Raw genomic sequence first — 70,957 nt, 5'->3', positions numbered from 1 at the left:
TCTGAAAATCACACCTTTACAGCCTGGTCTAGCACTGGGAACCTGCAAAGCAGGGGGCCTGTCTGATATAAATCATGACTGACTGTCATGAGCAGCCAGTAAACCTACCAGTTTTGAACCTGCTCTGCATTTACAATTTTCATTTATTTTGCTAAGAAAGGGTTTATTCCTGCTTGGTGGCAAAACAGTTAAAATATGCTTACTGCCATTCTCACCTCAGCATTTGGTGCTCTTCTTTCCCAACCATAAGGATTCACTATATCTACAAATATTTACTGTAATAATATGTTACTGACTATATATTTACTCAGAGTTCTTTCAGTTTCAATTATATGAGGAGATGGTAAAAAACTCTTGTATTTGCTAGACAACCTGAATTCAACTGAAATGCACAAAAGAGGATTTTAATATAGTTCTGTAAGTACTGAGGCCTTAAGAGCATTGCTTTTCTTCTGTGTATTTATCAAAGCATGTAATATAATCAAAGCACTTAATAGGTTTATTTAACACAAGAGGTAACAAATTCACTCATTAGATGAGCAAACTACTTGTAGGGACCTAGAAGCTGATTTTACAAGGTTCTTAGATGCCTAAAAATGCAGCTAAATATTCAGTGGGAATGATCTCATTCCCCTGAGATAAAAGGAAATTTGGCACCTAACCTCTCTAGGCACTTAGGATACCCAGCTTACCTGGTCTGCTAAATTACAAAGCATCTGTGAAAGAATGGCCATAACTCCTTTTGCCCTTGAATTTTTATAGACCTCATTCATTGTCCTTCTAATTAATAAACTAAGAGTGATTCTTTCCCCACATTTCCTAGTCAGTTTCTCCATTTTGAAGGCTGTATTCAAAAAAGTTACAGGTTGCTTTCATCAGCTAGCTGATACTGAAGCCAATAATGTGACTTTCAGTTAAGAAAGAGGAAAGAGCTGACACTCAGAAACACAAGTAACAGAGCTGTTCCACTGTAGAGGTACTTAGCATAGCACACAGCAGTGATATCTTCAAAATCTGAACTAAACCTGAAAATTAAAGATGTTTTCCCTGACTCATTGCAAAAACACAGAACTTCATCTCATTAAAATTAATCGACATGTTCTGAATGCTTTAAAATTTATTAAAAATGTTATGACTAAAATAGGCTGAGCAGAAAATGTAATTATAAATCCTTTGAAATAGCCGAAATTTAATTACACTATAGCTATTTCTTTATTTATTTTCCTGTCAATTTCAGGTTTACTGCTGCTGAAACATTGCTCCAGCTGCAATGTGACTTGGAGAAATGAGGAACGAGATGTTCATTGAAAACCCACCTAGACGCGTTTCTGTGTCACCTGCTCGGGGTGGCCCTGCTTGGGCAGGGTGATCTCAGAGCTCCCTTCCCACCATAATGACTCGGGGATTCCGTGCAGCGCAAGGGGATTTCAGTGCGGCCTGAAGGTCTTTAGGGGCATCAGCGCCGCACCGAACCACGGCCCCAGGTCCAAGTCCAGGTCGAGCTCCGGGCCCGGCCGCAGGCACTGGGGCGGCTCCCCCGGCGCTCCCGCTCCGGGCAGCGCGGCCCCGGCGGCCGCACCCGCGAACCCCGCGGGCCGATAGCGCTGCCGGGCACGGGGCCCTCACGGACAGCGCCAGCGCCGCGCTCCGCCACGCCACACCACACCATTCCTTCCTTCCTTCTCTCCCTCCGCCCCTCTCTCCCCCGCCTACCTGCGCCGGCAGCGCCCGGCTCTCCGCCGGCCGGGTACGAAACAGCGGTGGCGCCGGAGGAGGGGCCCCGCGGCGCGCCCGGCCCGGCCCGGCCCGGCCCGCCCTCAGCTCTGCGGCCGCGGAGCGCCCGCTCTGCCCTCAGCTCTGCCGGCCGCGGAGCGCGGGCTCCGGCCCTGCCCTCAGCTCTGCCGGCCGCGGAGCGCCCGCTCTGCCCTCAGCTCTGCCGGCCGCGGAGCGCCTGGGTGGCGGGGCCCGCGCTCTCCGCCGCGGCCTCGGGCCCTCCCCGCCTGCTCCGCCGCCGAGTGCCGCCCCCGGCTGGGAGCACGGCCCGGAACGGCCCGGCCGGACACGGGCTGTGTGCGGGGCACCGCACGCTGTGCCGGGCCCGGAGCAGGCAGCAGGGCGGTCAAAGTGAGGGAAGGCTGGGAGAGCTGGGGTTGTTCAGCCTGGGGAAGAGGAGCTTTGGGGTGACCGCACTGCGGCCTTCCAGTGTCTGAAGGGAACCTGGAGGAAAGATGCGGCAAGGCTGTTTGATAGAGCATGAAGTGACAGGACAAGGGGGAATAGGTTCACATTGACGGAGAGTCGGTTTAGATTATAGATTAGTGCCAGGAAATTAATTCATGGTGCTAAAGACTTATGTCCAAAAAGGAGACAGAGGAGTAAGTAAAAGTAAGTAAAGCTCTGTAGCTTTTTTTGAATAAAGGGAGAGGCCACGAGGCATTTCCCATGGGGTCTCTGAAATTGCTAGAGGATGTAGCCTCCTTTTTATCCTGATTTCCCCACTGCATTTCCCCCTCTCTGTCCCCACTGGCTGAAGTACTTGAGAGGTACAGACTTCCCAAATCACCTAATACAGAACCTCTTCTAATGTGTATCCTGCTCTTTCTGTAAGTCCAGGAATTTAGCACAGCCTTGGGTGAGAAGCAGTCTGTGTCAATTAGTGGAATTCTGGAATTTTTGGTTCCCCTCATTGCTTCTTTCACCTGTAAGTATCTGGCTTAATCTACCAGCAGGCCCACAGTTTGTTTGTAAAGACACCTTCTCATTGCTTTCATTAGGAAAAATTGTTGGATTGTGGTGAGGCATTGGAATAGGGGAGGACAGGCATTGTGGTTGCCCCATCCTGGAAGTGTCCAAGGCCAGCCTGGATGGGGTTGGAGCAGTCTGGGAGTGTGGAAGGTGTCCCTGCCCTGGCAGGGGGGTGGAGCAAGATGTTCCTCAAGGTCTCCTTCTAAGCCAAACCATTCTATGATGCTATGATTGTAGGAACATGCTTGTGGAACACAACATCCCAGTCCCATCTGAGCTGGGATAAAGGAGGAAAGGGGCTGCCTGCCACAGAATGGTGCCTGGCCCTACTCTGAGAATTTAATCTCAGAATATTTTTGCATGCTTGTCATCCAGGTTTGTCTCAGCCACCAGCTCAGTAAAATGCAGTGTGCTAGTCTGATAGAGCACCAGGAGCAATCAAATGAGCATTAAAACAGCTGTGTCACATATGGCTCCTGAAATATCACACTGGCTGCTAATACCAGTACAGTCTTGGAAAAGTTACTGCCAAATGTTAAAAATGCTGCCATTTCCTCAAGAATGGTTTAATAACAGAGGTTTTTGGCTTTGTAAACTAAGCCTTCATTATGATTTCATTTCTGATTTAAGATAAACCATCTCCCGTCAGTTCCTTATTCAGAAATCAAAAATGCAGGATGAGAAAATGAAGGAGAAATATAACTCACAATTTTTGTCCCTTTCTTACAGCTGCACTGGGGACTTCTTAACCTCCCCATGCTTTATATGATCACATAAAATAACTCTCTGTGTAACAACTCAAAATGTTACAGGTCTACTGATGCTCTTGATTTTTATGATTTGGATGTAAAACACAAATGTAATTCCTAAAATGAGCAAAGAACCTAAATGCCATGTACATTTTAAAAAGTTACACCCCAAAATCCAGCTGCAAGCAGCTTTTCCAAGGGGCAAAATTAAAAGCAATGAAGTCTGCCAACCCTCAAAGGAGGGAATTTTTATCACTATGCCAAACTGAATCATTACCTTACTACTCCAGGTAAAAATACACACGGGTTATTAGGGCTACATCAGTGGGTATTTACTGGGTCTGGTTTTTAGTATGGTGGAAATTACTAAAATCAAGATGTAAGATAACTGTGTAGTATATATCTTATACTGCTGCAATTGCAGTACAGCCTTATGCAATCGCTGACTCAGCGAGAATCTGGTCCTTACAGGAATCTGGTTCTTTATGGGAATCTGGTTAGCAGGAATCTGGTTAGCCCTGGGGAAATGACTTCTTTTTCCCATGGAAAATTGCCTCTGTTTGCAGCCACTTGCACTGGCAGACCGTGTGGTGCCAAGTGAGAAATTTGCTTGGATTTCTCCAATTTCTTTGCTGGATTTCTCCAAAACTAAAGCTGCCAGCACGTAGGACCTTGCACGTCCTTAGAGCCCCAAACACCACATCTGTGCTGATACCCAGACCCTGAAGAAATTACTTCTTTTTCCCATGGAAAATGGCCTCTGTTTGCAGCTACCTGCCCTGTAGACAGTGGAGTGCCAGGTGAGAAATTTGCAAACTTTGCTGGATTTCTCCAGAACTAAAGCTGCCAGCAACTGGGACCCTGCAATCTGATTATTTGAGGGAATCTGGTTCTTTAAGGGAATCTGACTAATGGGAATCTGGTTCTTGGAGGGAATCTGGTTAACGGGAATCTGGTTCTTTACAGGCATCTGGTTAATGGGAGTCTGGTTCTTGCATGCTCTGGGTTAAGATACGATTGTGTCCGCGGTTCCCAGCCAGGATCTGATGGAGTCAGCCTGTTCCTCCCCTGGGTGAGCACTCAGCCATGCCCGTGTGTCAGCCCAGCTCTCACTCGCTGGGCTCGGGCAGGATCCCGGCGCTGGTTCGCTTTTCCGCGCCCGGGTCCCGCTGCCCGGCGGCTCCATCTGGCGGCAGCCGCAGCTCGGCGGAGCCCGCAGCTCCTCTCACGGATCCGGGGAAGCCGCAGCTCCGCGCCTGCCCCTCGGGAAGGGCCTCCTGAGCACACGCAGGGACAGCTTTGCTCCGTGTGCTTTAATTCTGGGAGCTGGTGGAGTGAAAGCAGCTCAAGGCAGTCCTGCTGCACATCCGATCCTGTCAATAATCTCACTGTATTCTCTGTCTATTTAGGGACTGGAACATCTCTCTTAGGAAGAAAGGCTGAGGGAATCGGGCCTGCTCAGTCCAGAGAAGTGACCTCATCCCTGTCAGTGTCCGAAGGGAGGTGTCAGAGCACGGACCAGGCTCTCAGCAATGGAAAAAGAGAAACAGGAACTGATGAGGAAGAACTTCCCTGTGCAGTGACCAAGCACTGAACAGGCTGCCCACGGAGGGTGGGGGGTGTCCCTCACTGGGGACATTCCACAACAATCCTGGACACAATCCCGGGCCATGTGCTCTGGGATGGCCCTGCTGGAGCAGGGAGTTGGGCCACTGTGTTCCCTTCCAACCTGACCCATTCTGTGATTCCCTATTCACTGCAGTGAGCTGGGCTCTTAATAAATACTAGATGTCATTGCTCTTCCCCCATCCCTTTTATCAGCATTGATTCACTCTTTCATTTCCTGTATCAGGATGTTTTATATCTTTTTCCTCTTCAGGTTACTAGGATCTCCATGCTTTTAAAAATCAAGATAAAAGCCACCCTTTTACCCCCAAGAATCCTCATTATGTGTCAAAAGCAGGCATCAGAAATCAACCACAGCAGTGGTGCACTGGCATTCTGGTTTGAAGAGCCTCCTGGCAGATTTCTGTCAAGGGCTTCCTAACATGCAGCAGAACCCAAAATGACTGCAAGCCCTTCAATGTGTCCTCAGCCTCACGTCTGCAAAGCTTTTGACATACTAAGAGATAGGCCAAGGGGCACCACAAATGGTTTCAGCTGCAGAGGGGCTGTTGCTACCAAAACAATGATTCATTCTGGCTTGCAGCCTGTCCTTTAGTACATCTTGGGAAAATGCTCATAGGAAGCAGGCTCAGTCTGGAGAAACTGTCCAGAGACACCTGATCCAATTATCTGAAACACCTATTACCTTCACAGGAAACTCTGACATATTTTTTTCCAAAGATGAGACACTTAATCTTGTTGCACAAAAAAAAGGTTGTTTCTCTGCATTTAATTCTATGCTAGAGAATCCCAGAGAAAACATGAGGATTAGGCAACTGTATGTGACAAAATTAGTTTCATAATTTCATCTAGTTGCACCGGGTTTTTTTCCTTAAAACCTTGGAATTTTTTATCATCACAACGGCAGGACAAAGAACCATTCCAAACTTGAGGCATGCATGAAGTAATATTGATCTGTTTGTCCAAGTTTGCAAAGCACCTAAATACTCTCAAAGTTTTCCTTTAGTGTCAATGCATTTCTTGGATATGGGTGAGGATGGTTTAATTTAATGTTCGATCAAAGCAAAGAGAAAAGAAGAAAAAGGAAGCAATATTGTGTGTTCTCCAGAACATGTGGTGGGAGTGGGCCACAGAGAAGAAAGGAGATGGAGGATGTAACAAAGCAAGTTTCTAATCACATCCCAGTTTGGGAGGGTATGAGATTCCTGTTGTTTCCCCCCAAAGGCTGGAAAACCCTGTGCTGCAGTGATGAAAAGCTGCTTTGCTTATCCCTGACTCTGCTGTCTCGGGCTCCAGAAGACTTCCATCTCTCCCTAGGTACTGTAATACCCTGGTATGTGTGCTCTTACAGGGGCACAGCAATCACAGCAGCTGTTCTGGAAGAGTCTGCCACTTCTGCTTCATATTACAGCAAACATTTGAACCTTCCCTTCTTGACAATGCAACACTTTTATAACTTCTGAGCTCCTCATATTATATTCAGGATTGCCAGGAGAACAGTAAGCCTTCACAGGATCAAACAAGGCACGACTATCAAAAAAGAAAATGAATGTGGAAGTAATGCTACAGCATTTAAATCCTTAAACAGAGCTACTTACTAAGGGAAATTTGTAACCACAGGATGGCTTTTTAAAAAGAATGAGAAAAGGCAACATTTCTAAAAGGAGGAACATAACTCCAGTTGTCACGTATTAACAGTCTTTACCCCTGAGCTGGAAGGTGTAAATATTACAGTAGAAATGACCAAATCATTGCAGGAGGACACAATAGCAGGTTACTGAGATCCAGTACAAGCAAAGCATATGCTTGATGGCAAATCTTTTCCCCATTTCCTACACTAGATATTCATTGGGGTCTGACTTCTAATTGAATGCAAATAAAGAATAACAGGTTTTTGCATATGAAGTGAAGCTATAGAACTGCCTCTTCACAGCCTTTCAATGTACCTTATGTGATATTAAGCAAAGAAGGTTTGCCTCATCAGCTTGTAAGAAATGGTGAATTTGAAGAACAGTGTGACAGAACTAAATCATTCCACTGCTGCTGTAAAAGGTGTCTCTTTGATCTCCCCATGTACTCCTAGGTAATAAAATGACAAGTTGGGCAAAATCAGTTTCAATGCCAAAAAGATGGACTACTGGTGCAGAAGGTCACAAAACACTATTAATTGCCTTATATCATCTCAGTCTTGAAAGATGATCCAAAAATACAGGCTGGTGCTTCGGAACAGAGCACACATTGCTAGCGAGCATTAGCTAAGCAAGCTGTTAAAGGCACTTCAGGCTCTTACCTGCAAATGGAATAACCTATCTCCTGCTCTTTTAGCCTCTTTTACAGTAGTCATTTATGCTGGTTTTTACTTCCTCAGCAACCTAATTCACTAATTGTGTTTACTGGTATAGTCATTTTGTGACCTTTTCAGAAAAAAGCTACAGCAATCTGAATGTAAAAGTCAGTGTCCTGAAATTAGCTTACATGTTTATAGGTTATAGCATGGACGAACACTGATGTGGAAATAAAAACCTGGTTAAAAAATAGCTACACAAAATACCAGAGAGGAGCTAGAAAAAAATCCCCATCTCCCACAGCCACTCTTTTGCAGAGTGTGTCTAAAGTAGTGCACCTGAGCTTTTGTCAAAACTCTAATTAAAGGACTTACATAAAGTAGACAAACATCAAAATCAGATCTAAAATGCCTATTGTACATTCAGTTAAGGAACAAAACACTTGAGTATCAAGGATGGATGACATTTGAAGGTGTCTGGAATAACATCAGCAATACATTTCCATGCTTGGTACTACTCAGTGGTGTGAGAGATGTGCACTGGTGCTTCTGGAGTCTGAGAACAGTAATGTGTGTAGTTCAGGCCCCCAACACACATTACTTTGGACACATGCTGTAAGCCCAAAGAAGCTGATTTCAGTCCCAGCAGAGCCAAGAGTCCTTGGCTGACTTCACTTCCAACCTTACACCCACTCCAGAGGTGCTGAATGAGAACCCCAGTTTTCCAAAGGAACACAGAATCATTCTCTCCAGCATTCCTGGATTTGATAATGTGATAATGTGGCAGGCAGGAGGGGAAGCTGCAGGCAGTTGGGCAGTAGAGTGAAAGAGGCCAGCTTGTACAGATTACATTACCTGATTTTCTTTTATCATGGTAAGTTGGAGGCAAAAAGATGAAAATGTGAATTTGAATTACTCTTTACAATGATGGACCAGATTTGAAGCTTCCAGAAGTCACTGCTAATGCTCAAATATAAAATGGGATTTTCAGACTCACAGTTCAGCAGATTTCAGTGCTGTCTCCTGGGTCATCCCTCAGTGTCACATGCAAGCACAAAGGTGTCACCCTTTGGGATCACATAATGCCTATGTGGCTGCAGCAGGGTTCTCTGAAGAACTGAGCTAAATGAAGAGTAGGGCATTGTTTATATAACATTTATATTGTCCTCTAACATAAGCTAGACTTTGGAAACAAAATGAACTGGAAACTTTGCAAATTACAAAGGGACCTTTTGCTGGCTTTCTTCAGCCCTAATCTTGGGAGCCACTGCTTTAAAAATGTCACAAATGAATGTTTGTAAAACTATGTGCATGCAAAACCAGTAAGGGGCATAATTTGTAAAGAACAGCTAATGCTGAATGGCTTTATGGACAACAGTGTGTGCATACACAACCACGAGAGGCAAGCACCAGTGGAGGAGAGGGCACTGCCCAGGCAGGTGACTGAATGCTAGAAAGAGAAAGAACTGGGCAGCTCTTTCTCTACAGTAAGTTCCAGGGAATTCTTTATTCTTCTCTAAGCAGACAAGCATTAAGTTTTCAAAGTCTGTTGGAAAGACTCACAGCAGGATGTGCCAATTCAATCAATACCATGGAAGAATAAAAGGCCAAGACTTTGCTGCAGTTAGAATGAACAACTGTCCTAAATTTCTGACAAACAGGAGCTGTGTCTCTTTGCTAGTATTTGAGATGTGTATAAAATGTTGGTAGGGTACACATCCACAGCCAGCATCATTGCTCTTTTTTTTCAGCTGATACTCCCATCATGCCTCAGAGGTGACAAAAGGAAATACTGAGTCCAAACCTGAGAACAGGGTCTCATGAAAACAAGAAAAACAAGAAATTATGCAATCTACTGAAGAGATTTTCTTCAGAAAGATCACAGGTCTCATGCTTTAGTCATGGCCTGTTCCTTTGCAGCAGGTTCACTGCAAGCTAAAGGACTTCTTTCACGTAAGCTGCTCACGACGACTACAGAAACCTCCAGGATTACAGTACACAAACAATGGGAGAAAAGCTGCTTCAAATAATACATCCAGACAATGGAGCTGCCATTATGGTAGCAATGCAAAATATAGACAGGGATTTAAATGAAACTGGTGCTATCTGTATACTTTGGAGGGCTCACGTGTGCCAAATTTGGCAGCATGAGTGTTCATACTGCTTGTTGCTCCACCCCTTGAACAATGAGGCTAAACCCCATATGTGCAGGAGTTGGTAGAGCACAAGCAGTTTTGCTAATCATGCTGCATGCAAAAGCAAAAAGACAAAGGAAACTAGTAATGCTTAGACTAGCATTGGGGAAATAATTAAGCATGAATGAAATATTGTATGTGGATTTGAAATGAATGTTCTCGGAAACAATTGTGCTGCTTTCCCCCCTAAGTTTCACAAAGTAATTTGCATGTCATTTAAATAAATACCATAAATTATTGCAAACTTTTTGTTTTTATTTACATAAAACAAAATACTAATTTCCATTATTGTCTGGATTACCTGACAAGAGTGAAATGCAGAGGTCTGAGAGAAACCTGTCTCTCCCTAAAGTATTACAGATTTCTCATGTGTGAGAGAACCAGAAAGCAGGACCCCATATTCAGCTTTGCCTGACAGACAAGGAATGCTCTGTACATGAAACAGAGATATGGGATCAGATCTTCCAGCTGAGCCAAGCTGCAGCTCACACTGCTTTCACTTTCTTTCAGTGTGATCCACATGTCACCTATTTGATTTCACCTCTGATAAATATTTGCCTTCCTTCTTGACTACTTAGTTACACTTCTTTGTCGGATTCCTTCTCAAAACCTGCTTTCTCCTCTCACCCCATGGTGGGGTACAGTAGCCAATTCAGAACCCTTTACAGTCTCTGTATAGAAAAATCAGAAGAAAATAAATGACTGAAATACAGAAATCCAGGAAAAACCGAGTGGACAATAACCTAAAAAGTTAAGAAGGTGCACACAACTCTGCAGGATCATATGGAGCCTGATGGCCACTCAAAACTCAATACAGGTACCACCACCTGAAAAACCAAGTGACCTAACATCCTGCAAAAGGAGGAATTTAATACACAGCATAATTTTTAATGTTCTGGCTATAAGAGAGTAAATAATCATTCATGCTTCTGACCTATGAAATCTGCCTGCAGGTTTCCTCCACAATGCTTTTATTTATATCTAGTTTCTCTCTCCAGTCTAAATGGGAACCCAAGAGATATTCCTCACTCTTCTCACATGACCTTGGGCTGCTTTTCCCCATGTTGTTAAACATGTCAGACATTATAGATTGCAAGACAAATGAACTCATTATACAGATGTTCTTTTCACAGAGGACTAGCCTGCAGTCTCAGTTTCTAAGGCTGTTTTTTGCTTTATAAACCCACTTCCTATTTTGGGTACAAGGGCATTTAGGTATTTACTTTCCTGGACTTTGCTTACTGGAGCCCTAAGATGTGCTTCACCACAAAGGAAATAAAATTGACTGGGTGTAACTTCATGATTTCCAGATATCACTAGGGTGTGCTGTAGATCATGAAATTTCAGTAAAGCACCATTAGCAGGGAAAAAATCTAGCTGCTATGATAAATATTTTAAATTAATTACAAACACAGAAGCAGCTCTCCACTGATTTGAATTCCTCTTGAAACAACATACACACTCAAGAGGTAATGTAACATCCAAAACAATTTAAAACATTTTTGTACACAGGCTCGGTCAGCACTCTAGCACAAAACTAGAGTCAGGCAGATAATCTGCACCTAAACTGCATGTAAGTAACTAAAATTCAAGCATGCAGTCTGGTGGGAATTGAAAAAATGAGACTGGAACAAATATACATAACAAACCAGGTAACAAGCAATAACACTGTGGAAAACATTCTCTGGAAAGAAAGAAAAAAGAGTCTATATAATCACCAAAACTCACAAAGGTAGTGCAGAGTGAGTTAGTTTTACAAATTAATATATAAAAAATTTACAGTTACTTATACAAAATTATTAACAGTTATTTATACAAATTAATAAATAATGGTGCTGAAATTTCCAGTGAGTGTAACAGTAGGACTGAACCAAATTCATCATAGACTGCACCTCTTGGGTGTCAGCTCTTAGTAACAGAGGAGGAGGCTGCAGCTTTGGGAGGAAGGAAAGCATCAGCTCCCAGCTCTGGGTTTCCAGCCCCTGCAGGAGCTGGGCACTCTGGTTACAAACACACCCAGCAGCTGCTCAGCACCTGGGACAAAGCACCTTCCTACTCTTGCACCTCTTACCTTCAGCCTAGGGGAGAAACACCCTGGCCCCCCATCCTTCAGCACCCACAGCTCCCAGTGCAGGCATGGAGGGGTGGTGGGACTGTGAACCCAGCACAGTGAGGAGGCTGAATCAGAAGAGCTTTTAAGCACAGCTAACTTCAAGCATGTATTTACACCAAAACCCACAGGCTCAAATGCAAATTTAAAAAGAAGCACCTATTAAAACAGTAACAAACACTTAACTGGTTTATTGCTGAGACCTCCACTGTCAAGACCTATCCAGAATGCCATAGTCAGTGGTAACAGCAAACACAATTACCAAGGGATGCTCCCAAGCTCCATGAACTGAGTTTGGTAGTCTTGCACCATGAACCACATATTCATTATTATAACAAATGGTATTGCTATTTGTAGCATCTAGGGAACCCAAATCAGGGCTCTATTGTGTGACAGACTGTACAAGCACAGAAAAATAGGATGGCTTTTATAATGAGTACATCACAAGCCCCACTACCATAATTAACATTGATTAGCATCGATGCAAACAGCATGGGAAGACAAAGATTGAGCCAGTTTGGAGGCTGAGGTACTCTCTCACCCTGTAAGGTGGCTCCTTTGGTTCCCAACTGCAGAACAGAGGGGAGGCTGTTTCAGTGGGGAAGGCTGCAGTCCCCAGCACTCCCAGAAGCACATTCTAGGACATGGGATATAAAGAGGCATCTTTGTCACTTTGTCACTAATCCACTTTCTATCACAGGCAAAACCCCATGGCAGCACCACCATCAACTCTGAGAAAAAACGATGGTTGGCAACATCTGATCTTCTCCATGTACCAGAAAAGACCCCAAAAAGCCAAGTTCACTTAAAATGAGATCTCAAAAGAGTGACCCTTAATGGACATGGGATAACTGCTGCATGTGATAAACTTCCTGCAAAAACCAGTCCTTGCTAGATCTGTAACTATCATATGCACCTCCTCATCCCAGGTCCATGGCATTTTCCCACACTTGCCTTGGATACTAATGCAGTTTTTCTTTTTATCTGTAGGAAAGAGTTGTCAATTCTGTAATGCCAGCAAAAATGGATAGTGTGAAATCATAGGGCTGAATACGTTGATTGTGTTAATGAAATTATCTTCACTAACCAAACAAAATTCCAGACCCAGAACCTTCCTACAAACTCTCCTCTCTCCCAAAATGTTTCTACACTTCTTTTACTGCATAACCTAACAAAATACAGACACCTGGAATTTTAATACCACATTCAGCACCATGGAAAATATATCCAGAGAAAATATATTCCCACTAGAAATTTTGTTCAGGTTCCCATGCCATAACCTAACCTGCAGTCTGCTGTCTCTTCAGACTTACTGATTGTTTCAAGAATTCTCATATGCATTAAACTGAACATGTATGTAAATATTTGCAGGACTAAACTGTAGCCACAATTTCAAATGCAATCAGGATATGTTGTGCTCAACTGTAGTTAGGGTCCAGTGTTTTGCTATTTTTTGCTGTTCTGGTGCAGTTTCTTAATTTGTTTTTCTTCTAAGCTACTTCCTACAATTTCACTCATAGGGAAATGAAACATAATTCTATAAAGCCTAAAAATAAACTCAGATCTGCTAAAAAATTCATCATTTCACTCCCAGGCTTCTACCAGCTGGGCTTGTCTGCTTTAGGTTTGACACCCCTGAGAACTACAAGCATGACTTACAAAGATGAGCAAGTTTACATGAGAATGATGAAAAGATCCATTTTTTTAATCTTTGCTTAGCCAAAATACTATCCTGGGCATTTATTACTTGAAGACTTTTATTTTTGGCAATTTCTCACTCCCTTTTAATACTGTACTTACATTATTTGCAAATTTGGAGAGGTAATACCCAAATCCATATTCAGCTTTACATGTACTTCTTTCAGGCTTGCTCATTACATTCGTTAAACTATTTAATTCTCAAGGATCTACTAGAGATACAGTGAAGACCCCCTGAACAGCAGTTAAGAATAAACCTGTAATGAGAATAAATTACACATGCATATCAATTGCTACAAGTCCTGTAAGGAGTGAGACCTTTCTACATAAACATCTGCTGCAAAATTAAATCTGATACATTAATAAAAGCCCTCCCCACCCAACCCAAACAATGGATGTGTAACAGTTACTCGATCAGTTAAAAGAATAAACCTTTTAAATAAATAAATTTGCGCTTCACCAATTTATGTCACTGTGGTACTTAAGGCGAAACCTTTTAAAGGAATAGATTTACTGTGCACACAGATCTCCACTGGGTATGTGTAATTATGCTAAGGAAAGGCATTACTTTTAAAGTGGATGAATGGCTGATACTTTTTGATTTACTGCTAGAAACAGAAAAATGGTAATGGCATGAAATAAGCATTTGCAAAACCGTTTTGGCAGACGGAAAATGTTTGATTTACCTAGGGCATCTATCAGGTTCTATATTTTAGATCAAAGCAGATAAATGGAAAGGCAAATGGATATTTGGAAAAAAAATCTACTGCTTTTCTGTCAGCCTTGCAAGTAAGTTAAATGTTTGAATGAGGAAAAAGCCCAAGGCTCTTTGGATGGAAGAAAACCATGATTCATCACTGCTCTGGCAACTACAGCTTTCTGTATTTACCTGAAAAGGTGACATGGAAGTCATTGTCACTTTCTCATTCTAGGCTTGATTCTGAGAGGTGATTTTAGAGGCAGCTGGCAGAACTCAGCATTTCCACCTGACACTTAAAGTAGACAATGCATACCCTGGGTCGTATTTTCATCTCAACTCCACATTTTTTGTTTTCCTTTCTGGTTGGAATTCCTGTTGGTGAAGAAATTATGTTCTAGTTAAGACACATAGATGCAAAATCAAAAGCTGCTGCCTTCTGAGATCCTTCTGAAACCTGTGCCATAGGAAAGCACCCTGAAGGCAGGGAAAGGCTGACTACACAATTATACCTGTAATAAGTCCTAAAAATCAGCTTCTTCCTATGGCAGATTTCTTCCTAGAGGTTCCCAGTAAAAAGCAAGGTTTCTGATTGTGCTATAATCCTGTTCTCAACTCTTCTTACACTGAAATGCACCCCCAGGAGCTGTGTGGTAGCAGCACTGTGTCCAACCCTCAGAGCACCACCAGCCCAGCAGTACATGTGCTGCACAGATGGTCTGAACATGCAGAGTTAATCCAAAATGTTTGGGTCACATCCAATTTGCTGTGCTTGTGGAAATCCACAGGAGGGCACAGGACCCCCAGCCACATCAGATGCAGTGGCAGTGTGCACACCACGTGCAGGGCACTTCCAGGGAGTGTCAGGTTTGCTCCACAGGCACGGTAGGATTTGCTCCTGTGCTGGGATTACTTGACATCTGGAAATCCTGACAAACACATAATCCTTGCACATAGCCTCTTGACAAAATGTCTGCTGTGGGAAGGACATGTCTGGGGAAATTCAGCATATGTCCCTCTGCCTGCTCTGTCAGGAAATGATGGAGCATGGGGTACGGCCTCTCCAGCTCTCTCCACAGCATTATGAACATGAGCAGCAAATCCATCAGCTACTTCTGCATGCATTTATTCTGTGAAAGGGCTGACCAGCTCTTGAAAGGCCAAAGAGCAATCAAAACTCATATCTTTTGCCTAGACAGGTAAAAAGCCTGCAGGGCTTATAATTACAGCGGGAGTTGACTGCTCTCTAGGATGCAAAATAAACAGATATCTGGTCCTGCTGACTCACATGGCCTGTATTTTCAACTCAGTAGCTTATGCTTGACCACTGAAATACTGAACAGGTTACCCTGAGAGGTTGTGGAAACACCATCCTTGCATTCAAAACCTGACAAGATCCTGAGCAGCCTGTTCAGTGGAGTAAACAACCTGTTCACTGAGCAACACTCAGTGGATGTGCTTTGAGCTGGTGGGTCAGACTAAGTGCTCCTTCCAATGTCCACTGTTCCAGAATTCTGTGGTGAAGAACTCTCCCTTCAGTTTTGTAGATGCACTTCCTTTCTAAATAGCAGCTGACTGATCCTAGCTATGCCTTAAGCCATGGCTATCACTGTGGACAGAGTTCAAAGATGCTGTATTTGTGGAGCAGGCCAAATCCTCTGCAGTGATCAACTAAAAATGACCAAAAAAATAGCGTTTCACCAACAGGAGACCAAGATGCAGGATGCTGGCCCTCTGCTTCATTCTAATACTGCTAAACAGCCCCTGGACAAAGGTGGGGCTCCACAGATGAGCAGAAAGCCAACACCAGGCTCAGCAAGCAGCACCCAGACCTTTTGTGCCCTTCAACCTCCTCTCCTCTCTCCCCAAGGTCATCTTTAGTGATGTCTCTGAAGTAACAATCCCCCTGTACAGACTTTCACATACATAAACTCCTAAAATCAAGACTCATGACTGTAAGGCCACCAAAGGCAGGATGCTTGTACACCCATAAGTCAATGTACCTCTGCAAGCTGAAGATTTGTGCACACCCAGGGCTAGCTGGAAATTTTACACTTTGTCTTTAGAAAAAGCTTCCATGCAAGGAATAAAATAAGTCTTAAAATATTGAGCCAGAAGTAAGGCCAGACCATATTTCTCCCCCTGCAATAAATCAGCACTATATGTATATATTAAATCCAGTCCCTTGATGTGTCCAGTTTCAGTAATAAAAACTTAGTGAGCAGGGCAAAAGTTATTGGGTAGAGATCAATATTCTTGCTTGTTGTCCTTGATTGGCAATAATGTGATGCTTTCTCCTTGACTGTAAGAGGTGCTTTTGTGATTTGGGAGCATAAAGAAATTCTGTACTTGACAGATTTATGCAGTAGGAATACGCTAATGTCCTTTGACCCGCTTAAGAATAAATATGACCTACCAAATTGTCATTTTTATGGGTATTTACAACTGAGGCACTTTGTAAACCTTAGAACTAATATTTCCCAAAGGAAATCTGTGCTCTCGAATCTTGATAAATTATTGAAAAATACAAGCCACTACCAGCCCTACAAATTTTCTCTTCTCTTTCTCCTATATTTGGTTACATAGGAGTTGTCAGAGCAGGCTGGACCACTGATCTATTTCACCAGGTGTGCTGCTGCAGCCATGGTTATTGACTCAGAGGAATCCTACAGAATTTTTGGCTATTTGATAAAGGTAGTGCAAAAAAAAAAATCCTAAAACTTGAAGGCTTTCAGTGCATGACTGAAATATTAGTTATAGAATTCTTTAAACTCTCAAATTACTGTTAGAAGAATATTACAAACTATAATTTCCATAACCCAAATGCCACCAGCTGCATTTGCTCTCATAAATGCTTCAGCTGATAAACAAATAACACAAGGAGTAGAATAAACCAGCCCAATTCACCCAGATGCCAGTGCTCACAGCCTTGTGGTTGTAGTGCAGCTATTCCTTAAATTTAATAATTGTGGCTAACCAACATCCCTAGCTCCTTAACTCTGCAGGCCAAGCGACCAGAAGCCTTCATTTAATTGCTGTATCTCAGCTCCACCTCATGTCACCTCCCCACCCCACTTGCCACACGATTTTTTTCACCATTTATACTGTCCATGGCCTCAAAGGTTTCAGAAAAGACAAACTACTTTCCCACAGAGATGGGAAGTAGTGAGCTAAAGCCCTCTGCCCTTCAGAATCCTCCTCTGAAGAAGAGGATGACAGCACATGACTATCTCAATAGCTTGGTCTTAAGGAAAGAGATGTTTTTGACACAGAACTGAATAGTAACAGTGTCATCCATACCAGAGTTATGAAAGCTATTTCCTTTTAGCCTTATTTGCCATCTGAAAATTGGCAAAGAGTCAGCACTGCTCAGGACAGTATCTAAGACATGAGACTTACAAAAGCTTCTTCTTCCACCTCTTGGTTACACCCCTGCACAACAGTACAGAAGCTCTCAAAGGCTCTGAACACACCAGATTTTGAGTAAAGCACCATGACGTGGCACTCAGCTCTACTTTTACTCCATTTCTAAGGGCAGCTGCTTTTCTGTTTTTCTTTGCGCATCTGTGGACAACAAAATCTTTTCTCTCTCACAAGAATGTCTTCATTAAGTCAGTTTCTGCCTTCAGCTTATTCTTGTGCATACTATAATCTGTGTATATGCACAAGAAAGGCTTGAGAAGCAGTCTGAAAAAACAGGAAGCTGGAATAAACAATGAGGCAGGAACTGTGGGAAACTTAAGCATCTTTTCTTGCCCTTATTGTGCTGCCTTCCTTTTCATTTTTGTTTACTGCTGAATTTAGGATTCCTCCTACATTTGTATGAAACATGATTTCAATGATCTCTGTTTTGTGGCCTTTTTCTGAAGCAATGTGACATAGCACATCTAACACAGTGACCAGGCACAAAGTCAAACAATTCTGAGTTCAACTACTATCCTGAACACTTGGTTTCATATCAGATTTGCCAAATTTAGATATATTTTTTTTACAATTAATGTTGTTCACTGAGTAATAAAAAGGTCCTAAATACCCACCAATTCAGCAGCTCCTACTCTCTACACTGAATATTCCATCTCCCTTTGCACAGGTGGTAGAACAGAGGGAGAAATTGCATTTTAATATACAAAACACCTAGTAGTCCATGCATCAAACAGCATCTCTGTCCCATTCATAATGTTCTTCATTCATTCATCACTCATTTTTAAAGGAGTGATATCCTTTTAAAAGAGAAGTTATAAAACACTAACATTTGCTGGCTGACACTGAATTTACTTCATGAAACAACAAAAATTTGAGTGACAGGAAAGAGAGGAGTTAAACATAGATAGAGAGCAGAAGTTTCAGCCCAAATCAGCAAAATCCCTTTTTAGCACCTTGAAAAATACCTATTTAAGATGATCAATTTTTTTAATCAAGATAATTACCCTCACACGTCTTTTCCTATCCTTAAGTGTTTAACAAGAAACATCTTAGGCTCTCCTTAGCTCTACTACTTCTAAAGCTTCTAACTGTAAGCAAAGAATCAGATTATGTTGTGAATTGCAACCCTTTCACCTCATGTGAAAGCTTTCCTGATGGCATTGCAGAAAGACTTTTTCCTACCTTTAATTTTCCGTGCTTTGAAAGATTAGGATGAAAAAGCATATACTACTCTCAAGATTTCATTGGAGACCACCTGGCCTTTTAGTCTGGCTGCACCAGGGGAGGTTTAGGTTGGGTATTAGGAAAAACATCTTCACTGCAGGGGTGGTCAGTTCTACTACACACCATGGCATTACAGCCCACAAGAACAGTATCTCAGCCCAGTTCTCCATCCTTTCTGAAAAATACATCCTTTAGGTCACAGAGATAAGCACTGAAAATGCACAAGAAAAAAGCCACAGTCAGTTCTATTCCTAAACTCAACTTCCTCAGCACAGCCAACACTGCCTGGATGTCAGGGCAAAGTCAGTGAAGGTTTAATTTAAGTCATCTTTAAAGGTTTTAAAGGTGTTTTTTTTTTTTTTTTTTGAAGATACATACATCTAAATCTGCTCTTGAACCCAAAGGACTGTGAATTTCAAGGCTGGATTTCTACAGGTAGCATTTCCCGTGTTGCCATAATTACCTTGCAAACCAGCTTTCACTTAGGAAAAAATGTCACCCTAAGCACACATACAGCAGAGACAATCTTGGAAACACAACCTAGGGGCAAATTCAGAGTGTTAAGTGAAGAGGCTGCAAACAACCTGAAAGTAGAGCAAACAGCCCCACTCACTTCTCCGAGGAGAGCCATGCAATGGAGCAACTTGTCCAGGATTTAAGGTTCTGGTAAAGCCAAATATTTTGGTTTCATTTGCCCTTCCTGCTCTGCCAGGGCCTGCCTGCAGTTCTCACATTCCTCAGTCTCCCCCTAGTGAGGAGTGTGTTGGGATAGGTGTGAGAAACAAGAACTGGACTCCAACTTGAGATCAGGGAGTCTGCAGAGTCAAAATAATGGATCAAAGAACAGCCCAGCAGCTGGATCTGCTGCTAAAATGACACTAAAGAAAATCTTGTAAGTTTATATATTTTCAGCACCAAAATAGAAAGAAAGATGGGTTTTTACTTATGTCCACCTAAATATTTGTTTTATGGATGAAATGAGAGTTTATGAAGACTGACACAATGATTTAGACCACTATTATTAGCACTGCCTTTTATTTATCTATAATTCACTAAAGAGACTCCATTTCACTATTTATCTTTCTTGGTCCAAAGGTGATACTGAATCTTCAAATAAAACAATTTTCCTATACAATGGACACTTACATTCTCTGCTGGTTCATAGGTTAACAGCAGGATCCACCTGTGAAATCTGGGTGGGCAATTACTATTGTATTTTCACAACCTATTGTTATTTTTCTTTCTGCTCAGCACAGAACAGACACAAGTAAGAACAGTTACTATGCAAGAGCAAAACCTGAGAGAAAGAAGAGATCCAACAAGAAATGGAGGCCACTATCTGACATTTTAAAAGGGCAAATCGAAAGCAATCAACACCCAACAAAACGCTCAGTGTAGGATGAGGTGATAGCTTAGGATATACTTAGGGTGGTGTAATGAGGCTAACAAGTGCTGTGTGTTTTAATGTAAATTAACACAAGATAATCTCTTCACATATTTAAGTGATGCACTTCAAGTTAATTAATACATATTTAATAGAAGTCTTCTTGAACAGCTGTTATTTACTTCTGGAGTTTCTACACATTAGCACTGGCTGCTTTGTTCTGCTCTGAAGTTGTTCATGCTCCAAAGTACTTTAACAACTTGGGCTGTATAAAAATTGAACAGTCTTCCCAAAAGTCAGCCTTTCTGATAACTTAATATTTTCACGTTAAATATTCAAACACTTGCTGAACAAAAGGTCAAATTCTACTTACAGCATCTGTGTGAAACAGGCAAGCAGATGCTTAATGCTGCTAGACAAATACTTTTGGCACAAAGAATGATATAGACCTGGTGATCAGTCACATTTTCAGGCTTGAAAATCAGCTCTCCTTTACTTCTGTTCCTTAAATTCTGCACTTACCCTTCATATGTAACAATACAGACCCAAATTATGACCTGTTCCTTCCACAAGTGCTGGTGTTCCTCACACAGTGTGTTACATGAAATCCTGGCAGTGAAAGTGCTGTCTACAGTATTCACTGCATTATTCTGAGTATCACACCAGCTCATTGAGGCTTCTGTTTCAAACAACTACTGTGTATAATTGTGTCTTAAACAACTACTCAGTATAACATCACTGCCTTTGGACCTTGCATACAGCACTGAGGAAGTTCTCACTTACCCCCTCCTTTTATTCAGATGAAAACCCATTTGAGTTTCAGGCACTTCTGAGTTTTTAGGATGTAAGTAGAAATCAATTCAAGAAACACACTGGCAAACACGAAATTCTTATACTCACAGTGGTGAATGTGACTTTTGACAACAGGCACCAGTTTCTTTGAAAAAAACTATCACCACTGAACAATCCTTATCAGCATACCCGTTGTAGTTGTCAGCTGACTAAAGATTTTTACCCTTATGGCTCTAGAGCACCAGTGCTCATTGCTTGCATGTCAGCCTTTAAAGCTCACAGGTTTACTGAAAATAGCTTCCAAAGTGCATACCTGTTGGGACAACCTTCACTGCATCTCCTGTCCAATGCTGTATGGAAACATACACAAAACAGTCCTAAATGCACAAAGATCAAACAGATGTACTGATTTAAGCAGATTGATATTACTAGTATCTAAGTGAATTCATTTTAATTTAATATGGCATTTTTCATGATACAGAGGACATAAAATAACATTCATTACTCAGACTAGGAATTGTAAGACTAAAGCAGATTATTGCTTTACCTGGCAAAGATGCTGTGGCTGTGTGGAATAAAAATTCCAAAAGCATCTTCATGATCCTTAACTGCCTCTACCAAGAGCCTGGTGAGCTGCAGAAGCAAGGACTGAGGGAGATAACCTCAATTCTCCCTTCCCCACCCCCTGAGTGTGGCTGGTACAAGCTGGGTTAGGGTCCAGCTAGAACCCTGAGCCCTGTAAGGCCACAGGGATGGGGTTGGGACACAACTGTTGGTTTGAGGGAAGGTTCATCACACAGGTTTAAAGTGCCTGTGTAAATGTGAACTTTGACAAAGCAGTGCCAGCCACAACAACCAGGCACCTGAAAGGATTTCTGTGCATTGAAGCTGTGTCACTGCATTTAGGAGAAAAAGGAAGAAAAGCCATGGTTGCCACAGGACCCAAAGAATATCTTGTCCAGCAGGGCAACACAGCAAAGAGATTCCATTGCTTTTGGTGGGGGTCATGTGGGAAACAGACCAGTCAGAAAAAAGAAACCTGAGAAGACAGTCTCATACTGTGATGTTCTGGAATCACCATTATGTTAACAAAACTAAGTACCTTGAAAATCTTCTTGTCTTTGGAAGGAGGATGTATCTTGTTCAGAGGAGCATGGGTGCTCTGCCAGCTGCCACAAAACCCATGTTTGTATGTTTGATTTGATATCCACAATTTCACTTTCACTGGCATCAGCACAAGCCCGATGTGTACACGTCAAGGAAAAACAGAGATCCCAGATGACAAACTGAGCTCCCAGTCCCAAGGAATGAAAATAAATGCTCACATTTTGTGCAGCCATGACATAACAGGTATTCCTTGGGTTCTTTTAAGATTCCTTAGAGCTAAAGGATCAAATTCAAAGGGATTCTCTTACAACATACATAGTGAGACTGTAATATTTTTCCTCTACATTTTACATGAAAAAGAAAAATCTATGTTTACCTGTGGCTTTGGTAGAAAGGTTTCTATTGTAATTATACCTTGTGTATTCCAAGAAAGTTTTTTACATCACTATTACTAGTCTAGAGAGGTACAAAGCTGCAGGTGTTTGCTGAAAAATAATAAACCTTTATTAAATTTTCCAGTTTTCGCAAAAGCATTTTGACTACATTCCAAATCTATTTAAATGTAATTAAATATTTACATTTATTCTCTAATAAGTATTGTAAGTAAATCAATACCCCAATTATCTTAAATTTTTGTGTGGTATTACAAAAATGTAGCAATTGTATAAATGCACAATTCTAATGAAAAAATAATGATCTTGAACTTTAAAAGAGTCCTTAATTTAGAGAGATGAAAGTGCTGTACATTCTTTCCTTCATTATGTCTTATGGCCCCTGTGTGATGTAGGTGCTATTATCATCATTTTACAGATGGGGAAACTGAAAGGCTAATTAACTTGTCCAATTTACAACACTTTTAGCTGTAAACTTAGGGCATCCTATTGTACTTAAAGGCAAAGCAGAACTCAGCTCACCTGTGATGAACATTTTCTAAAAATTCTTAAACTCCATAAGCATTTACCTTACAGGAGAGAATATCTCACACAAGATTTCAGAGTTGGCTTTGCATTGATGGTGGGTTTGAGCACCACAGAAATGTGCTGCCTAGAAGCAAACATCAGAGCAGCAGGTTATTGTGCAGTATGCCACCAACTTCCCAGCTAGTTATGGAGATGATGTGCATTTTTATTTGGTATTATTTGCCATTCGGCCACGCATTTGTGCTTTAATTCTGTAGGACTCACCACACTGCATTTCTACAAACAAACACAAACAAACAGTGTTTGCTGACAAACTCATTCCCTCAGTTTACTTATGTGTTCCATGAATTTCTTGACTCGGTCAGGATCAACAGCATTTGCCCAATATCCTTCTTTCTTGAAATACGAACCAATTATTAGAGCATCTGCATCCAAGTAATTCCTCACATTCTCCAGAGTCACTCCAGACCCAACCAGCACAGGAATCTTCACAGCATGCTTAACCTCTGAGGAGAAGAAAACCAAAATCAGGGTTAATTCCTGTCTGAAACTCTCTCCATAAAGACTCTAATTTGCCTAGTTTTTCAACAGAAAAACAAATATATCGAGAAATTTCTGATTGTGGTATTTATTACTTCTACTGCAGAATGAAACAGGTTCTCTAGAAAAAACACCTATAGCTCTAAAGAGAAAAAAAAATCTTACTTTTTACATTCTGTTGTCTGGAATACTTCCTATATTTGCTTGTATGAAAGAGAGCAAGGATCATACAATTACCACTGACAGCTCAGCTAGTTTTGCCAGAAAGCAAAAGCCAGAAAGAGAAGTGGTCTTTTATCAGTGTGAGGAATGACAATGGAATAAAAAAGCCTCTTATTTTTCCTATATACAGTGTTACTTAATCTTCTGATCTTTTACCTGGTTTCAAGAGGAGAAGCAGACAAAAACAAAGCTCAAAATGCAGTACTAGCTTTGGGAGGAGGAAAAAAAAGCCCAGTTCAAGAATTACTTAAGCAGCCTTCTTATCATTTTATGTCAAACTGACCATCCAAAGAGTGACTCATAGGACTGAATGCTTCATCCCTTAGAGGAATGTTGTGAGCCATTATTTCTAACCTTTAAAAACATATAAATTGGCTTAATTAGTGATAAGCTGATGGCAAGGTAGTTATAACTTGAGGTAACTTGGGAAAGCACACATGCAACAAATAAAAGTCTGCTTCAAAACACTGTTTAAATGAAGTTTCATCAGAAGCCTAACGTATTAATTATGCTTCAGGGAAGACTAATTATTTATCACCTTCCTACTTCACGGAAGAAAGGGGATCAATTAAAATGTTCTTGAATCTCTTTTTAGGTCACATGCTCTACCATTTTTCCATCTAGGAACAATAACTCCCTCTTAAAAAGATTTTAACACAAAAATAATACCATTCAACACAGCCCTTCCTGAAAATATATAACAAATCAAATGGCTCATGCATATATGATTAAAACATATTTCTATGCATATTTGATATTCTTAGTCATTCTGCTTACAACAACAAAATAATTAATTTCTAGTTACTTATAGCATTATTACAAATATCCTGTTCTAAAAAACAGGTTATTTACTTTAAATTTTATTTTTATTTATATAGTATCTATATGCTCTTAGGATTATCTTATCTGCTTTACATCACTACCAGCACACAATTAAGGTGCATCTGACCACAGATTTGTGACAGTACCTGACTGAATCCCCAGAGGGACCAGGCTCCAAGTCAATATTTGTTCTTAAAAGTGCGTAAAGCACATTAGCAGGGAGTTGCTTCATAATTATTTCACATCAGCAGGAAAAACAAAGAGCCAAATAATTCAACAGAGCAAGTTCATATGGGTCTGAGACAACAGCTCAGCCCTGCTGGGCACAGGGAAAAACCCAGTGAAGCCTGAGACTCCAGAACAAGCCAAAGCTTCCAAAGTGGGAAGGTATCAAGTGCTGCTGTGATCTACACGTGGCACACAGACTGCACACACATCTCCTGGGCTGCAGATCCATCCAGAATGACAATGTGAAGAATGGCAAAGGCAGTGCTCAGTGTGCACTGAGATGTGTTACCTCATTAAGTATGCTACAGATGCTACTTTTAAGTCCTTTCCAAGCACATCAGGGCCTAAAGTTGATTAGTAGAAGGTGATTTGTCTATTGGCTGTGCTATACAAATTCTAACCTGTAAAAGAAAATAAAGCAACAGCAGTGAGATGTGCTTTTGTGTGGCAATGTTCAGTCACTGTCAAAATATCTCTAAACACAGAGCTCTGCTTCAAATCTCTGTTTTCCTGGCATTCTTTTTTTCTTTCTTTTTTTTTTTTTTGACACAGTGAGAAAAAGGAGACAATTTTGTGATGTTACAGTAACAAGATGCTGAAGTTTACACAGATTTCTCTGTTCCAGTGGACTGTAACTAGAGGGCACTGTGCTCTTTCTTGTGGCAGCACAGCTGCACACAGGTCTTTAATAAAATCGTGCTTGGTTGCAAAGCACAATGAAAGCATTTAAACTGTGGTATGCACAAGTTTCATGAAATAAAGGCCAAGTGCTCCTAGCTTGAAAACAATGGCAAAGAGTGGTGTAAAAATAAGCACCACTGTGCCAAGAACTTGCTTGACTACTCTCCTCTAACAGCTTTCTCATTGCAGTGATCACTGTACCATACAAAACACTATGTTTATGGTAATGCTCCCCTCTTAACACATTTTAGGTTTTTAATTCAAAGGACTTTTTCTCTGTCATTAAATTTAGGGCTTGAACTGGAGATGTGAGTGATCAGTACTTTTTCTGTCTCTGAGGGTACCACACAGGCAGCAGTCTCTATTTTGGCCATCAAAAGATGAGAGGGGGTGAGCCAGTCTTGAGGCCCCTTTTATGAACAGTAATTAAGGAGGTGACAGTCACAGCCAGCTGTTGGGTTTCATTATGTACCTGTTTTCCACAGGTTACTCAGCTGAGACACTTTGTTTTGCTCAAAGAGATAACTGAGCAGTCATTATGCAAAGCTTTGGTCACTCAAAATACAAACTGAATGCAAAGCAGGTAGTTCAGCAGTTATAGCCCAAGCAAAAACCTGATGGGTTCACACATCACACATCCAACCAAAGAATATTCCACAAGGCAGCAAACTGGAACTTCTATAACCTCTTAGATGAAAAGATGGTTTATTAATGAATTCAAAATGCTCAGCTATAGTTCTTGCTCCTTAACAACATGAATTCTGATTTTTCAGACCTCATACTCCCTCAACCTCTGGTGCCCTGAGTGCCCAGGCAGCCCTGGAGCAGAGCCTGCCAGCCTCCAGAAGGCAGCAACACAAACTGCAAACAAAACCTGACTGAACACACACCTCTGCCTTGACAGGGAAACACTTCCCACAGCCCATCACAAATCAATCAATTCCACAAAGACAAAACCACTTCTATATTACTGCACAACAAAGCTGAAAAAGAGACATGACAAAAATCTCATCTGTCTTTCAGCTTTGCTTTCAAGAGCTGCTTTGCAGTGTGATGAAAGGTGCCCAATTGTATCACTGTAATACAGCACTGCCAGGGCTGCATAAATTCCTGAAATGCAAAATCTCACTCACATCAACACCAACTTTGTAGACTGTAGATCTGATCCCTTTTAAGAATCTCCTGACATAGATATGCCTAATTTGTCATTTTTTTTATACTGTGGAATTTTTAAGTTCTTCTCTTACCTGTTTTAAGACATCTTTCTCATGAGAGGGCCTGCTAACATCCAAAATGCTGTGATCTAAGTACAATAAACCCATGATCTGCACACTCCTGCTTTCATAACACAAATCCAAACACAGAATTAATGTGTACTTCATTACAGCTGCCAACTCTGATTAATTTTGTTCTTTGGACCCAGAAAGAGAAAGAGACAGGGACTGACAAGTTTGTTCACATGAAAGAAAAGCAGAAGCTATGGTTCTGTCTGGCTGGGGTCCTGTAACAAAAATGCATCTGGGCCTACAGGTCAGGTTTTGCTCTCTGATGCTGTAAATCAATGGAGGTTGCACGTGCACACATGAAAGCAGAATTTAACCTAGGATTTTGCCTAAAGACATATCAAATATTTTTTAAGTGATTTGATCTGCATTAATAACGGCGGAGACATTAAGTACAAACAGGGATGGATCTCAAGATTAACAAAATTTTGCAGTCTCTAAAGCAGGCATAGATAGCTTCCAGTATCACCTGTTCCACGTATCATTTCTGATTTGCTGTACCAAAAGACCCAGCTAATTCAAGAGGCTCAGTGTTCACACCAAGCCATCATTTTCTTTTGAAGATTGGTGACTGAGGCATAGCAATTTGTAATCTGGTTTGTTAGCAAAAAGTTTAATATGTATGAAATAAGAACCATTTTAACAAGTTCAACATTCATTTTAAATGCTCTTAAGCATGTGTGATATACATAAAGCCCTGAAAACACTGAATAATTTTATCTTGTTTCAAAAGATACAAAAATACAACACAAAAGATACAACTACAACCTGTTGAGGTCCAGGTTATCTCTGACAGGTAAAGTATGTTTTTCATGCTGATCTCCTAACTTAAGTTGAATACAATACAGTGCACTGGAACTTCAAAACACGCCAAGTTACAACGTGTTGGGTAAAGCAAAACCTAAAAAAATACACATTCTATTTTATGTAGTGAGACATTGAAATTCAAGCCATTGATCTAAATTAAAACTAGTGATGAAAACTGAATGTCCCCATGATAGAACTTTAATTCTAGCATGGGAGCAATACTGTTTCATGAACACAGCCCAAACTGATGCTAATATAAAAATATCAAGAATCAGAGCACTTCTGCAAAGGTCAGAACTCATAGGTCAAATGAGTCTCCCTTGACAAAAGTCCACACTATTTAAAAATTATTTTGATGTTAATATCTTCCTGTCTACCAATGAATTTGTATTCTTTCTGAAAATCTTCCAAGCAGTACTTTCCCTGGTATTAATGTTTGGAATGCTGCCTTATCAAAATGTCCCTTTTCTTGCAGGAATTTCATTTCCATTGTGAAAGATAAAAACACTGAACTCTTCAATGGAAAGATTTAAGGTTAGCTAGTTAGTTTAATATGGCTAGTTCTAGTATAGCTAGTTTTCTAGGGTCTTCTTCTTATATTAGGGCTTCTTACAAATGAAACAGTATTTTCTTTCAGCCTCAGCATCACTCAGTGTTATAAAAGCTTGGAATAATTATCATTTTTGCCCTGCCAAACTGTTGTATAGAAACATACCACAGCTCATCTGAGTAACACTCAAATATGATCATTCTGGTCAAATCAAACCCCATAGTGTGGTATCACATAACCTCTGAACAGAGAGACACACAGCTCTCCCAGATTTTCCTGGGAAGCTGTGAGAAAGCTCAGAGAAAGAATTAAAACAATTATTATCTCAATCTCTGCACCTGGCAGGCAATCTCTGTCAAAGATGTTTACAAGAAGGAATTGTCCTTTCTTGACCAATAATGAGAGAAGATTCCTAAAGGTCCACCATTGTTTCTATAAGAACTGTGGATTTTGAATAATAAAGTGCCTTTTCATGCCTGCAGATGATGGAGTCTCAGTGTCACCATTGTCTGTCCTGATGCCCCTTCGGTGATACCACAGTGAGAGTTCCTTGTCTCCAGCATCTCCCCTCCCTGCTGCCCAGCTGGGTGCCCTGGCTCACCTGGCAGCTGCCCCCTCCCTGCTGCCCAGCTTGGTGTCCCAGCCCACCTGGCAGCTGCCCCCTCCCTGCTACCCTGGGGCTCACCTGGCTCCTGCCCCGTCCCTGCTGCCCAGGCTGGTGCCCCAGCTCACCTTGCAGCTGCTGGGGGTCCGTGGGGTGCCCGGTGGCCGTGCCAGTGAGCACCACGCCGTCGGCCAGGAACAGCTGGGCAGCGCTCGCCGTCTGTGCCACGCCGACATCGGCCGTCAGGGCGTGAGCACTGCAGGGACACAGCCTGTCACACACCAGGGACCCACGCCCTGTGCCCCCACCCCCTGCTGCCAGAACCCCCAGAGGTTGCTTTAGCAGTGTCCAGCTTCACACTGGCAGGTGACACTGCCAGCAGGTGACACTGCCACCTGAGCGTGAGTGAAAAACCAACCTTTTCCTTCATTGATTGGTGATTGCTCCGGGTCTCCTGGCTCTAGAGAGTGAGTGCTAAGTGTGAACCACCAAGTGTCAATTGAGACAGCTGCTTACATGTCAAGCACCTGTATTTCAGAAGTGTTGAGCACACAGAGCTCTCTGACTTCAAGTGGGAGTTGTGGATGTGCCCTCATTCATAAAACAGATAGGGCAGAATCAACAACCTCCACAAGTCCAATAACAGAAATTATAGTTAATACCTATGATATAGCCACAGGAATCATCTTACACAGCAATTACAAACATCAATTACACCTGCATCCCAGCTGTTCAACAGCAGGCTTTGATGTATGGGTGACACACTTTGTCTGAAACCTATTGCAGTAGTAACTATTAATTTATGTGGTCCCAAACTTGGAAGGAATTCCAGCCATTGCTGGCTGAACACCCAACAATGTTGGATTTTCTGTATTTAAATAGAAAACTATGGCTATGGCAAACATGTTGCACTGCTGAGTGCTGATGGCACAAGAACAGTTTCTCCTCATTTAAGGAAAAGGAGCATAGCAGCTCTCAGTGGAAACTGCACTTTTCTACATTAAAAAGTTCAACCAAGAAGTCCTTCAGCATTTCCTTCTGAGTTTATGTTTCTGCAGGAAACAAAAACTTCTCTGCCTTTCTTAAATGCCAATTCTTTGAAAAACGGGAAGTAAAATCCAAATATCAATTCCTCAATTGTCAAGACTAAAAATAAAAATGACATGATGCAATTTTATTTACAGAAAGTCTAATGCAGTGTATTTGCATTTATATACATATGTAAAAAATAATCAGAAAGAAACTGCTCTGAAAGGACCTGAAAAGCTTCATCTGACCACTACACTGCATTGTTTCCTTTCTCTTTTGAAATTTATTACCTGCTTATTACATATCTAAGATCTTCCAAACTTGATTATTCTCATGATTGCTCACATACTACACACAAACATTTTAATTAGGTTATTTAGCATGTATAATACATAGCACTTGAGCAGTTCTTTGGGGAGGAAAAAAAAAAAAAAACAAATGCAAAGAGTGACATCTAAATAGCTGAAAGTACCATGTGACAGGTAAGATAAAGTATAAGCAGAAAAGAAACTGGATTTATCTGTCATAAGTTCCTTCTGTTTGATAATCATAGAACATAACCCTTACATAGACAGCACTGATTTAAGTAGCAGGAATCAGTATTATTGGCAGGAAGGAGAAGAAAGAGAAGAGCTTTTTAAAATGCCAAACTATGATCACTTGGATGCTTTTATATGGCAACTGCCTTCATAACTAAAAAATAACCTTGGATACCTAACTTTCAGAAACAAAACTTCTTTAAACATAATAGACATTTACACATGCATACAAAGTCTCAATACCAGATGCAAGGCTTTCATAGCTGGCATACTGAAAACCTGAAGGTTAAACAACTACAAACATCACAGATAAAGCAACTTACAGCTGCAAATTTATTTTTAAATGTATCCCCTTACAGCACTGCAAGTCTGTGCTTAAATAATAAACTTCTCCCTATATAATTAACTTTCCTGGAAGAAAATTGACATTAAAAAAACCCCAGAAAATGGAGAAAAATAGAAGATCATTATTGTATTCATATTTACATAAAATTTTGCTTGTATTTACCTATGCTTCTTTTTAATATCAGCAAAAATCTGAATGTTGTCTGCTCCAATGTGTTTTCTGTATCGTAGCAGGTCACCTGCACAGGCATTTATAATCCCTTCATCAGCCACATGAGAAAACACAAACCCTTCAGCCCGGATAAAATCAAGACCTGAAAATAGTCAAAAGCAACATTTTAGCCTGAAACTGAGAACTGGAAAAGAAAAACACTAAAAACAAATGAAAATCCACCTTACTGCCCTTCCTATTTGATCCCAACACAAATTGTTTCATGTGCTCTAGGACTAACCCACCTCACTTTCCCACATATTTTCCATTCTTTATTTTTGCCCCTATTCTCTCTGACTTCTTCCCATCTCACTGCTTTCAGCTCCCATCTCTCCCACTGACCCCACCAGTTTTCCCCCAGCCCCTGGTCCCCTTCTGTCCCCTCAGTTTGTCCCTGTGTGGCTCAGAAAAGGCAGCTGCACACCCTGCCCAGATGCCTGCTGCCATGATTTGCCATGCAGAGGAGGAGGTGGGTCAAAACACAGCTCTATTATTCTAATGACATGTTTTCTCTCCAAAAAGGGTCACTAACTTGCATCTCTTCCCCCTTTCCAGGCTACAGACACAGAGGAATAGCACTGTCATCTTTCTTTAGGAAATTAGGCAAGAAAACACAGCCTGAAGCATGTTATATGCAGCCCATGTGACTCCATCTGAACATAGCATGTGTTTCCTACACAGCACCACATCAACAAATTGCTTCTAGAGCTGTGCCAAAGGCTTAGGAAGAGTCAAACATTTGCCATTCTACTCCATCGATTCTGCCATGCCTTAGTAACATTTGTTCCACCATATTCATTAAGTTTTGTCACTAGGAAGGTTTTGTGGGATGGATACTGAAGAGGAAGATTATGAATTGTATTTCATGTGGGCCAGCCATTGACATTCAGGGCTCCCCCTCCACAGCCTTATCTCCCCAGAAATATCTCTGTTGTAAGACTAAAGCCTTGGACCACAGAGCAATAAGCCCACAGCAGTGAGGCACAAGATTTAATTCTGACTCCCTTATTGCAATCCCCACTTCTCTCCTGGCTTTCATAGCCTTGAACTGTCACTTAAAACCTGCCTCTTTTCCACATTTTTGTAAAAGCTCTGCACTCATCTTGTGCAGTTTTGCTGCTCTTCCAGTTTGCTTTGGAGGTGTCTTCCAAGCCCTTCTGAAGCTTTGCTACTGCTCCAGCTTTGGAGTCAGATGCACATTTAATTAGAGCTGACATCATTCAAAGGAAAGCAATGCATGTGGAAACAGTCATCAAGAATGCAACCCTACCCACAACTGATTAGGCAACAGAGGCATTACCTTAGCACATTCCAACTATAAACATAGCTGATCTTGAAAATTTATTTACCAAATGACAAGGTGTCTGTTTATTTTAAAATTCCAGTTTCATTCCAAAAGCCCTGAAGTTGCAGAAACAGAAGCTTACGCCTGCTAGAGAAGAGCCTGCATTGCTTAGCAACACAGACTCCAGCTCACAAGAAACATCACAGATGGATGCCAAATCAAATGCAAGCTGTCCTGTGCCTTGAGATTAGTGCAAAGCACAGAGTATTCCCAGGATCCAAGACAAGAGTGTGCCACAAGTACCACTGCAGGTGCTTGTAGACACTGGGTGATAAACACAGTGCAAATAGCTAAACTGAGGTTTCTACATCTAGGAACAAAAGCCACAGCTTCATTACATCACCCAAGCTTACGTACAATTCAGAGTTATATAAGAATAATTGTTTCTCTAATCATAAAACTGTGGGTGAGCCTAGAGACATGACACTTTCACAGCAATCAAGGTTAAACTTGGGACAGGAGCTATTCATTGAGTAATTTCATTTATTGAAGCCACCTTGTTTGTTGATGTTTGGTTTGCGTTTCCTTAGTACAGTAATATAAGACTTTCTGCTAAACATTGGATTGTAATTAGTTTAATAAGGCTGCACTCTCAGTCTGGGTTTTTGGAGGCCATGAAAATACAATTTTTAACCAAGTGTAATAGGTGCAGGCACCATATCATTACCCTTCTGTTTTATGAAGCCATAATCAGATTCTGCTAATGAATGCATTTTTATGCACATAAAATTGTGAGAATGATACTACTGCTTACTTTCTCATTTGGCAAGTTGAAAAGTAATAGCCATTGAATAGTTAACAGGCAGTCCCATTTCTGACTTATATGGGAACATCACATTTTGTAGTTTCACTGGAAAACAAGAATAGGGAATATCCAATAAAAACTAATAAACAGAACTCATTGACTTTGTCTGCTGTTGACACTGGAGGCACAGTGTGTCTGTGCTACAAAACTACTTCTCAGGACACTGTCTTGCAGCAGCTCCTGCTGTGCTCAGGGTGGGCTGCAGGCACAGGAGCAGGGGCTCCAGCAGCTCTCCCAGCAGGATCCACAACATTCCCTACCTTTCACAGCACCTCTGGGTGCTCCCTGCTGCAGTTCTCAGCTGAGCTGCCTCCCCTCACCACTGCATTAATATGGTGGCACTTAAAAAGGGCAGCAAAAACCATAGCACACAGCTCTGCCTGATTCTGTCTTACCCAAACAGTGTCGTGGATGACAGCAAGTGAATTCCCACTCTGCTGGTGCAGGAGGGAAAGGAATGGGCTCAGACAGCAAAGCTGTGTTTGCAAAGGACATGGAGAGATCTGGGATATCTCCTCATTAATCAGCTATCAACTGTGTCATCATCATTGATGAAGGCTGATACAGAACTGGAATTTCAATCATTGATTCTTAAAGGGAAAAGGGCAGCTTCAGGTACAGAGGGCAATTGGACCAGATGACTGTTTAAAGTCCCTTCCAACTGAACCACTGTTTTCTAAATTTATGAGATAAGATAAACTTAAAAATTGAGCCCTGATTCATGGTGAGTGCCCCAGGCTCACCCAGGCACAGGACCCTCCAGGCCTTGCTCAAGCTAACTGAGCTCCTAGTGACACTGCAGACCTGTGGATGTCCCTCCACCCTTTACCAAATAAAATCATTACCCTCTCCTAGAGACCAGTTATGAATGCCCTGTGTGGTTCTCTTAAGAACAGTTATTCCCACAAAAGACAGGGATCTCCACAGGGAAAATGAAATTACTGTATAGAAGGCAGAAGATGCTACATATGGTTTTTAGCTAGAACACCTTCAACAAATTATTTTTGTAGTGAGAGCACACAGGATTTGCTTTGTTAATAACTACCTACCAAAATTGTATTGACATTAAAGCCACCACTAAGTTGCTACAGAAAAGCTGTTTAAAGATTTGCTACCTACAAGGTAGCACCCATTTTACTATGGTTTTGCTTAAAGTGATTTTCTTTTTGCTTCCCTGTTCAGTGAACTTGAGACAATAATTTTGAGAGAAGTGCAATGAAATGCATTAAACACAGGCCCTTCCTGGTTGGTGTTCCACAGTTACAGAGGAAATAGTGCAGAACAGGAGTGGAGCTGAGCAAAACCCAAGCCCTCCAGGAATTCTCCCCTTCATTAATAATTGCAAAGAAGAGAAATACATTGTTCCCATACCATATCCCTTATTTAGTGATGATTTTTTGCTCCTCAAAGGATTGCTTTTAAAAATAGGGTATGTGCTATTTTTTCAAATACCTATGTACCTCAAATGGCCCACATGCAGTAACCTCTAAAAACTAAAACTGGTTTCTGTTCCCATTTTGATTTGAGGTTTTCATATAGGTTCCAATGCAGCAATAAAAATGAGGTTTTCTCCATTTGTCAACTGGCTAGATACTTTGAAAATGGCAACATCTGATTTTAAAGCTCACAAAACAAATGCCAGTTCAAAAGACATCTATTAACAAGAATTTAAAGCTTTTAGAACATATTAGGCATAATTAAAACGGCCACTGCAGATGGGTTAGCCTGCATGGTTGTACCTGAAGTACACCTTAAGTTTCACTTAACACCAGCATCTTCTACCTGGTTCTGTGAAATTTGTACATGCAAAAATGTGCAGCCTTAGCATAATGACAGTCAATTTGGGCAAAAACATGCATTAACCCTCATTTTGTGAATTTAGAAGTACAGGCTTTCCATATTAAGCCAGCCTACACCTTTACATCGGGGAGGGTTACAAATGAAAAACTAAAATTGCTTCAGCAAACAGTAAGAGCAGGAAGTTTAGTTAAGGCTAGGATTCATGCAATAAGGATAGATTAATTTATATTTAATTCCCCCAAAGGCAATTTAATTTTAAGTACTTTGGCTATCTATACACTCAATTTTTGTCATTCTATAAAAAGCTTCATTCTACTCATTCATTACAAATGACAACGAAAACTTAGTTTTCATGGACAACAGTAGCAGCAACAACATATAAATAGATGCTGAAACAGGATGCTTAACCCCCATGGGTTAAATTTATCCTCACATATAGTATAACTGAAATAAATAAGAGTTACACCGAAGGGGGCTTTTAGACACCAGCAGATTTAAACTAATGATTACATTTAGACAGGTTTTACCTGAAAGGTTTTACTTTTAGAAAGCTGTGGTGGCAGCCTTCAGCAGCCTCCAACTGAAGCAGTGCACAAGCACCACCACTTTAATCAAGCAGGCATCATTCTCAGAACCTAACTGCTGCTGTTTCAGGGCACAGTCAGCTTTCCATGGTATCCATGCCAGCTTGTGGAGAGTGAACGCCACAGCAACAGCAGCAATACCTGAGGAGCCCTTTGCATTACCTGCAGCCAGAGCAATGGCTATTGCCTGCTGGTTGGCAGCACAGAGCACCTGGACACCCAGAGGGACACGGGGACAGCTGTGTCTGACGGCAGCACCAAGCACAGCCATGGCTGCGGTGACCTCCGGGCCCGGGCTCACTGTGTACGGCACGTCGTGCATGTTCTCCAGCATCAACCCATCCTGGGCAAAGAATGAGAAAAAAGTATCACTGCACTGCACAAACGTGGCCAGTTCACCATTATTTATTGTGCACTGAGACACACAAGTGTAGAGGCTTTCCTTCAGAGGGAGGATTAGCTACAGCAAGTTGTGCTGATGCATTTGATGCACACAACCACTTATAAAAGTGCTTTCATCAACAGCGTGGTATTTGCAGTGAAATAATGGCGAGAAATAAATGTGATTTTAATTATACATTCATCAATTTGGGTTCCTTTGATCCATCCTAAAATGTGAACTATAGGCAAATGAGTTAAATCTTATACCTCATTAAAAATAGTGTAAAGTCAAACTTGAATTATCCAAGGGGAATACAGGATATTGAGTATGTTCGGATAACAGAGGACTCTGAGATAATCAGGGCAATATTCAATTCAATTAATGTCTGAAAATAAGTGTTACTTTGGATAAATAAAGGAATTTTTTGTTTGACTGTTATTGTGCCAAATGCCATAATATGAACTAGTGATATTTCCCCCATTCTGTAATCAGCACTACTGGAAAGAAGATATTGCTATTATTGTCTATTATACCTCTCCATCCACATGGACATACTCCTAGCAAACAATAGACAATGATAAAACACTCTGCTGATACAATTTGTACATTACCTGATGCCACACACATTTCTAATCATTGCATAGGCTATACCAAAAAGTTTGCAACAACTGCAGATAATACATAATTTTGTTAAGGATTAATAACAAGAGTAAAAGTAGAGCATTGAAACATGTTCCATGCCTGCTATTTTGCAGTAGCAGTAAGAAGATGAAAAGAAAACCAGATATTTCTCACCAGCTTAATTCTAAAAATGCAAAAAGTTTAATAGACAAACTAATTGTATATATAGCAAATAAAGTCTGCTCTCTCTGGAATTTTATCACACATCTTAATCCTTTAAAATGAGAGCTTTACCTTTTACAGAGATAGTAACTGAACAAGAATAGAAGGAACATTTTTTTGGGGAAAAATACAATTAGAGATTAAACATAGCAGCTTGGTTCTTAATAACACAGAGAATCAGGAAGGGGAAACAAAAAAAGTTTCCTTTTAAATAATATTTTATATGTGACACTTCTCCAATCTTTGTTGTAGTGTGGAAGCCCTTCTGGCAGCAAAAGATAAGACAGGATATAAAATACTGTCAGCATTTAATGGCTGAATTACAGGCTATGGCACAGGCATCATAAATGAACACCCAACACAGAGGGTGGGGAAAAGTGAGAAGGAAATAATCCAGTGGAGCAACATGGTCAGTCCAAGCACAGCAAACATTCAATGCACCAGGGCACAGCTGCCTTCTCCAAATCACTCACAGCTCAGTATTTAAATACACAAAAGATATGCTACCTAAAAAGCAATGGGATGTGACCTGTTAATGGAAAAGGTGACCTGATATGATGACACTCCACATCAGACCTTTGCACTGCGATGCCATTCACCAACATATTTAATTACATAATTCCAGCCCAGGAAAACCTGAATCAGGCAAAAGAGCAGCAGGTATGGCAACCAGTCAAAACATCTGCACTTGACTTTGTTTGTGTGTCCAGTTCAATATGGAACATCCACACTTCTGTACCTCTGATGGGAGGTAGCCATATGACCAAGATGACAACCTGTGCTAAGAAAACCACAAAAAACCCCACAATTTTTAGTCATTTTTTCTGGAATGAGGTTAGGACTGCTCCAACAAACCTGAAATGACCAAATGGTCTTGGTATCTGAGGCACAGCTACTGAATCCCTTGTGGTACCAACAGAAAGAGAAACCCTGTAGGCTCTTTCTCTCACTAAATATAAATATATTAAGTCAGTCTCAGCAAGAATGCAAAGTTGTCAGTAGTTGCATGTGGCAAAAGGACTAATGTAGAAGTAAAATACTTTTAACAAAGTAAATTCAAAAAATGCAACAAGCCATCAAAACCAGGTAATTCCTTGAGGCCAAAAAGCCTGGAAGCCCTTGGCTCAGGAATGCTCTACTTGGCAGATTTCAGCAAAATCTGGGTATTAAGGAAACTCCACACTTATCATAAAGGCCAGGAACCAGGATCTGCAAAACAGCATCCCCAGGCTTCCAGGCAGTCAAGAATCAATCTTAACAGGAAGAAAGGCAACTGGGAATGGGGCTTCAAAATGCTCAGCTCCTGAAGAGCCACACTAGTAGCCAAAAAAAAAAGCAAGAGAATGGGCTGGCAGAATTCCACAGTGAAACTGAGCTTTTCACAACTTGCTACTACTTTGACCGCTCTGGATTTGCATAAAGCAAATTATTCCATTAGCTACATAAATGAATTAATTAATTTAATAAGTTATAAAAACCCTTAGCCATAGTACTACACATAAAAAGTGTCTCATTAAATTCTAACTCAAATCGCAGGCATATGGGAGGATTGCAACAGTTCTCTCTCCTGCTTTAAATTTACTATATTCACTTTTCAGCAACTGCCTCTTCCTGTAGCCTCAAGGTCCACAGTTACAGTGAATATTTTTGGTAGAACTTTAATAATGTGTTATTCTTTTGGTACCATCTGACTGTTCTTTTGCATATTATGCTTTGTTTAATTAAAAAGAGAACAACATATGTTCTGCAATACAGAAAGCTGAATTACAGATGCATTAAGTCAGAGCTTTCTTTCATATTTTATATAAAAATATAACACCACAGATTTGTGTTTACTGACTTGATATGTATAGGAAACAAACTTCAGTACTATCAGACAGCTAATTAAAATGGGGGAAAGAAAACAGTTATGCTAAATTAAAGTTCTTGGAACTTAAGCTTATGGTTTAGAAGCCTATGGAAACAGCTTCTGCATTATATCCTCCAAAGCAGGATTTACATAGACAGTATGAGATAAAACTCTTGCAAGTGCCTTCTGTGCTCCTTTTCCAATCAATAGTAAGATAATTTAAGTGTTGCTTATGTGCAACAGCCTTATTATAAGTAATTTTCAAGCAATGTATTTCCTTTATACTTTGAAAGACTTCTGAAGTGCTACACATGAAGTGCCCTTTGTAGCACAGTTAGCTGCTGAAAAATAGGTCCTTTAATTAGCTCTCTAACTATATGAAAAAAAATCTCTTAGCTATAGTCTGCTTACAGAAATAACCTCTTAAAACACTTCAGCCTCACACATTACAGCAGGAAAGCCCCAAAACAGTAACAAACCACAACTGAGGCAACAATTGCATAAGTTTTAACTCAGCATATACCTAACACAACTCTTTCCCAGGCAACTTTAACCCCAGTGCTTCTCCCTAGAGAAAGATCTTACCTGCAAACCTGTGCACCTCAGTAGAAACCTCTCCAAGCTCAGCACCTCTACTGCTTCCTCCAGAAAGGGAGCAGGCCTGCCACCATCCCTGTTATTATACAGGCTCAGGTGGGGACTAAGACAATAGCAGTAATTACCCCACACCCCTCATAGAGGAAATCAGGTGCCTTTGCAGAGCATTTAATTGCTGTTTGTAAGCACAGCTCTTAGCAACTTCTTTAAAAACTCACCTCCAGAGCAGATTGCTGCCTTAAGAGAAGTAAGCTGCTATCTCATGTTCTCCTGCACATGCCATAGATGGTAGCTGTGGGCAGGCTGTCTGCTATTTTATTTTCCTGTAATACAGCTGAGATTTGAAATGTTAAACTCTGTAATCAAAGGGAAAGCTACCTACATGTTTCTATGCAGAAATACTACTTTATTCTGTCTCCACTATTATTAAATTCTAAGTGTTGTTAATTCCAGTTATCACTGTAGTTATAAGAGCAATAGGCTTACCACTCTTTTATTTTTTAAAAACATCAATGTAAAACACATACTAGTAACTGTTTTTAATGTCAGCTACTCCAGTAGCTACAGTCAGGAACAGTAACAGTCAAGTGGGAACCTGTGCTCTATTTTCTAGCTCCAAAACAAATGTCAGCCAGGCTGCATGGAAGGAATAAAAGTTAACCTGAATAGATACATTTTGCCTCTTCCTTAAAGAAAAGCAGGTACAAATTGGAGGGATTATAATGGCTCATAGCCTGCTGCTTATAAAATCTTGTCTAGGGAATTTCATTGTTTAGCAACACACAAGTACAAAGCATATACATTTTGAGCACAGATGGCTTCCTAACTGAGCACTCACTTGTTTTCATTACTATGCTCTAATATCACAAATCTTTCATATTTATTATGTGAAGCTGTGAATGTGCCAGACAAGTCACCTTACTCTGAATATACCAGGATTTACTTCCAAGTGCAACACAGATGGAATGAGCAAGACCATATATTTTATTTTTAAATGTTAACACCAATTTGAACAATTTGAGACAATATGTAAACATCTAAATAGCAACAAATGGTTATGTATCTTCTTAAGAGCTACTGTGGGCAGCATTTGGGAACACTGTCAGTACAAACATCCATGGGAAAAAAAAACCCTTTCTCTAGCTCTTCTTCCACAAAAAAAAATAGACAGCTTGACAGTTTCTTTGGAATACTGAGCAAGAAACCCAAATAGATTCCCATTCCAGAATAGTTTGGCAGTAGTGACCTCTGTGTAAAAGCTGGGAAGCTCCTGAAAGCATCTCTCATGAAAACTTGCATTTCTCTTAAAGTAGCACAAAAAAACTAAAGAATTGAATTGCAGAAAGTGTTAAGCAATCCTATTGATGTTTATGGAGGCTCTCCTGATTATATCTGAGACTTATCTCCTTCATAATAAAGATTTGTTTCTTATATTGCTCTAACTCTGTTCTGTTCTATTCTCTAGCACTGTGCAGACCTTTAGAATGAAGACTGGTGTGGAAGTATATTGATGTTCCTGTGACTTCTACGGGAAAATGGGTTAATTACAACTCTAAGCCCTGAATTTGTCCAAATGTGTAGAGAAATGACTGCATTCACCTCATGTGTCTCCTGATAGGTAGATTTAAAGATATATTCAGAGACTGCAATGCACTTGCAGAAAAAGTAAACCATTTAGAGCAGGAACTGCAGAATTCAGTACTACTGTTGAAAAGACAAAGTATAAAAGCCAAACTAAAACTTTTTGTAAATACTGATTTTAAAGCTTATCTCAAAGCTGCTCCAGCTTTGTGCATGCCAGCAGGAAGTAACTGCTTCTGTACCTTCCTTCACCTTCAGGAGTATTTGGTGTCTTCCCCCTGCTGTTGAAGGTTTCAATGTGCAATTATTATGTAAGGAAATGGACAAATAGGCACTGCAGTGTGGAGCAATAGCTCTATGAGTTACAGATTATCTGTGCAAGCACTTCCTCTGGCACAGGAAGGCAGAGATTAGTGTTTGCCACTCTGCTGATGTAGATCATGGTGATACTGCAACAACAAAATATAAAGGCACAGTACAGAATACAGAGTTATTGCACACCTGTTCTTTCAGGAGGAATGAAAAGGAAGAAAACTTCCTTGTTCTGTTCAACTTGCATTCAGGGACTGTTCTAACTGGGTGGACATCTCACACATGTTCATCTGGTTCACAGGTACTGAAACCCACTAGGCTTTTTACCCCATCATTTACCCATTTTACTACCATCATTTTACCCCAGTGCTGTTTATCCTTTCAATGATTCTATTCTCAGCACTCTCTCCTAGTTTAGCCTTACCAGAGCTCTGCCCATAACCTGCCTTGTGTGACTTGTCTTGCATTTTGACCTTGGTCTTCCATTCTTTAAACTAAGCTTTTGTATTCAATTTTGTTCTGTCTGTATAGTACCATTCTAATTTATAGATTAAAAATGCTTCAACCTGCTTGTTAATAAAGTTTTTCTGAAAACAGCAGCTCAGACCAGCGACTGCTTGTTCACTGAAGACATTTTCAAACCTTGGACATTAGTACATCACCAGAAAACGTTCATAATGCTGTGGGCAGGTGAAAGAAAAAGCACATCAACACCCCAAGACAAGGTGTAATGAAATGTTTAAAACATATCTGACCTTTCAAAAGGACATACACCCTGTTAAAATCTACTGACCTATGAAGATTACTACACCACTTCAGGTCCAACAGCAATTCTGACAGCAGTCTCTTCTTGCCTCTGGCTGAGAATGGCCTTTTGGGCCTGCTCTTCTGGACGTGCAAAGCAGGCATGTTTGCTGCCAGGGGCCTGGAGAGAGGCTTAGAGAGGGCAGAAAAGGGCTTGAGCCACTTTTTTTTTAGATTCTGAATTATCTGTGCTGTTTTGTGACAAACACAGCTGTGGGGTGATCCTGCACCCTCCAGGTTCCTGAGGTGTGCATGCAGTGTATCAGCTGTGCACATGGCACACCTCCACGACCTCAGGAAACCAGAGGCTTGCACAGAGCTAAAAATACAGCAGCTTGTCAGACTAGATTGATGAAGCATTCTACAGCCAGAGACCTTGAATGCCAGCAACAGCCCATAATTCAAGCCACTTTTTTTTTAACTTGATTCATCCAACCCAACTTGAATTGTACTATTTGAATCTAGGTTTTTTCAATTGTTTTGGGTGCAGGTGATAACTATCTTAGGGGTTTTTTTGCAATCTAGAAGGCCTACTTCCTCTGTTGAAATAAACAACATGGATTTACGCATCTCTAATCTATGAGCTTCAAGATGCTTTTGATGAACTATAGGCTCACTTTAAAATTCTGGCTATGCAGAAGTGGTATTGTGTAATGGCCTCATGGGAATAAAGAAACCAAAACTTACAACTCCAGCATCCTTGTAAACTTCTGCCTCTTGACAAGCTTGATCAATGATCTGGGTCAATGGAAGAGAACTTCTTGGTGTCCCTGCAAGCAAGAATAATGCTGTTTACCCCAGAGCATGCACAAATCAAACCCATGGACAGTAACAGCTTTGGCCAGGACATCCATGGGGATTGCACACAGGGACATTCAGGCCAAATTTGTTCAAAGGCTGCCCTATCTCCTTGTGACATGCCTTAGTGACACCTCTTTCTTTAGCTGAACTTGGCAGAGCTGCTGTAACCATTCAGTTCCTAAATCTAATCCCCAAATTTGAAGATTAGATTTATAATATATATAATCCCCTGTTGCACTAGGTCTGCTTTTAGCTTGCTACTCACATACTTGTAATTTATCCTGCATTAATGATGCTCCAGACAATACAAACTGTACTGGGGCAAGACTGACCTGTGTCAGCACAGAACACCTATGCTAAACAACATGAGTTTAAAACCAGTTAAAGATGTCCTTAATCTGCAAGGGTGATTGGATCTGATCTTCCTGGCTGAAATACACACATACAGATTTTGTTGAGTTCAGTGAATTTGCCTGAAGACCAAAGTCTCATCTGACATTTGGGCTCCTAAGGTCAGGCAGTGGGAGTCTGAGATGGGGACTGTGCCAGCTCTGTTAGCTGGCCTGATTGCCCAGCTCAGGGTGAGCTGGCCCTGCCTCCTGGAGCTGCTTCTGGGGCACCCTGCGTTCCGGGCATCAGCCTGTCGAGGGCAAGGTGGGTTGTCCTGAGCAGCCCTGCCCACCCTGAGCCCCTGGAAAGGACCAGGAGGCCGGGCTGGAACAGATCCCGCCTGTTGTCTGAGGTTCCCGCTGCGTCTAAGGGCATGGGAGAGCTCTATCCCACCTCCATCCCACCGCACCGCCAATCCGTGCAACTCCCTGACCCTCGCTGCTTGAAACACAGAGCTCAGCGAGCCCAAATCCTCGTTTTCTCAGCCCGCCTCCCTGTGCGGAACTTTCCCGCCTTTTTTTCCTCTGAAACGGGGCGCGCCCAAACTGACGGCGCCTCATGAGGGGCCGGTGGTGGCGGTGACAGGACAGCCTTCCAGGGGACCGCAGCTGGCTAAGGGCTGACACCAGCGACACAGACCCGGTCCGGCTCCGGGTCCCGCCGGCCGTGCTGCCCACCCACCGCTTACCTGGCAGCGCTCCCACGTGCACCATCCCGACGACCGCGGCCTTGAGCCGCCCGAACAGCCCGGGCCGCTGCATGGCCTGCGGAGAGGGAAGGAGGGCGTGAGCGGAGCCGGGCCGGGCAGGCCATGGTGGCGGCCCCGCTTCCCACCGCGGACGAGAACAGGGATCGGGCCGGGAGCCAGGGCTGGGACCAAGTCCGGGACAGGATCCTCAGCCCCACCGCTCGGCCCGGCTCGGCTCGGCTCGGCTCACCCCAGGTCCCACGTGCCACAGCCGCTCCCGCCGCTTCCGCGTCCAGGCCCCGCCCCGACTCCGCCCCTCCGGCCCCGCTCCGCGCGGGCTCCGCAGGCCCCGCCCCTAGCCCCGCCCCCTGCCGCGCGCGGGACTCCGCGCGGCTCCCGCGCCCCGGCGGCCCCGCCCCGGCCCGCGCGCGGCCCCACGTGCGCGGTCGGGAGGCGGCCCCGCGCCGCCGCCGCGCGTTTAAATGTCCCGCCGGGCGCGGCCCGCGCCGCGCGCAGGGACGGGAGCTGCCGCGCCGTGAGGCAGCAGGCGCCCGGCGGAACCCGCCCGCCTCCCGCCCTGCCCCACCGGCCCGGCACCCGCCGACCACCCGCTCCCGGCCGGCGAGGGCCGGTGCGGCGGTGAGTGAGCGGCAGCGCGGGCGGGCAGAGGGCGGTGGGCGGCCGCGGGGCGGGGGGAGCCGGTGGGGCCGGTCGGGCCTCCCGTTGCGCGCCTCTACCAGCCTTTGTGGGGGGGGTCTGCGGCTGGGACCCGCTCGGCCCCGTCCCGCGCTCGGCTCGGCTCGGCTCGGCCCGCCGGCCAAGGCGGGTGCCATGCGCCGGGAGAGGTGAGTGCGCCGGGCCCGCCCTGCCTGGGGCCCTGCAGGCCGGGCACCCCGGCAGCCTCCCCAGCCGGCGCTCGCTCAGCTTCCCCTCTCTCCGCAGCGACTGCGCGGACGACAAGGGTCCTGCCAAGGGGGACGCGGGTGCGGAGTACGCCATGCGAGCCCGCAAGAGGAAAGCTGATGTGGCCACGGTGAGTGCGGGCCCGGCCCGGTGCCCGCGGGCCAGCGCCCGCCCCGCCGCCGGGCTGGGCCCCCGCGGCCTCGCCGCCTTTTGTTGGGGTGCGGGCCCCACGCGGTGGGCCGGGGGCTGGGTGGGCCTGCGGGGCTGTGCTCCTGCGGGAACAGGCGTGTGTCACTATGGCCAACAGCTGCTGGGCCCGCGGTTTGTGCTCCGGAAATCATATGTCGCTTTTTGTAGTTCTTACAGGATCCTGATGAAGAAATTGCCAAAATGGAGATGACTAGAAAAAAGCCGTGCGAAAAACAGGTAATTGAATTGGCTTTATATGTAAATATTGTAAGCTCATTTAACCTTGCACTTACTTTGCAGTACATCATTATTTATGGCAGCGTGGTGAAACAGGTATGCTGCTGCCACATGCTGCATAGCAGTGGGCAAGGGGGACCGTTGCCCTGGTTGATGATGGAGTGTGCAGAACAATTCCGTTCATATGTGTAGTTTTGAAGCCTTTATTAGATACAAGGCCTGTGTTGGTCTGAAGCATTATGTTAATGCTGAAGTGAATTCAGCTGTCCTTGAGTTGAAGGGTGCACCTGTCAAGCCTTTAGACCTACTCTGCATTTGCTTCTCTAGAGAGGGGCAAAAGTACAGTCATGTGCTTATGCTTGTACGTGTGCTCCTTAAGCATGCAGACAGGATCGTCTCTTGAGGTGGTGCTCCTTGAAGACATGTCTCTACTTCTCTGTCATCTGGGAAAGAGGAGAGCGTCCCCTTTTCTCCTAGATCAGCTCTATTCCCATTGACAATTATCAGACAGACTAAGTAAGGGGTTCCTGTTAGAACTTTGAAGTGTATACTTGATTCTCATGGTGTGGTAAAACAGGCTTTGTTTCTCTGTAGAACAAAGGAATATCTCTGTGAAGTCACTCTACCTGTGAAAATCAGTCCTGCAGTGGCGGTTGATAGTGACCATTGCTGACTTTCTCAGCAAGGCATGTAGAATGAACCAGCTTAAAAAGTTGAATGCCATGTGGTGTGTGATGTTCAAAGTGTGATGCTTCTGTACCTTGAGTAGCCTGTGTTCTGCAATAGATGCATTCCCTTTTTTTCCCTGGCACGTGCACTCCTGCTCAGTCCCTGTCACTGAGCCTTCAGCCTGTCACTGCACACCCACGGTGATGCTGAAGGTGCAGAAGTCAGGGGCAGGGTGTGCAGCCTGTCCTCGTTTGGGAGGCCAGGCTGTGCATAATGTGGCACATCTAACCCAAAGTGGCAGCTGGAAGTTCTAAGACTGAAGTGCTACCATAACAGATGGGCATCATTGTTTGGAATGGCCTCTGCTTGTTGCAACTGCGTACACTAGTTATCAGTCAACATATTAAGCAGGGCTCAAATGGTGAGCATTTAATGAGGGGATCTCTCCTTCCCTTCTGTCTTTCTTTTGCACAGTATATTAAACTAATTTCTCACTTCTGACAAGGAAGAGCTGTCTGTCCTTCACTGCAGCTTTCTCCTTCACCAGAAGATTCATTCTGTCTAAACTGAGCATGGCCTTCTCATGCATGTTTATTGCATAATAATGAAGAATTTGTTTAAAAAATCTCAATGGGGACCCAATTTTACTGTCTTCCAGAAAGACAGTGGAAGGAAACTTGAGGTACCTTTTGTATATGCTGACCTAAACTTTCAAAGCAGATAAAGACTTCCAATTTCGTCTTCTTGTTTGTGCTCTTGGCCTGGTAGCCTTTCAGTGTTACTTCAGGAAGGATAGGTAAACTAAAACTTAGATAATTTAGGCAATAGGCATCAAAAATCGTTCTTGGGAATTTTTTGAGGTCATTATAGGATGCTGGTGGAATTTGACCCCTTCATTCTATAAACAATAAATAACATCATGCCTATATATCTTTCCCTGCATAGATCAGGTATTTTTGTTGTGACAAAGTAGCCAGATTGTTCCAGATCTGGTTAAAAAAGCTAACATTTGGCTGCACAGCAGCAGCTCTTCAGTCTATGGTGTGACACAAGCTATTCTCTGATATAAATTGCCATGGACCACTAATGAGAATATGTTTACGGTTCCAGCAGCAGTGTAGCAGGCTGGAATGATAGCCAGGGCGACAGTTATTCTGTGGAGACACGGCAGTTCTAAAATGCAGGCAGCTATGAATCCACTGCAGCCTATACCACATGACTTCTACATTAAATAAATTGTTTACTGACACTAGTTTATCCACAAGGCAAAATATCAGAGTCACATCCCACTTTATGACATCTTCATAGTCAATTCATTAGTTTTCTTCTGTGGAACATAAGGCCTCAGTTCTTAATTAGGATGCCGTTACCCTTTATGTGATGAAAGGGTGGCTATATCATCAGGTCTGTGACAGCAGAATATTGCATAAATTCTGTGTTTGATTTTGGAGAACTGGCACTGCTGTAATTCTGCTAGCAATTCTCATACTAATTCTGGCTGCTGTGTGGGGATGAATACACTTCTGAGGCTCCATGTAAAACAAAATTCATCTAACTAGATTAGAATAATCTGTCTAATTGTAATGCAAGTTGCATGGTCACCTCCATATAAAGTGAAGAATGGAATCTGCAGGTTAGTTTCTTTAGATGAAACTGGCTAATGTTTTCATGTGTAAAGGTGGAGTAAGCTCTCAGGAAGGAGTTTTGATCACTTTCTTACTAGATGTTTTTCAGAATCTGATTTTAGCATTGTCAAAGAGTTCCATCTAAGTGTTTTGAAAATAGCCTCAAAAAAGATTCTTTTACTAATCTAGATTAACTTTTGAAGATTCAGTTAAAAAAAACCAACAAAACAAAGGCTAACAAAAAGGAGTCCAAACTATACACAGGTTGAGAACTGACTTGGCTCTAACCTGGATTAGGACATTTAGACTCTTATTTCAAAGGAGTAGAAGCTCCTATGCTATCCCAAGAGGATTGGACCAACTTAATAGTGTAAGTTGCTCTTTTCTGTCCTGTTTGTGAAATCTGGAATTCCCTTCTGATGGCAAGGAAAAATTCAGTACTTCAAAGTAATGCATCCTATGAGTGAAAAGTGGCTAGAATTATAGGTCTTGATATTTCTGATGGGCAAACTAAGGCTGTGGACTTGGAAGTGATACCATTGTCTGTGGTATAAGGTGCTGCTCTAAAGGTGACAAACAGGCCTGTTCCCCTGCCATTGATTTCCATGCTGAAAAACCTCTGGTGCTGCTGTTTGAATGCAGTTCTGTGTCATTCTCTTCCTCTTGCTGCACTCCTTGCTTGTCAGTGGAAGCTCATTCTGGTGGCCCCTAGCTCCCATTGAGGTGCACAGTCTGTATTTTTAGGTGCTCTGCACTGAAGGCCCTGTCTGGCCTGTAACCAATAACCCCAGTGCTCGGTTTTGTGTCTGATCCATATCCTGAAAGTTGTTCAAAAAGATTTTTTTCTATGAATATTTGGTGTATCAGTGAATGGTGACATGCTGCAGGAAACTGAGGCCTGCTAATGTTTGAGCTTTATAAAGACCCCCACCTCTGAACTCCTGGGTTTTCTCTGTTTGGAGCTGTATGGGCTTGGGTGCCTTATCGTCCACCTTCTTCCCTCTTGGTACCTCTCCTCCTAATGAGCCTTCTCAGATGCTTTTTTTCCTCCAGTCTGTCTTTTGTTCTCAGGTCTGAGATAGAGATCAGCATCTGATTAGTTGCTCCTTTACCTAGAACATTACTGTGGGAGTCACCAAGCTTTCTTGCTGGGCTCCACACAGATTTGAAGAGGCTGTTCTCCCCACTGATGTTTTTGCTTGTGTGCTGCTTCAGCTTCTGTTTGTCTCAGAACTCAGGACTGTAGTGTTTCCTCTGTTAGGCTGCACAGATTCTGGGTAGCATCTGTTGCTTTCTGACAGGTCTTCACTTTTGGATTGGCTCTATGCAAGCCCAAAGGAAACTCTTCATGGTTTCCTCATACCCTCCCCACCTTAAACTGTTCTTTTTTTCAGTAGTGGCTCCTATTTCAGTTGCAGTGTGAGGTAATGCAGTTTCTTGATAGTGTTTCTTGCTTTCGATTGAGTGTCTTGCTAAATCAGTTTTAAAGACTGAAGAGCCTGATTGATATGCTCATTCTCTCGACCAAAATGTGTGCCAGAGTTATGGTGCTCCCTCACCCACACTAATTAATTCCTGTCTCCTTCCCCATAGGCTGCTTTCTTTTGAGGCCCTGCACATTAGTTTCATTCTTGTCTCTAGCTGAGCTGTGTACTTGTAGTGTTGCTCACATCTTTTCCCCAGTGTCTTGTTAAGTGACATTATGTTGTCAAAAACTGTTTTCCCTTCTTTTCAAAACACCTAAGAGGCTCTTGAACTTTGATTTCTGTTTCCTTATAGAAAATTGAGGGTGGTGAAATATCTTTAGTATTGTTGCATGTGATGTGTCTCTTTGAGAGCTTTGTGAGCAAGTCTCTTGTCCTTCAGAAGCTGCTGGTGTAGTAGACACCTTTAAATAGATACTGTATAATCTACTGCTTTTCTGTTTGCTGATTAACTGATAAGACAGCACTTCTCCAAAGGCTGTTGGCAGCTGGGCTTGCTGTGCAGTTTGGAGAACAAAGTGTGACTAAAGTCTAGTTTTGAGGGAGGACAAAAATTAACTTAAAAGCAACGCTGATGTGATATTTTCATTTGAACTTTCAGTTTGTAAGGAGTCTGTAATTTTTAAGATAAGGATACTATTCCCTTGTTTTGCCTCCTCCCCACCCAAATTAAATCCTGGCATGGCTGTGTATATAGCTATGCTGTGTTTGCATGTAGAACTCCCAAGAAGAAAAAAGACTTGCTCTATGTGTCAGTAATTTAAAGTGCAAAGCAGTCTTAGCTGTGAGAGAGCTGTGAAATGTGGTTTTGGTTTCATCAAGTCAGTGGTTTCTGTTTGTGAAACCGGTGCAGGAAGGAGCCATTTTGCTGGAAAGTGATGTCATATGTAAGAAAGATGGCAAAAATCAGCTGTGGAAGCTTTTTTGCAAGAGGCAAAGTTTCACATAGTGTTTTACTTGATGGTAGCTAAAGAGTCTTCTGAACTTGTTTTTATTTTTTTTTTAGCATATTAGAAATCTGTTAGGGAGTTCTTTTAGTGGTGCAGAACTGATCAATTTGCAGCAAGATGGCTGACTTCAGTATTAAACAGAAATGCCAAATTTTAATTTGCTTAGGCATGATGACTTGGTGCTGGCTTCATATTCTACTGCAAATCAAGTAGTGTTTTCCTGGGGCACTGTGTGAAGTGTACAAGATCCTATTTAAGAGTTAGATGGTAGAAGAGTAAACCTAGATTTAAGTTCTGGTCCAAATAAAAGTTGAAAGGACATGACAGGTGAAGTTTTGGATAGCTGATGTTTACAGACCATGGCAGAATTCAACATATAAAATTATTAGCTTTATAGTTTAGTAGCAATTGCTTAACATGTACTTGGCTGTATTCTGAAAATTGGGTCACAAGTGCTTTGGGCTTTTATCTTAACTCTGCTAAATGAATGAGTACAAAATCCTACAAACTATTTTGCTGTGTTCACCATCTGAGATGCTTTGCATGAGAGCATGGCTTCAGGCATATTATCTACATATTCCTGACCAGAAATCCTGACCTCATATTTGGGTCTTTGAGTTCCATCTGCTTGTTCTGTACTTGAGGGCAAATATATTTTTGGTAAAAACAAAACACAGCATGAGAGTAGGAGGTTCTGCCTTGGGTATCCTTCCATGAAACACAGTCCTTCAAAAGAGCAGGGTGGATGTTCTTCAGCTTTAGTTCCAAACTTTCTCTACCTTCTCTACCCTCTCTACTCAGCACAAGCGAGGCCACATCTGTAGTGTTGTGTCCAGCTGTGGGCTCCCCAGTAAAAAAGGGACTTGAGCATACAAGAAAGAGTCTAGAAAGGTCCATTAAGGGAATTCAGGAACCAGAGCATCTTGCTGATAAGGAAAGACTGAGGAAGCTGGGGCTGTTTAGCCTGGAGAAAATATCTGTGGTGATTTGTGTCAATTGTTTATAACTATTTGAAGGGAAGATGTAAAGAAGATGAAGCTAAGCTCTTTGTGTGAGGGGACAAAAGGAGATGGACACAAACTGAAGCAGAAGAGGTTCCCTGTGAATATTGTGGAACACTTTTTACTGTGAGGGCAGCCAAGCATGGCACAAGTTGTCCAAAATTGTTCTGGACTCTCCATTCTTGAAGATATTCTAAAGCCTTCTGGTCATGGTCCTGGGCAGCTGGCCCTTGGTGGCCCTGTGTGAGCAGGGAGGTTGATGAAAAGACCTGGAGGTGCCTTCCAGCCTCTACCGCTCTGTGATTCTGTGCAGTTCAAAGAGATAAGACACTGGCAAGAAATTGTGACAGAAGTTATGAGTGTTATCTACCTACAGCTAAAATGATTCCTTTAAAAAGCACAGTGTGAAATCTGGTGTTTGGTTTGACAGAAGTCCTGGACTAACATCCACAAGCATGCCCACATGCTGATTCCCACTCCGGACAAAGACGACGATCCCGTCCGTGTCGATTACTCGCGCTTTATCCACCTGAGCGTTGTTCCCACCAGAGCTACCCCACTGCCAGCTCTAGGGTGAGTGTGCTGGGCTGCTGCTGCTCTGCCTTCCTCCTGTCTCATGAGCCAAGACTAAACATTGATCTCTTTTAGCTGGGCAAACAAGGATGATGTATGGAAAAACATGATAAACAAAGAAGAGACCTATGTGAGGGATAAATTCTACTTGCAAAGGCACCCCCAGCTGCAGCCCAAGATGAGAACCATCCTTCTAGACTGGCTAATGGAGGTAAGCTTTTCTGTGCTTCTGAGTGTTTCAAGTGTGCTTTTGTTGAAGTGCACTAATAACTGTCATGAGTGCACTTCAGGAGCATGTTTAGCTCCAGATACTTGTCTTCATCTTAAATTTTGTCAATGAATGACACCAAACTTAAAGAATATATGATGTATTGAGCTGATGATTGGCAGACTGTCAATACATTCTGTTACTCATTGAGATTGATAGTGGGCAATAATCAATTTGTCCCTATCACAGGGTAAGCTTTTAAGATCACAGTGCAGACAAAGGCTGAACAAATAATTACAAAAGTCACTGTAAGAGGTAGGATGGGTAGCTCTGAGATCAGATCCATCTCCTAGCCTTTTTATCTGTTTTTGTCATGCAGAATGTGCTCCAGCTCCTCTTGTGTCTGAGTCTGTTTCACTGTTTGGGTGACTTGATGGCATAGTCCCTGTTCTTAAAGTGCTTGTGAGAATTTTCTCTTTTGAGGTGTTGGAATGATGGATCTTTGCAAAAAATGAGGAACTGATGTTCTCACATTGTTGGAACATGTGCTTGCATTTCCTAGAAGGGTTTTCACTCTGATCTGTTTTTTTTCTTGGAAGTTACTGTAATGGCAGTCATCTTGTGTCAAAGGAAACTGTTTAACTCTTGCAGTTAGTTAACATGTTACTTCACAATAGCAGTGAAGTAGAATGCTAATATAGATTTTATGTCTATCTTATGCTTTTTTTTTTGATACATATGTAGCATCTAGTTTTGACTCTTTAACACTGTTCTTGACCTTTGTAATCTGTGTTGTTTCTCCAGGTTTGTGAAGCCTACAAACTTCATAGAGAAACTTTTTATTTAGCACAAGATTTCTTTGATCGCTTTATGGCCACACAACAGGATGTTGTAAAAACACTATTACAGCTTATTGGTGTCACTTCTCTGTTCATAGCAGCAAAGCTTGAGGTAAGTGTCTCCAGCTTTACTTGCCATAAAAATGTGAATGGACACACAGCACACTTCTTGGATGCTGGACATATTGTGGAAAGCTTTATGGAGTTACTTGCTACCATTTTTTTCAAATGGGAGGCAGAACAAAGATTTTTTTGTTTGTTTTAAACATTCCTGTTTTTTTTAGAAGTGGGTAAAATTATACTGTGATGTTATCTAGTTTTCTCACTAGAGAATTCAGTTTTAGAATAAATGTAAAATTTTAGTTGCAGCTGCTAAATGAATTTTTGGCTGGGTGGTGTATACAGAGACCACTTGTTGCAATTTCATTGCAATAGACTACCTACTGCATGATAGTCTGGGCTATTATTTACTGGAACAATTCGAACTACTAAAATACACAGTACTTTTTAAGCTCTTAGTTGTTTAAAAGAGCTGATGTTCAGTCTGTTCTTAAGCAAGAGATAAAAGGCCTTTTCTTTAGGATGCTTGAAAATAATCTTGATGTCAGTTGTGATACAGTGACAGTGGTGCTGTAGTCAAACAATGTAGGTTTGTACTGACCCATCCAAAGTGAGAGTTGAAGGCTATGGTGGGCAAGAAATCTGTGTCTAGTAAAGGCAGAGAATACAGGAATTAGAATGGAGGAATAAGGAACTATCCCCCCTCCCCTTTCTGTTTCGGCAGGCTGAAGCAGTGGTTGTTCTGTTTATTTCTTTACTTTTTGTAAAAGTAACACATGAAACTAGTTGCAACCTATTCCACAAATTAAAGACTTGATCTTCTATCTTTCAGGAAATTTATCCACCAAAGTTGCACCAGTTTGCCTATGTTACAGATGGAGCCTGTACAGAAGATGAAATCATCAGTATGGAATTGATCATTATGAAGGTAATATTTACAAGTGGAATTAGTTTTTAAAAATGTATAGCATAATCAGACTTAAAGCAGAGCTTCTCAGTTAATCTTAGGTGCTGCTAACAGGCACAATTTCTCTTACTAATTAGAAAGCAGTGTTTTCTTTAGGTAACAAGTGATCTAAAGCATCCACCAGTATGTGTGTATTAACAAAATTATTTGTTCCCTGTCTGTATCAGCAGGAAGAGCTACAAGAGGGTATTTGATTTGCATGTTTTAAAGATGCCTTAACCAACTGGGATTAGAGTTTGTGATTGTTTAACCATCTTGCATGGTTTAAGTTAGGAACTTAAATTGGCACTGAAATCTTGTGTGTGTCTGTTCTTTCAGGCTCTTAATTGGAACTTAAATCCACTGACAGTTGTATCGTGGCTAAACATTTACCTGCAAGTTGCATATTTAAATGATCTTTATGAAGTAATGCTGCCACAATATCCACAGCAGATATTTGTACAAATAACAGAGGTAACTCCTTTCCTTCAAATGCTGTTTCACCTGGAAAAATGGTTTTCTGTCAGGCTTACCCAACATCTATTGTCTTTTAGCTCTTGGATCTCTGTGTGCTGGATATTGGCTGCTTGGAATATACCTATGGAATACTTGCAGCTTCTGCTTTGTATCACTTCTCCTCATCTGAGCTGATGCAGAAGGTTTCAGGTATTGGCATTTATAAACTTCAATCTTGTGTGTTGACAAATATTATGTCTTGATTCAGGCAGATAAATGAGTGTCTTGTGTTGCAGGTTATGAGTTCTGTGAGATAGAGGACTGTGTGAAATGGATGGTCCCATTTGCCATGGCTCTGAGGGAAGTAGGAAGCTCCAAACTCAAACACTTTAGCGGGATAGCTCCTGAAGATTTGCACAATATACAGACACACATCAACAGCTTTGATTTGCTGGTATGTACATGCAAATGAAGCCAAAAAGCTGTCTGTGAAATCTCTCAAGTCTTGTTTCTTTGGTTGAACATACAGTCAGCTGAAGAGAAGCATGAGCAGGTTGAGACTGAGGGTATTTAGATTATAAAAGGTATAAGGTTGTAGTCCAGATACAAAATTCTTGAGACAAATACTTTTCTTGGCACTGATTTTTTTAGTATTTTGTTTAAAAATATGTGCCTTCAGCCTCTCATATCAAAAGCATATAATTACCCTAGAAATCAGAAGCATTTCTCTACCCTTTGGGGTACTTCAAATACCATGTGTTAGACCTTTCTCTCTGGGAAATACCACTGATAGAGTCTTGTCTGATCTGGAGAAAAACAAAGATTGATCACTTGAGACTGATGTGGTGGGACTGTTACGTGACAGTGGTCACTGACAAGCAGTGGAGCAAGAGTGGTTATTAATGTGAGGAAACTTGCAGAGGATCAAAATCTTGTTCAAAGAATTGTGGTTTAAGCTATTGGGGTTAGTTTTTCTCTTTAGGTTATTGAATTCTAGGTAGAAGTTAAAGTTCTTCCTGCTCAATTGTTTCTCTGCTTAGCTCTCTTGAAGGTACAGGAGTGCTTGTATGTTATGAATGCCTAATGCTAATAATCAGATTCCAAAAACTAATACTGATCTCTTTGAGTTGTACTACAAGTAACTACTGTGTACTATGTGATTTATCAGTTACTGTTAGGGGAGTTGGATATGGATATGCAATGCATTTCCAGATTAACAGTCTATCAGATTATAAAATACTGAATTCTCTTGATCTGTTGCATAAACACACCAAAGTAAAGATTTCAATTCTTTTCCTCTCTTTTTCATGTGCTTTCAGGACAGAGCTCAAGCAAAACAAGCCACATTGGCTGAGCAAAATAGGACTTCACCTTTCCCCACTGGTGTCCTTACACCACCACAAAGTAGTAAGAAACTGTCTTCTGGACTGCAATCAGTCTGACTTTAGGAATTGTTGGTGGACAATTTTGCTCAAGTGCCTGTTCTGCTGGTTTTGGCTCCTGGTCCATTACAGAAATGCTGCCAGTGAAGTTCATAAGCTTTCACAGAATCTGAAAAGGAAACCTTACTTTCATCTGACAGAAGTTTTTCTATTTGAAATAGTTTTATTGAATGTTAAAATATTTTAAAGAAATGGATCAAGTACACCAGCCACTTGAAAGAACACTGAAGTGTGCTCCAGATGCTGCTATGGAGGGTGATGCTTGATCAACTGTTCAGAAAAAGGGCTTGAAGTTCAAATTAGTTACTGTGCCTGTTTGTCCTCTGGGTAATCTGCAGATTTCTCTCCCTTGCTGACAAATGGGCAAAAAGTGCTGTGGAAGACAACATTTCAAAGCCTCTTTTTCGAATGGTTGGCTTACAACTTGATGCCTTTTAAAAAACTCTTTATTGTAAAAGCTGCTATGTCTCTGTGTATTCATTTTTAATAAAAATGCTGTCTAAGACAGCTGGTTTTATGTATATTTCTATACTTCTTTTAACTATGATCAGTTAAGGTTTTTTCAGACTGTGACCATTAATAAGTGTGGCAGTTGGGGATGAATAGTGTAGAAACTATTGCTTTATTTATTTACCACTATTGGCTTATCCATGGAAACTTTTTATTTGGATACTAAAGTAAAATTGTCATGTTGGGCTACTTGGATTTCCTCTAGCCAGGTGCAGGAGGCTGGGGAGGGGATAGGTGACATGACAAGTGCATGGGGAATTAACACTCTGTAATGATCAGCTTACTGGGGAATTCTTGAATCAGGTTGTCTAGATTGTTACCCTGAGGTGATCAGTAGGAAAAGTCTACCTCTTCCTAAAAATCATTTAAACATTGGGGGTTTGGCACAGTATTTGACAAACAATCGTGTGCAGTTTAATTCTGGAGAGGTATGTGCCTTGTTATAGGAAAGTCTTTGACTTTTGCAATGTCTGAGAATCACAGAGATCCTAGTGGGACATTTTCTGGAAACTCATGGTTCTGGAGAGGAGGAGAACACAGAAATAAATGGTTCTTTGTTTTTTGTGTGTTTTTTGGTGCTTATTTTGAAGGACTGTTCAATAACACTGAAAACCTTTGTGAGACTACCAGGGTTCCTCATGTCCTGCTGCAGATAACTTAAATGCTACATTTAATATTTCAGGAAGCTCCTATTCTGTTGTTGGTTAGATTTTTTTTTTAACAGTAGTTCCCAGCAAGGCTGCTTTTTATTATTTTTTAAGTTATTCTGCTATTTTCTCTTCCCTCACCCAGTATTCTGATAAATGTTAAAGCTTTAATGTAATAAAAATGCCTATGGTAATTAATGGTAAGCAAGTTCTTTGGTGCTGCTGGCTTTTTTTCCTTGCAATGAATGGTTATAAGTTCTGTGTTAACAAGTGCAAATGTGAGCTGAACATGTTTGCTGGTGCCAGTTTAGAGAGCTTTTAATTTCTCAGGGAATTGCATGCACTAGATAAAGGGGATGTAATTTTTGCTGATTATTGAAGGATTTGCCAAGATGTATTTTGGTGCTTTGTCCTTAAATGTAGAACACAAAATGGGGGTGGATGAGGGAAACTAATCCTCCTGAAAGGTAGTCTGTGGGCTTAATTCCTAAATCAGCAACCATGCTTCAGTGCTAGGCCTTTTGGTGTTTGTTTTCAGATCTTAGTCCCTTTTAGATGTTTCACAGAAAAATTACAATTCCATTTCAGCCTCCTTTATTCTGATGGAAGGCAGTGTGTTCAGAGCATGGAGATGGTGGCTTTGCAGCTCCCCAGGTAGGAATGCTGTCACATCCCAGCTGGGGGGCCCTACCTTGAGAGCTTTTTTCTTACTTTCTCACCTTTTATAAAAATTGTTTCTGGTTTTCTATTGCTACACATGGATACTGTGTTGTCTGTCTGGTGCTCTCTTTCTAGGGTGGCCTGAAAAAAAAATTGCATTGATTACCACAAGCTGAAAAGAAGATTTTTAGAGAAGAGTGCAGGTAATTTTAAGGAAAATAGTTGTCCCTATTAGAAAAAAAAAAACAACTACCTCCAAGAGGGAGATTCCTCCCTATTTGTTTGCTTGTGGATCCTGTTCTGAATTTTGATCCTGGCCCAGTCTGGTGGGGGGAAGTAAGCTCTGCCTGGCTAGGTAAGAGAAAAAAGTTTGAGGTGATTGGGCTGATGTTTGTGCAAAGAAGATAGGCTAATACCAAATATTGTTTTTCTGCAGGCTCTGCCCTCAGATGTGCTACTCCAAGAGGTGGGGAGAGGCCTCCAGGGGGGAGCAGCCCCAGGGTGATGCAGGAGGGCAGCACTGGGCTGCCCTGAGAAAGCAATTTTGCTGTACAGTGCTGCACACTCCTCAACTGGAAACTGTCTCTCCTTAATAGCTCCAGACCAGCATAAAGCGTGCTGCAAAGTAAATTGAATTTGCAGTAACCCAGGTGGTGCATGATTATCTTCTCCTCCTGAAAGGTTTGCCATAACAATGCATCAACCCCTCACCTTGGTCTGAAAGCTGGGGGCACCAGAGAACTGAACAACAGAAATGAATCCAGTGCTAATTTTGCATTACTGCCACTGTGCAATTGGAAGTTGGGGGTTGCTGTGGGTGTATTGAAGGAAATAGCCCCAAATGAGTGAGCTGAGGCTGCACTTGTGAGCTGGGGTGCAGGGGAGCAGGGCTGGTGAGCAGAAAGGATGGAGGCATGGTGGTCCCCACTGAGCCAGCCAGATGTTCAGCTCTTGTAAATGCTGTAGGTACCTAACAGAAATTGGTATACATAGTTCACAGAAATAGGTGTGCATAGCTTGTCTGCCCTAAAGCAGGAGGGTGGTTTCTCTGGTTCTCTTTCTAGGTCTCAGGTCAGCATCTCCTTTTGGTTCTCAGGAATTAGAACACGAGGGATTTATTACATCCCTGCTTGCACAAGGTGGAGGCAAGAGCCAACCCTCAGCCTGGCTCAGGGTTCTCTCTGTTCCTGGGTGCTGTTTGCTGCCCACACAGCTCAGCCCAGCAGCCCGAGTGCAGGAGGCTGCCAGGGTGGGACACTCTTCTTCAGCCAGGCTGTCAGCTCAGACCTCACTGCCCATGTCTGAGGCTCACAGCAGCATCCACTCCTGGGGAGGAATGTCAGGGAACCTGAACCTCAGCTTGGGAGTTGCCATAACCTCCAATGGGCTTTTTCCAGGCTTTATTTGGAGAAATACCTGCAGGGTAAAGCCTTGTGGAACAGCTGGGGGTCAGTGTGCAGTGCAGCAGGGGGCTGGTGAGTGTGCAGTGACATTGCATGTACCCACTCCCCCTTGTTTGTTGGCATGAACCTTCTGTTCTGCGGATTCAGGGAACTGCTGTCTCTGGGTATTTATCAACATTTAAAGCACCAGATTATTCATAGCCCATCTTCCACAAGCCTCTACCATCAAAAAAGAGTGACAGTGACACGGGCACATGCTGTGAAATAACACAGGTTAGCTTTGTCTAGCCTTGAATTTGTTGGGGATTAAGAACAGCTTGGCCTGGACTCTGTGGTCTCTGTTCAGGTTTAGCATTTTAAATAGGGGATGTAGCTCTGCCATGTGCTGCCTGTGGCAGGAAGCAGCAGGGCTCTTCCCCTTCTGGTCGTCCTGCCCTCGCCCCAGCCATGGGGTGGCCAGTCAAGGTGGACAAACTGAGAGCTTTGGGGGTTGTGTTTTATTTTTTGTGTGTCTGTGAGATGGCAGAAGTATATATAAATAAGAGCAGACTTTAATGTCCATTTCTTGTTGTTACAGCAATTTGTGAAACTCTGCTTTGAAGCTAAAACTACAGCAGAGCACCCACTTGGCTTGGGTTGATGAACAGTGAGCATTTTGATGATGATCCTGTGCTCTTTCAGCCACACTATCTGCAAACCAGCTTAAAAGTACAAAATGTGTTTCTCTGAAATTTTGAGTAGTCCACTGTTGCCACAGCTTATACATAATCAAACATTTAACTAAGACTGCAGAATATTGCAATGCTATATGAGCTATCCCCTTTCAATCTCTTGAAATAAGAAGTTTATGTTAAGCAGAAAGGGTAGGTTTGTATATGAAGCTTTTTATTTCTGTTAAAGGTGAGTTTCACATTAGAAAAAGAAAGGAAGTATTCTTTGTAGGGAGAATAAAACCAGGGATTTCAAAACCCCACAGACTGGTGTGTTTGAGGGCAAATTAAATGAGATGGCTATCAAGGAAGGAAGGAAGGAAAACCTTTCTGATCCCAGGGGCTTTTGTCCTACAGATGCTGCCAATGCAGGGAAGCAGAATATCTATTGGAGGTGCAAATCTACTTGAAAACTGGGTTTGTCTTACCAAGCCAAACATATTCTCATGTAACTCATATAGTGAGAAAGTAAATGTTTTTATAATGCACTGATTTTTTTGATTTTTCAGCATGATGACAATAATATTCAAGGAGGAAAAATATGAAATCCTAAGAATGAAATCCTGTTTGCCTCAGCATATGTGTTTGCCTGGGATATGAGGAAAAATTATGTATGGAGCTTCTCCCACCTGGTGCCTGCTCTGTCAGATGTGCCCAGCCCTGCTCCTGGGGTGGAGGAGAGCAAGTGCCTGACAAGAACTGTCTTTATTTGAGGGGAAAAGATTTCCTTTATCAGCCCCTGCTCTGTTATAAGTCTCAAATGTTAACTTCTGCCTTGGCTTGGCTAAAGAAGTAAGAGTTTTGTTGCTTTCTTAAATTCCCATGACTACTGAAAAAAGAGAAGTTACTTTGTTTATAGACAGTGGCTGAGAGGGGAAATGCTTCTGTAAATCTGAATGCACTTAATGCCTTTCTGGCAAAACTACAGTTGGTCACTCTTTATTTAAAACTCAGTCTTTGGTCACATATATTATACTTTATACTATAAAGGCAACAACAAAGCATCAAATGTTTGGGTCTCTCACAAACTGTGTACAGTAGCATTCCTTGGAAATGAAATAAGGGGTTGAATCAAGAGCTAAACATTTTTCCTGACAGAGAAAAGCAACAAGCCTAAACATTTTCATGCAGTTATCACATATGTGGGGTGGCTGTTTTTCCTGGTGCTAAAAGCAGAGCTGGGTCTATTTTCTTCCTTTGGGGGCAGATTCTTTTATTTTTAGTAGGGTCAGGAGCCCAAAGTAGCTTATGTACAGATGTGTGTTTCCAGAAAGAAGCTGTTGGTGACACAGGGATGGGAAGTCCTCTAAAGGTGACAGGGTGAGAGTGGCTGGTGTGCATGAGCAGGGAGCAGACACTGCTCTGGGTCTAGGACTGTTGCTTTCTTCTTAAATATGGATGGAAGAGGCCTCACATACAACTAAAAATAAGTGGCTTGGCTGGAAAGAAGAGAGTAAAAATGTAATGAAACTGTGTAGGAATGTGTTTGGGCTCCTCCCAAGTCAAAAGGAGAAGTAGGGACAGCTGTGACTTGCTCAGGTTATCGTGTTCAGACTCCAGTTACACAAACTTACCTATGGTGTGCTCTGTGTGCAGCCAGGATAAATGGCTTGAGCTGTCTTGGATTGGATCCCAGAGCAGCAGCATCAGATGGAGAAGAGTAATATGGTGCTTTGTTTTGCAGTTCTGTGCAAGGTGTTTGGATTTTTTTGAGGGGGGGCACTCTATCAGGACACCAGCCTCTGCACCTCAGCCCAATTTTTCTACATGTCAAGAGTTATTCACCATTACAAGACTTAAAAGATAACCTTTATCTTTTCACCCCATAATCCATCTTCCAGTTCTTACCAGACGCCAATGTCATTTTTGGACTGTGCAGCTCACAGTGAGGTGTGGTTGTTACACTTGGGTTTAAGATCAGTCTGAGAATAAACAAGTTGTTTTCTCACCTCAGCCAGACCTGCCAAATGCTGCTGTCTGATGTGGGTAGAGCTGATGTTTCTGGGCTTGCAGGAGGCACCCCTCTTACCTCTGCCAGAATGATGATGATGAGGATCTTATTTGAGCACAGGAGAGGGCAAATGAAAACCTTTTTCCATCTCTGATTGGGAAGTCTGGTTGTCAGCCTCGTGAGAGCAGAGAAAAATGTTTTCGTTTTGGCCAAAATCTTGCAGAATGAAGAATGCTCTGAGGAAAGGTTAGCTGATCCTGCATGGTGTTATTAGTATTCTGGGCTTCAGTCAGGAGATTAATAATAGCCACAGACAGTGTCTCTTCATATTAAAGTGTCTTCACATGAGTAGTTTGGGTGAGTGCAAAAGGACTGCAAGGCACAAGCAAGCTGTCTTGTCTCACCCCAACTGACAATGAGTCAACACTTTAATATAAAGGACAGTTGGTAACAGTCATTAACATAACAAAGTGCCCTATAGATCACTCCAAATTCATCTGACTGGTTTTAAGCAAATGTTTTCCCCTGAGAAATGGCAACAGAACAATTTGTTGGATGTTTTGCTGCCTGGGCCACCCTGTTCTGCTGGGAGTGGGAGAGGTGCTGCTTGTGGGATCACTGCTCTAGAAACCCCTAAATAGGGGGTGGCATTTGCTTGCAGTGACTGGGTTGGTTGGTTTTTTTAACTTGATTTTCTACCAAATCTTGACTCATGGGGGTTTTTTGTGGTTCCTCTCCCCACTTCCCTGCCTCTTGGCTTCCTCCATTGGACAACTTAAAGAAGATCTGACTTCTGCTAATGGAGGTAAGAAGAAAAAGGAGTCAGACAAGCTACTGATGCTCTGTGAAGGAGCAGCACAGGCTCAGCCACCGTGCTCTGTGCTTGGCCAGAGCCTGGAGGAGTGATGGTGGAGGCTCTGTGCTGGCAGGATCACAGGTGGGAAGAGAGGAAGAAGGAACTGGGGCTGTAGCACTGGCAGATGTGATGCTCATCTGGCACTGAAGTGGGCTGAGCCTAAGAGTTGCCCCAAGGAGGGAGGAAATGCCATACACAAAAGCAGGTCTGTTACTGGCCCTCATGGAGGAATTTGCATGACTTCCTTGCATGCCATTGTGCTGGGAGGATGCAGGGGATGCACTGGTGCAGCACAGCAGGAGACCATCCTGCATCTGCCCAGGGCAACCTGGTGCTGCTGTTGCTGTGACTTCCATGTGCTCCTGACTGTGGCAGGACTCCAGGCTTCTCCTGCCATTTCCAAGGACTGCCTGCCACTGTCAAGAGCCCTGGAAGTGCCAGCAGCTGCAGTGGGTTTGGATCCTGCTGCTGCCCATTGGGCTTTCTCCCCAGCTGCCTGCCTCCAGACAAATCACCTTTCCAGGGGCTGCTGTCACAGAAAGAGTTGACTCCAGAGATGTAAATCAGGGAATCTGGGGCACTCTGAGCTGGCTGAGTGGCACCACAGGTGAAGTTACTACAGCAACCCAGGCAGGGGCTGCTTTGAGAGGCATCACTTCCCTGCTGGAACTGTGTACCTGACTTGGCTGAGAGCCTGAGGGTGGATGGCACATGGGATGGCTCGGCTCTTTGGGGCCCACTGGGCTCTTTGGGGATGGCTACATTTTTTGGGATGGCTGGGCTCTTTGGGGATGGCTGGGCTCTTTGGGGATGGCTGGGCTCTTTGGGGATGGCTGGGCTCTTTGGGGATGGCTGGGGTTTTTGGGGATGGCTGGGGTTTTTGGGGATGGCTGGGGTTTTTGGGATGGCTGGCTGGGACCTGCTGTTCATGTGCATGAGAGAGAAACCCCAGACTCCCCCAAGCTGTGGTGCCAGAGGGGAGCCAGAGGAGCTGCCCCAGCCCCGCCTTTGCCACCAGGCAGGGTGGCCGTGTGTGCTGTCGGTCACTGCTGGGGTGCGTGAATGTCCCTTTGTGCAGGGCTGCCGTGCCGGGGGCTGTGCTCCCGCAGGGCTGCCGGGCGAGGGCAGGAGGTGGGAGCCGCGGGGACGGCGGGGGATGCTCGGCGGCCGGGGGAGGTGGGAGCCGCGGGGACGGCGGGGGATGCTCGGCGGCCGGGGGAGGTGGGAGCCGCGGGGACGGCGGGGGATGGATGCTCGGCGGCCGGGGGAGGTGGGGGATGCTCGGCGGCCCCACGCTCCTCGAGTTAATTGGGGCTGCGGCGCGGGCTGAGGAACGCGGGGCCGCCGCGATTCTCACGGCGCGGGGAGGCTCCCGGCCCGCCAAATCATTAACGTCAATTAAGTACAGAATGTGTGCATTACTGACATGTTATTGTTAGGGCTCTAAAGGAAATATAATTAATAAAAGTCCCTCCACCCCCCCAGCAAGGGCAGCCCTTTGTGCTCCCTGCAGGCGCCGTGCATCTCCTCCCGCAGCCCCACGCTCCCTTCTGCAGCCCCGGACAGCCTTAACATTGGAATTAACATAAAATCACTTTCTGGAATCTGTTAACATTTATAATGTTGCTGTACTTTGCCTGATCATTGCATTTTTTTTATGCCAGTTTGAGCTCGGTGAGGGGTTTCTTCTTTTTTCAAGTGATACCAAACATAGACCCATTATGCTGCAAAAAATCTCATATTTGTTTAATGATTTCCCATTGGTATCTTTGTTGCTATGAACCAAAGCATTAAATAGAAGCCAGCACGTTAATGCCATGTTGTTCTACATAATAAATTTGAATATCCCCTGATGAATATTTTTAACAGGAATTTTCTGAATAAAATGCATATGTGCCAGGGTATTACTAATTACTTAAAATCAGTTTTTGACATTTAATGTTGACATCTAAAATATTTCCTTTAATTTTTGGTTGCTTCTGCAAACAGAAATGATGGCATTCGTCCTAAGGAAGGCTGGGTGGACAAATAACGCTTTTACTCCCAATGAAATGAAAAGCAATAAAGAAAATGTGTTAAATGTCAACAGTAAAGCATATCTTCTCTCCACGTATTATGAGGAGAATATACCCCAAAATATGCATACACACAAAAAAAATCCTTCAAGTGACTTAATACGTTTGAATATTAATGGTTTGAGTGTTAATCCATTGCAATGGCTCAGTTTTTTTCAAAATTGGCTCTTTAAATACATTATTACCTCCATAAATTCTCTATGGTCACTGTGGTAGCCATAGCATGAAAAATAATCATCATAAATCTGAATTTACAAAATATCTCCAAAAATTGCTCAGTTTTGCTGAGAGGAACAGAAGATGGAGCGTGTATTATTTAACTCGATAGATTTTTGTCCTTGCAGGAGCTGCTTGTCTGGAAATCCAGCAGATGGAGTCTGCTGGAGGACACGGGGCCTGGCAGCAGCCTGGGAGAGCAGCTCGGTTCTACCCTGTGAGGTGAGGTCTGGACACCTCTGCTGAGGAAGGTGGTGGTGGATGCTGCAGCAGCGACCTCTGCAGAGAGCAGCTTTTAAACTCTGATTTTGTTAAAGGAACCGTGAGGAAAACCATGAAGTCCATCACACTTCTGCATCCCTGAACACGTGTCTGTCCCTGAGTGTCCTGGGGTGTTGTTTGTGGTCAGCATTTGCTGGGATGCTCCTTGCACAGAGCTGGCCATTCCACAGCAGTGTGGAAAAGCAGAGGGAGAGGAGAGGATGCTGTGGTTTCTTAGGGCTCCCCTTGCCACAGAAGGAGGGTTGTGATCAGGGTGTTTGCACAAAGCAGTGGCCAGCAGGATCTGCAGGAGAGCCATCCCTTGTGTCCCAGAGCAGTGGCATTTGGGGTTACATGGCAATAGCAATATTTCCTAACAGAATGGGGGAAGTCTGCTCCACCTCTGCCTTCCTCCACTGCCAAGATATCTGTTCCTCATCATTTTCAGCTTGTGCCCCCTGAGACTGCTCTCACCCACACCTCAAGGTCCTTGTGCAGGTGTCTGGGGATGTTACCAGCTTTTGGGTTTCTTTGGCTGCTTTGTCACTCAGCTAATACTGTTCAACAAAAGGGGACCTCTGTGAACCAAAATTTTCAAAGGCTGGGGGAATACTGACCCACATTAATCAATGAGAAGTTTTGCTGTTACTCTTCTCTTTCACCTGAGCTCTTACAAGTGCAGTAGCCTGTGCACACTGTCTCAGACAGATGATGCACCCAGTTTGTTCAGCCACACATGTGGTACAAGGACAAGGTAAGAAGCCAAGGGTCTGTTGAGTCCTTCCCAAGCCCTGAGGAGGGGGACATTGCAGCAGCTTGTGAAGGAATGTGCCCAGCATGGACACCCCCTTTCTCTGGAGCACAGTCCAGACAGACCTGTGTATGCAGGGACTGATCCTTGCCTAGCTTGGAGGCATCTGTGTAGGCTTAGGAATGTAGCAATGGGATTAGCTGTGCTGCTAAACCCTCAAAAAGCTGAGCACCCTGTGAATTACAGCCTCTCCTTTCATATCTGCAGCTGAGTTTGACATATGTAGCTGCAGCTGGCCCTACCTCAACAGTTTTATTTGATAAATCTGATTGATGAGGGTTTTTTAATTCCTCTCAATCTATTTAAATTAAAGAAAAAAGGAGAGAGAGAAGCTGAAAAGTGCTGTAATTGCGAGGGAGCACAAGAGAAACCTACAGCCAGCAGGCATGCTTCAAAGGGAACAGGGCCAGCCAGAACCCTTCAGTTGCTGGCTGGGGAGGGCTTCCAACGTGCCTGCAAGGTAGCTGTGCTTTGACTCTGATCCTCACCAAAACAGCTTCATTGAACACCCCAGGGGTTGTGCCTCTTCAATTTGGTGAGCACAGGCTGTGGCTGGAGCAGAGGCCACAGGTGGCCCTGGTGAGGTGGGGTGGCTGTGCTGGCACCAGGAGCCCCCTGCCCCGGGCACAGCCCCCTGCCCCGGGCACAGCCCTGCCTCCCCTGCTGCCCTCGGAGCACTGCTGGGCTCACTTGGTAATGAGGAGAGCTTTGCTCCTCAAGGAGCCAGGGTCCTGCTGGGTGCCCAGAAAGCCCCGAGGCTACAGAACAGCCTGTCTGTGCCAGTGGCGTGGGGAGCCCCCCCTCCCTGAGCTCTGGGGGCACCTGGTGTGTGCCCTGAGCTCCCTGGGCAGCAGCACGGCCCTCCTGAGCACCTGAGTCACTGCTCTGTGCTCTGTGCCCACCCTCACAGCCATGTGGCCCTGTCTGGGCTCCTGGGAGAGCTTGGCCAGTGCCTGCACACCCTCCTGCTGCCTGGCTGCATCAGCCCCTTCCCATCCACCCCTCTATCCCTTGGTGCCATCCCCTTCCCATCCATCCATCCATCCATCCATCCATCCATCCATCCATCCATCCATCCATCCATCCATCCATCCATCCATCCCTCTGTGCCATCCCAAGGCATGGGGCATGCAGAGCAGCAGCCTTGCCTGCCTTTCCCCCTGCCTTCCCCAGCATGCTCCCTGGTGTCACTGGCAAATTAAGCAACTAATTTTCATTAGTGTCAATGCACCTTGCACCTAGCTCTAAACTACCAATTAAAGTTATCGATTCTGATCAGCCAAGGTACTAAATTCCCCCTGGAACTGAAAAAGCAGGTACTAAATGCACAGAGACAATCTGTTTAATGCAGCCGCAGACTAAAGCAACTCATTCATCATCTTTGCACCTTTGCAAGCACTAATCCCAGGGATGTGTGTCTGGACACACTCCTGTGTGCTTGGAGTCTTCTCCTTTCATCTGACTGGGACAGGTTTGAGCTGTGCATCTCCAGCTGCTGCCCTTAGCAGCTCCTCAGAAACAGGTTGATATTTTTTGGTTCAGCTGATTCATTCTACAGGATGATTAATTATTGTGTAAAGATAATTTTGTATTTATTGGTTTGGGACATGAGAATTTATCCCTCCATTTCCTGATCTTGCAAGCACAGGCAGTAGCAAGGGGCTGCACTTCTTCACTGACTTCTGCTGTGGATTCTCACGTTGCATTTCTCACTCTGCTCACTGAATTTCGTCCTTAGCTTGCATTCCACAAGGCATCAGTCCATATATCTGCACTCTGGAGAAGGTATTTAATATTTTTATGTTCTAATTGCATCTGACTGAAGGTTGCATCCAAACAGTCATTGATTGTTAGGGTAATTTGTCCTGGAACATACAAAAAAGGTGCTTCATCCTCTGTTCTTTGGTCTGAGCTGATTCTGGAGGCAGGACCATCAGCATTCCCGGGCAGCAGGAGTGACCTGGGTCTGCCTGATGCAGAGCAGCAGTTTAAGTAGCTAATAGTGTGTTCGAGCTAAGAGTGAGGGAGAATATGAAAGACTATTATAATTGTGCATAACAGAAATTTCTATAATTAAAAATGGAATTCTCTGGCATTGGAGCAGAAATAGCAATTTTCTACCCAGTGAAGCTCCAAATTATTTTAAAGGGAATTAGATGTATTCTCCTGGACTGTGATCACTCTGAAAGATTTTTTGATGCTAAACTGTCTTTGAATATTGGAAAGAGCAAACTGTGTTGTCCTCACCTGCTGCTAGCCTGGAAGTGAAATCATCACAGTCAGAAGTGTCATGGCTTTTGGATTTGTGCACAGTTCTGCTCTCTCTGAAGAATGTCACATGATTACAGCATGGAAAGCACCTTCAGTTGTGTATTTTCACACAGTTCTTTGCTGTGTTTGAGACAAGGTTAACATTGGCTTTGTATGCAGTTGCATTCCAAGAAGCTACTTTTATAAATTAGTAGCTAAAAGGTGCAGGAGGTTCCCTGTACAGGCCAGGGAGCTCTGTGTGAGCAGAGACCTGCAGAGGAGGTCAGTACCAGTGAAGTACCAGAGTGTCCAGGAGCTTTGTGGCCCAGGTTCTCCCAGATGTGCCACCCCACAGTCCCTGCAGTGCACTGCAAAACCGAGCAACCCCTTTATTTTTCTTGTGGGGTTTTTATATGGTTTTTTTTTTTTTTTCCCTGTGGGTTTGGATTTTTTTCCCCTCCATGTGTGTTCAGAACTGTCTCATGTTCTAACCAACCATCCCAGCACAACCCCCAGAACCATTCTGGATTTTTTTTGGCTCTCCCAAACCTGATTTTCTGCATACCAGAAAGCTGCCTAGATGGGCTCTGGAGATACTGGTAATGAAATACTTGAGATGTGTGTTTGAGCACTGTCACTAGGTTGCTCTCTAGTTTTATTTCCACTGCAGTTCTCTCAAGGCTGTTGCCATCTAGCCCAGGTTTGTCCAAGCAGTGTTTTCCAGGCTGGGAGCACCATGTGATGTCACATCAAGTGCCAGCCCTGGGGTAAGTGTGTTTGTGTGCCTCATTTGTTTGTCAAGTGAGAGTTTGCTCCCATGAGGAAATGCCCTGCAGGCTGCCCCAGCCTGTCCCAGTGGTTGGGGTGCTGGTTTTGGAAGGTGCTGGAAGGATGGGCTCCCATGGCTCAGCCTGGCCGTGGTGTGCTGGGTGTAAATCACAGGAAAGTGATGGGAATTTGCCTCCATTAGCTCTGATATAAATATTGCTGCTCTGCCCTGGGTGTTTCCTGCTCAGCAGCCCAGAGCCAGGCTCTGACAGCCTGTCCCAGTGCAGGGAGGGCCTGACCTGGCCTCTCACCCACTGCTGAGGACAAGAGGGTTCAGTTTGTGCATAATGTACTGGGTGGGCACCCGGGGGAACCTTTGCAATTCCCAGTTCTGCCACTAACTTCTACTGTGACCTAGGATAAATCATTAAATCTCTCTTTCTGCAGCAGTTCTCCCTTGGGGAGAGAGGTGGGAGCAGCAACACCAGGCTCCTCTGTCTTGTCTGCTTTAGGACTATATTTTTAATAAAGTGTGGCACCAGATCACTACTTCAGGAGTTGCCTTCTGAAAACAGGTCTGTTTTTACTTGTTGCTGAAGACTTAAACCCACACCTGACCAGGGCTTTTACCTGTGTTGGGGTACTAGGGCTTGCAGCAAGTGATAACACCCATTGCTGCAGGGTCCTGTTGGTGCTGCTGGTCCTGCCACCTCTCCCCTCGCTGGCTGTGCCCTTTTCCTCCCAGGGAAAATCTCCAGCTGTCCCCTGATGTCTGTGTTAAAGCAAGAGCCAGCCAAATGCTGCCCTACCTAGCAGCATGGGGAGGTCAGGCAAGGGAACATATTTTACTTGCAGAGCTGACATAATTGTTTAAAGCAAACAGACAGCTCAACATTTTTGCTAACTTACAAAATCTGGCATCTTGGGAGGACGTGTTTGGACTCAGCAAGGCCATTTTCACAGGCAAAGCATTGTCATTAATCTGCACGTTTGGCATTGCTGCTGGAGAGGCTCCTTTTTGCTCTGAAGGAGATGTATATTCATGGCCTGAGAGTTGCCTGGTTTTGTTCCCGTGCTGGCCGCTGGGCTGGGATGTCCATGAGCAGGCACCCGGCTCTCCCAGCTGCACCAGCACAAAAGCTCTGGTCACTGCTGCTGGATTGTCAAGCAAAGTGTGAGCTGGGATTGTATTGAGGCCAATGCAATCATATCACCTGCCAGTCTGGGGAAAAATAGGGTCTAAATAAGATGACGAGTGAATGATGTGGTCAGAATTAAAAGGATAAACAGCATCTTTCCCTTAATGAGCTCTGTTTAACATGTGAGAAGCCCCACAAATGCTTTATCAGTATTCTGACCAGCGAGGAGCCTTGCCCAGACTTCATACAACAATTCATCACGGCCGATTTGTGCGAGGCATATTTGAGATGTAAGATGTGTGACTCAACCTCTTTTATTCCCTCATTAATTTTCTATTCTGCCTGAAATGGGTTCTTAGAGTGCTCATCACCAGGGTTTAAGCTGGTGAAAATGGGGCGTTGGGATTTCTGCTCTTACTTTTGTCGCCGTGGTTGGATAAAGGGGCAGATGTACAAACACCTGGGCTGGGCAGGCCGGGTGTCCCCTGCCACCAGCACCTGCCTCCACCTGCACTGCTCCCATGCATGGGCAAGGCTGAGAGCAAGGCTGGTAATTGCTGCTATCATTGACAGTCTCGCCAAGAAAATTGGTGGCTGAACAAAAGGAGTTTGAAGCTTTCAGCTCATGTTGGTATTTCTGAAGGCTTCACCTGAAAGTGCTTGAAGATCTGGGATTTTTGGTGAAGTTTGGTGTACATCTGTGTATCTCTCCTGCTCTGGTTCTTGTCCCCCTTTCAGCACTCCTGCAGGTGCTGCTCAGAGTGTCTTTGTGCTGCATTGCATGCTTTCTGTGTCCTGCTGCTGTGGTGTGTGTGAGCTTCTCAGACTCCCAAGGGCCACAGAAGATGAATGGCTTTATCTCTAGGATTGCAGCAATAATCCATTTGAGTATGAAACATGCTCCCCAGCATTAGTGCAGTGCAGAGGGCTGGCTTTATCTGATCTCTGCAGAGGGGGCTGCAGGCAGCAAGTGTGATCTGAGCTGCACCTCGGGCTCTCCGATAACTCCTGACAAGTCACTTAAATCCTCTCTGGTGCCCTGGATCCAGAGGCACACATGGCTCAGCTCCACAGATCCCTGGGGGTGCTGTGTGGCTTCCTGAGCTCACTAACACCTGTGAAACGCCTCAGCCCCCAGGAAAGGGCAGCTGGTGAGTGCTGTGAATTCAGTACCTTCCCGGGAGGTACCTGCTGCTGTAAGAGGGCTTGGTGACACTAAACATGCTCTGTGGGAGTGTCAGAGGAGACCCAGCTTTCTGCAAATGCCCACCTCTGGTGGAATTGGGCTTTTCCAGTCATTTCAGGCTGTGTCTGTAGCAGCATGGCAGTTCACTCCAGTGTGCAGGGGTGTTGTCCACTGGCTCCTGATTTAATTTCAGTCTAGGCAAAAAAATGTCGCCGGTGCCAATCAAGAGGCACAAAGCACACAGTAAGCACAGTTCAAAAGCTGCATTACCCTTATCTATTAGTGATGATCAATTAGCATGAAGGTCAGTGGACAGCCTGGAAATGAGTCAGATAA

General features: G+C 43.1%; 3 protein-coding genes and 1 long non-coding RNA gene across 10 annotated transcripts in view; 2 read left to right on the top strand and 2 right to left on the bottom strand.

Moving 5' to 3' along the window:
* The window catches only part of C12H19orf12 (chromosome 12 C19orf12 homolog), an 8,893-nt gene extending 6,896 nt beyond the window's left edge, over window positions 1-1,997 (bottom strand). For 2 of the 5 annotated variants that reach the window (XM_036390332.2, XM_036390331.2), the window contains exon 1: window positions 1,714-1,985. The gene's annotated coding sequence lies outside the window, so the exon portion shown is untranslated. Of the gene's footprint in view, window positions 1,265-1,316; window positions 1,620-1,713 lie in introns of those variants that run through there. The other 3 variants (XM_036390335.2, XM_036390334.2, XM_036390333.2) reach the window with 3 other exon arrangements.
* Window positions 1,761-5,302, top strand: LOC118691217 (uncharacterized). Of its 2 annotated transcripts, XR_004980980.2 has the most exons (3): window positions 1,761-4,294; window positions 4,461-4,566; window positions 4,904-5,302. It is a non-coding gene; the product is annotated as an uncharacterized LOC118691217 (long non-coding RNA). The 2 variants fall into 2 exon arrangements; XR_008508583.1 differs by having other exon boundaries at window positions 1,761-4,566.
* A 17,213-nt stretch (window positions 5,303-22,515) lies between these two features.
* Window positions 22,516-43,703, bottom strand: LOC118691460 (uncharacterized protein F13E9.13, mitochondrial-like). 2 transcript variants are annotated; one of them, XM_036390669.2, is made up of 7 exons: window positions 43,597-43,703; window positions 42,405-42,487; window positions 35,512-35,692; window positions 30,768-30,918; window positions 28,820-28,947; window positions 23,365-23,460; window positions 22,516-23,078 (listed from the first exon to the last, which is right to left on the bottom strand). In XM_036390669.2, exons 1-7 carry the CDS (start codon window positions 43,667-43,669, stop codon window positions 23,026-23,028), a joined length of 765 nt encoding a protein of 254 aa, XP_036246562.1. In that variant the 5' UTR covers window positions 43,670-43,703; the 3' UTR covers window positions 22,516-23,025. The 2 variants fall into 2 exon arrangements, with proteins under 2 accessions (XP_036246562.1, XP_036246561.1); XM_036390668.2 differs by having other exon boundaries at window positions 22,516-23,460; window positions 43,597-43,694.
* Window positions 43,704-44,122: 419 nt separating this feature from the next.
* Window positions 44,123-56,250, top strand: CCNE1 (cyclin E1). Its single transcript, XM_036390559.2, has 11 exons — window positions 44,123-44,235; window positions 44,539-44,629; window positions 44,857-44,925; window positions 51,085-51,227; window positions 51,303-51,438; window positions 52,240-52,386; window positions 53,167-53,262; window positions 53,620-53,754; window positions 53,835-53,946; window positions 54,033-54,190; window positions 55,056-56,250. Exons 2-11 carry the CDS (start codon window positions 44,594-44,596, stop codon window positions 55,176-55,178), a joined length of 1,155 nt encoding a protein of 384 aa, XP_036246452.2. The 5' UTR covers window positions 44,123-44,235; window positions 44,539-44,593; the 3' UTR covers window positions 55,179-56,250.
* Window positions 56,251-70,957: the final 14,707 nt, after the last annotated feature.

This window comes from Molothrus ater, chromosome 12 (assembly GCF_012460135.2).
Source record: "Molothrus ater isolate BHLD 08-10-18 breed brown headed cowbird chromosome 12, BPBGC_Mater_1.1, whole genome shotgun sequence".
Classification (NCBI taxonomy): Eukaryota; Metazoa; Chordata; class Aves; order Passeriformes; family Icteridae; genus Molothrus; species Molothrus ater.
Note: the sequence above shows the minus strand (reverse complement) of the source record. Positions and strands in the feature narration are given on the sequence as shown.

What these genes read in the sequence shown, in the direction of transcription:
- LOC118691460 (XM_036390668.2), bottom strand. Translation starts at nt 43,669, where the DNA reads ATGCAGCGGCCCGGGCTGTTCGGGCGGCTCAAGGCCGCGGTCGTCGGG. An exon ending in GCACGTGGGAGCGCTGCCAG is followed by an intron (nt 42,488 to 43,596) that starts GTAAGCGGTGGG and finishes TCTTGCTTGCAG; the next exon opens with GGACACCAAGAAGTTCTCTT. An exon ending in AGCCATTGCTCTGGCTGCAG is followed by an intron (nt 30,919 to 35,511) that starts GTAATGCAAAGG and finishes GACTATTTTCAG; the next exon opens with GTCTTGATTTTATCCGGGCT.
- CCNE1 (XM_036390559.2), top strand. Translation starts at nt 44,594, where the DNA reads ATGCGAGCCCGCAAGAGGAAAGCTGATGTGGCCACG. An exon ending in AAAAGCCGTGCGAAAAACAG is followed by an intron (nt 44,926 to 51,084) that starts GTAATTGAATTG and finishes TTGGTTTGACAG; the next exon opens with AAGTCCTGGACTAACATCCA. An exon ending in TGGAATTGATCATTATGAAG is followed by an intron (nt 53,263 to 53,619) that starts GTAATATTTACA and finishes CTGTTCTTTCAG; the next exon opens with GCTCTTAATTGGAACTTAAA.